At 47.7% G+C, this 69,525-nt stretch overlaps 1 long non-coding RNA gene across 1 annotated transcript; it reads left to right on the forward strand.

The window, feature by feature from the left end:
- Positions 1–205: 205 nt before the first annotated feature.
- Positions 206–16,128, forward strand: LOC124517679 (uncharacterized). Its single transcript, XR_006963534.1, has 3 exons — positions 206–521; positions 15,761–15,859; positions 16,034–16,128. It is a non-coding gene; the product is annotated as an uncharacterized LOC124517679 (long non-coding RNA).
- The last annotated feature ends 53,397 nt before the right edge of the window (positions 16,129–69,525 follow it).

Genomic DNA, 69,525 nt, shown 5'->3' on the forward strand with positions numbered 1-69,525 from the left:
TTTATAGGCACTTCCTGTCTGAGTGACCTTGGACACATTAGTAAGACTCTTTGAGCATCAAAAATGGAGATGATAACAGAAATTCCTGAGGTTTGCTTTCAAGATTCAATGAGAATAAATGAGAAAAGAACTGAGTTCCTCACACATCCACGAAATTACTCAATAAAGACTGGCACTAAAAAAAAAAAAAAAAAAAAAAAAAATTAGTCCTCAAGGGGCCTGAGAAAGTGATCCTGGATTAGCCTCCAACCTTGGAATTGGGAGGTCTATAGGAGCCACAGTGCATGTGACATCTCTCAGCTAAACTCTGGAAACTTCACATCCGTTTAAAGTAAGTAGCATTTGATGACTGAAGAAAATGTGAGTTAATGTATACTTTCTTCTTTTTTTTTTTTTTCATAGGCTCCATGCCCAACGTGGGGCTGGAACTCAGGACCCCAAGATCAAGAATCACATGCTTCACAGACTAGGGCAGCCAGGTGCCCCTGCACTTTGATTTTTAACACCTTCCAGACTTTCAGGTATGTATACATAAAGACTTTTTTTTTAAGTTTTTTTTTAACATTCATTTATTTTTGAGAGAGAGAGAGCGTGAGTGGGTGAGGGGCAGAGAGGGACGGAGACACAGAATCTGAAGCAGGCTCCACGCTCTGACCTGTCAGCACACAGCCCAATGCAGGGCTCGAACAAACCTCGAGATCATGACCTGAACCAAAGTCGGATGCTTAACTGACTGAGCCACCCAGGCACCCCTATACGTAAACACTTTTTTTTTTTCAACGTTTTTTTATTTATTTTTGGGACAGAGAGAGACAGAGCATGAACGGGGGAGGGGCAGAGAGAGAGGGAGACACAGAATCGGAAACAGGCTCCAGGCTCCGAGCCATCAGCCCAGAGCCTGACGTGGGGCTCGAACTCACGGACCGCGAGATCGTGACCTGGCCGAAGTCAGACGCCCAACCGACTGCGCCACCCAGGCGCCCCCGTAAACACTTTTAAACACAAAAGATATATTACACAGCTTGTTATGAAACTGACCTTTTATTTTCCATTTTGTAATACATTTTTTCCATGCCAACAGTATACAGTTGACCCTTGAACGATGTGGAGGTTAAGCGTATGACTCCACGCACAGTTGAAAATCCATGTGACTTTGTACACCCCTGAAACTTAACTACTGATAGCTTTCTATTGATTGGAAGCCTCATCCATCATAACATATACAGTTGGTTAACATGTAGGTTGTATGCTATGTATGTATTATATACTGTGTTCTTACGATAAAGGAAGCTAGAGAGAAGAAAATGTGACTAAGAACATTACAAGGAAGAATAAATACATTCACAGAACTGTACTGTATTGACTGAAAAAAATTTGCATATAAGTGGACCAACGCAGTTCAAACCCATGTTCCTTAAATGTCAACAGTAGTCACCTGCTTACTTCTTATTAACAGTCACATAGTACCCCATGGTACAGGCCCATCATAATGTATCAGTTCATCACCACAAAGCATTTTGGCTGTTTTCAGTGTTTTAGTAGTATAGGAACACGTACTCAGGGTCTCTGTACAACTAACCCATCTTGGCCATCCTTTAATTCCTCCTTTCTTATACATTCCATGAGGTAGAATCCCCTGTAAGAGCACCGTATTCTGTATTCACTGGTTCTAACAAGTACTCCTTGTTTCAATGGAAGAATTCCAATTGCATAGAAGAACAGAAAGTAAGAAGTGAAAAGTTATTCCACCTACCTTGTCTGGCATGTGTCTCAATCCTATACTCAAGAGCTAACATGTAGGGGCGCCTGGGTGGCGCAGTCGGTTAAGCGTCCGACTTCAGCCAGGTCACGATCTCGCGGTCCGTGAGTTCGAGCCCCGCATCAGGCTCTGGGCTCATGGCTCAGAGCCTGGAGCCTGTTTCCAATTCTGTGTCTCCCTCTCTCTCTGCCCCTCGCCCGTTCATGCTCTGTCTCTCTCTGTCCCAAAAATAAATAAACGTTGAAAAAAAAAAAAAAAGAGCTAACATGTAACCTTTGGAAATGGTGTCCTTGTGTATGTGTGTATGTAACTATACATATGTATGTCGCCCCTTTAAGGAAAAGCACACGATCATTTTATGAGTACTATCGCACTCTTCTTTCTCTTAACATAGTTTGACACCATTCCTTGTCAGTACATAAATCCTTTTAAAATATTCTGAAAGGGCCTCCTGGGTGGTTCACTCGGTTGAGCAGCCGACTCCTGACTTTGGCTCAGGTCATGATCTCATGGTTCATGGGATCAAGCCCCATGTCAGGCTCTGTCTCTCTCAAAAATAAATACACATAAAAAAAATACAAAAAAAAGAAAAAGAAAATGTGCTTCAGAAAGGCAGAGCAATTGGCACTGGCTCCCATAAATACATGTGTGCCATTTTTCCATAGTCTTACTAATGGTATTAAAAAAAAACCAAAAACTCTGCACTTCGCTGATCAAAGAAATGAAAAAAGGTTATCTCCTTATGGCTGTACTTTGACTAGTCTAGTTTCCCAGATTGTCATTGGCTTTCTGTTTCGTTTATCCTTTTCCATTTTTCTTGCTTTGAAAAAATTTTTTTTTTAATTTTTTTTTTCAACGTTTATTTATTTTTGGGACAGAGAGAGACAGAGCATGAACGGGGGAGGGACAGAGAGAGAGGGAGACACAGAATCAGAAACAGGCTCCAGGCTCTGAGCCATCAGCCCAGAGCCTGACGCGGGGCTCGAACTCCCGGACCGCGAGATCGTGACCTGGCTGAAGTCGGACGCTCAACCGACTGCGCAACCCAGGCGCCCCTGAAAAATTTTTTAAAGAGTTCAGTCTTTGAATTTATAGCTCCTGAGTTTTGCATCAGGCTTAGAAAGGCTTTCCACACTCCCAAGATTATTTGTTCACATGATTGAATTAAAATTTTTTTATGTTTATTCATTTTTGAAAGACACAGAGAGAGCACAAGCAGGGGTGGGGCAGAGAGAGTGGGGGACACAGAATCTGAAGCAGGCTCCAGGCTCTGAGCTGTCAGCACAGAGCCCGACGCGGGGCTTGAACTCATGAACCACGAGATTGTGACCTGAGCCGAAGTCGGACGTTCAACTGACTGAGCCACCCAGGCGCCCCCATGTGATTGAATTAAAACTGAAATGGAAGCCCATCTTTTTCCTTCTCTCTTGGACTACCACACAGCAACATCAAGAGAATGGGTGATACCCACAGCTTCTCGTGATACATGATGCGTGCATTCATCACAGTAGGCCATACACGCGGCCTCATAGATCAATTACTGCCAGGAAAGCTCAAAGTTAGAATGAAGGGCATGAGTCAAAAGACATGAGAAAAGTCAAATAACATTGTGAGCACAAGAGGTCAATAAAAATAAGATAAAATCAAACATCTTTTACTTAACATTTCACTGCACATACATTTAAAAAAAGGCAGTCCTTTTTGGGTTTTAATACGTTGCCTGCTCAAGTTTAGCACCAGTGTTGGCGTTATTAAGTACACTCTTGAGCTGGTTTCTGAATTTCACTTTTGCTGCAAGACATGGCATCTGGTTCCCCCAGAGGGGGTGAGCTGAGGGAGAATGCCAGGAGGAAGTTCTCCTTTTTATGACCCAGCCTCAGAAGTCATGCAGCATGTGTACAGTCTCTTCCATGGAAGCAAGCCACTAACTCTGGGTCGCAGTCAAGGCCAGGGGGACTGGCTCCACCTTTGAAGGGAGGCATGCCATAGAAATGGGGATATACTTTAAAACACCACATCTCGATTGTACCCGTGCTGCACTCAGCTTCCTACTGAGGGTGAGATTCTATGACCGTGCAGTCCTGGACTCCAAAGGTGGGGTGGCTTGTTGGAGATGCGGGTGACTCCCCCCACTCACATTTCAGTCACCGCGTATGGGAACAGTGATCTGCTCTTCTGGGAGGTGGGGGAAGGAGTGTGGGAGGGACGTGTTCTGATTCCTTCTCATGCCTTTCCTGTGATCAAATGTGGTCACAACTCACCTCACTTGGTAAATTAAAGGGACGTGTTTCTCCCTAAACTCTTGTTTTCTGTAGAAACACAGAAAACAAATTGTGAAAGAAGATTTTTGACAGATTTGAAACCTTATATGTTCTCCTCCCCTTGCTATGAAATGCAGCTTACCTTGGGCAAATAATTGTACCTTTCCTAAGAAAAAGAGAAAATACTGCTAATCTTGCGGTGCCTGGGTGACTCAGTTGATTGAGCATCCGACTCTTGATTTCAGCTCAGATCATGAACCCGAGGTCATGAGATATAGCCAGCTTAAGATTCTCTCTCTCTCTGTCTCTCTCTCTCTCTGTCTCTCTCTCTCTCTCTCTCCCCTCCCCCCCCAGAGAAAAAGAAAGAAAAAATACTGCTAGTCTGTTTATAACACAGAAAAAAGTGTCAGAGAATCTCAGACCTTGTGGGGGAAATTATAGATTCTCCCAAAGGTCTCTCAAAACTGAGCACAGAATGGGATAATGTAAGCATGTTGGAGACTGCATGCTTCTCTCCCAATATCCATTCGACAGTTATTTTTTGCAAACAGAGCCTAAATTGTATTCAAGTGGGCAGTGTGCCCAGCTTAAGGACTACATTTCCCAGCCTCCTTTGCAAGGAAGGGAGGATGATGAAATCATAAGAGGAAGTCATTGGGTGGGGCTTCCAGGAAAGCTATTTAAAAGGAAGTGACTTAGCTTGGTCTCTTGCTCTTGCTACTTCCTCCTTCCTGTTGCCTGGAACTCAAACAAGGTAGCCAGGGCTGCAGCAGCCATCTTTGACCATGAGGTAACCTTGAGGAAGGCAGCCATATGCTGAGAATAGTGGAGCAGAAAGGAGGAAGTCTGATGAATTTGTGGATGTCCTCAGACCACTATTTAAGTAAAAGAAAAGCCCTCTAGTTTATATGAGCAGCTGTGGTTGGGTCTCTGCACCAACAGCTAAACGCAATCCATTGCTCGTTATATGTAAAGGACGTAGTAATCTGCGCAGTGCTAAATAAATGTAATCTCCTATAGCTTGGGGAAATTTGAGGTTGCTGGTTGTGCTTCCTCTTTGCTTTTACCCACCTTTTATGCAACTTTGCCCCATTACAACAGCGTGTTCCTTCCAGGGCTGGTGTTCAGCCTGGAACTGTAGCTGCAAGTTGCTGCCAGTTATCAGATAGTACTCTGGTTAGGAACGATCTCTCTTTCTGGCTCCTCTCTGAGGGGTGAATCACAGGCAATTAAGTGCATTCAGAAAGACAGCCCGTGGCCTTTCCGGCTTGTGAGAACTCTGCCTGTGGTGCCCAGGGCTTGGGCTGAAGGCACGCTTCAGCCCGGTGGTGATGTCACTGTGAAAAGTCTCATGATAACGCTGTTTCTCAGGCCTCCGGCTTCTGCCTGCTAAGTGATTCCTTCACTTTCCTAAAATCTGTGGGGGTTTTTTAAATGTTTGTTTTTGAGAGAGAGGGAAAGAGAACACGAGCCAGGGAGGGGCAGAGAGAGAGGGAGACAGAGAATCCCAAGAAGGCTCTATGCTGTCCACGCAGAGCCCAACACAGGACCCAAACTCACGAACCATGAGATCATGACCTGAGCTGAAACCAAGAGTCAGATGCCTAACAGACTGAGACACTCAGGTGCCCCTCAAAACCAGTTTTAAAATGGCACAGCTCTCAGGGGCGCTGGGGTGGCTCATTCGGTTCAGCATCCAACTTCAGCTCAGCCCATGATCTTGCAGTTCATGAGTTCGCGCCCCATGTCAGGCTCTGTGATGACAACTCAGAGCCTGGAGCCACTTCAGATCCTGTGTCTCCCTCTCCCTCTCTCTACCCGTCCTCTACTTGTGTGTGCGCTCTCCTCTCTCTCTCAAAAATAAACATTTAAAAAATAAAATAAAGTAATAAAATGGCACAGCTCTGAAAAACAAAGGCGCAGTTCCGTTTGCCAGCCTGGGTCTCACTAGAGAAACAGCTTCTCATTGAGGCGAAATGTCTATGCAGTGGAGTCACAGTACCTGACCGAAACCAGCATCCTGAAACAGTAAGGCAGGCTCTCGAATTCAATCCCCAGCTCTGTGATTCTCACCTGAATCCCCCCGCCCCCGTCGATCTCATTCAAATGCACAGTCCAGTTCCACACAGCTGGGGTGCGCCCTGGGTGGGTGCGCATCCAATAAGCCCCCAGCGATGCCCGTGCCCCAATGCACAGATGGCATCTTGAGTGGGAAGGCATTTGCTGGCTGTTCTCAAAACACAGTCCCAGGCTGTCAGGCACCTTCTTGTCATTTAGGTCTCAGTTCACATGTCACTTCCTCTGAGCAGTCCTCCTTGACCGGGCATTCCACAGCAGAGTCTCCCAGCCCCCATCACTTCTACCTCACCCACATTTCACCTGCAGCACATGCCCCCCCGCCATGCACCGCATGTTTATATGCATCTTCCCCCCCCCCCCCGTCCCCAACCTCCACTACAATTGACATAGGATCATGTCAACTGATTCTCTCAGTCACAAATTTAGAATTTGGGTGGAGACCAGAAATTGGGAGCTAAGTAACATTAATGGCTAGGTGATTCTTTTTTTTTTTTTTTTTAATTTATTGTCAGATTGGTTTCCATACAACACCCAGTGCTCATCCCAACAGGTGCCCTCGTCAATGCCCATCACCCACTTTCCCCTCTCCCCCACCCCCCCATCAACCCTCAGTTTGTTCTCAGTATCCCAGAGTCTCTTATGGTTTGCCTCCCTCCCTCTCTGTAACTTTTTTTCCCCTTCCCCTCCCCCATGGTCTTCTGTTAAGTTTCTCAGGATCCACCTATGAGTGAAAACATGGTATCTGTCTTTCTCTGCCTGGCTTATTTCACTCAGCATAATACCCTCCAGTTCCATCCACATTGCTGCAAAAGGCCAGATTTCATTCTTTCTCAAGTACTATTCCATTGTATATATAAACCACATCTTCTTTATCCGTTTGTCAGTTGATGGACCTTTAGGATCTTTCCATAATTTGCCTATTGTTGAAAGTGCTGCTATAAGCATTGGGGTACATGTACCCCTATGCATCAGCACTCCTATATCCCTTGGGTAAATGCCTGGTAGCACTATTGCTCGGTCGTAGGATAATTGTATTCTTAATTTTTTGAGGAACCTCCACACTGTTTTCCAGAGCGGCTGCACCAGTTTGCATTCCCACCAGCAGTGCAAGAGGGTTCCCATTTCTTCACATCCTCGCCAACACCTATAGTCTCCTGATTTGTTCATTTTAGCCACTCTGACTGGTGTGAGGTGGTATCTGAGTGTGGTTTTGACTTGTGTTTCCCTGATGAGGAGTGACATTGAGCATCTTTTCATGTGCCTGTTGGCCATATGGATGTCTTCTTTGGAAAAGTGTCTATTCATGTCCACTGCCCATTTTTTCACTGGATTATTTATTTTGGGAGTGTGGAGTTTGTGAGTTCTTTATAGATTTTGGATGCTAGCCCTTTATCCGATAGGTCATTTGCAAATATCTTTTCCCATTCCGTCGATTGAATGGCTAGGTGATTCTATTCCTCCATAATCCAGGACATAACCCAGCCTAGGAGCCACCTCTGTTTCCCTACCCACCCCCCACCACCACCCCCTCCACTCTCAAATTCATTTCGTATTAAGCTGGAGTTTCATAGTTTCTAATGTTTGCATAATCCCAATGTACTACTATTAGCCTTTTGCCATTTTTCCTTCCAGTCTTTTAATACTTTTTTCCAGTCTTGGGGCTCTTGGATGGCTCAGTCAGTTGAGCATTCTGCGACTTCAGCTCAGGTCATGATCTCACGGTTCGTGGGTTCGAGCCTTGCGTTGGGCTGTGTGCTGACAGCTCGGAGACTGGAGCCTATTTCAGATTTGTATCTCCCTCTCTCTCTGTCCCTCCCCCACTCGTTCTCTCTTTCTCTCTCAAAAACAAACATTAAAAAATGTATATATTTTTCCAGTCTTTTATATTAACATAATTATTTCCATAATTAACAGCAGGGCCCCTGGCTCCTATGGGCTTGGCCAGCCAGTTGTGCTCATCTACCCAACTCCTTCTCCGGTGACATCATGAGGTGGCTTGAAATCAGCCACCGGGGGTGGGGGGGGCATGTTTACAGCATGAAAATCAGCAAATACTGCAAACCAGAGCTTTTCTTTTCAGGGAGTCAGTTGTTAAGAACCTGTCAACTCGCCATTGATTTGACTTATAAGACATTGGGTTTCCCCAGCCACGTATCCACCGACTAGTTAACACTCTCCTAAAGTGTACTAGATTAGGTCCTTTTAAATGGAGACAGATGCCATATAAATAAACACAGAAACAAGAAACTTCTAGGAAGTGATAAAGTATAAAGAAAATTAATGAAACCACTGATAATGTTGAACGTATTCCTTTTCTCCCCTGCCCCCCATCACAAACAATTCCTCAAGTTTCAAAAAGGTCTAAGAAAATGGGACACCTGGCTTGCTCAGTCAGTTAAGCATCCGACTCACTGGTTCATGAGTTCAAGCCCCAAGTCGGGCTCTGTGCTGACAGAGTGGAGCCTGCTTGGGATTCTCTGCCTCCCTCTCTTTGTCCTCCCCTGCTCATACTCCCTCTCTCTCTCTTAAAAATACATAAATAAACATTTTTAAAAATGCCTAAGAAAAAAAGAAATAAAAGGTCTAAAGGGCATTCTTCCTAATGGCTGCGTATTATTTACTCCTTGTAATAATAATCTTCTGATGTATTTATGCTTTCCTCGGCAGTTCAGAGTTTCTCAGCCTCAGCACTGTTGATATTCTGGGTCGAATAACTCCTGTGGGGGGCTGTCTCATGCTTTGAGACGTGGCTTTTACCCACTAGATGCCAGTAGCAATGCCCACTGCACACCAGCTGTGGCAACCAGAAATGTCTCCAAGTCTCGCCCCCTGGTGGTCAAAATCACCCCAGCTGAAGGTCACTGACTCAGCTGGACTTGACCTTAGCAAAGACCTCCAGGAAGGAAGCGCATCTCAGAGAGTGGCCCCATGATCAGTAGCAGGTGTGCCAACTGGGAACTTACTAGAAACGAAGATTCTCTAAAATAAAAACTATAATTAATTAATATAAAAAGTTTTAATAAATAAAAAATAAAAATTTCTTTAATTTGTTTTCATTTTTGAGAGTGTGCATGAGAGCTGGGGAAGGGCAGAGAGAAAGGGAGACAGAGGATCCCAAGTGGGCAGTGACAGCAGAGAGCTCGATGTGGGGCTCAAATTCACGAACTGCGAGGTCATGATCTGAGCCAAAGTTGGACGCTTAACTGACTGAGCCACCCAGGCGCCCCTAAAAAATCTTTTTTAATTTTTTAGAAAGGGGGGGTAGGAATCAGTTAAGCATCTGACTCTTGATCTCAGCTCAGGTTTTGATCTCAGGGTTGTGAGTTCAAGCCCCACTTTGGGCTCCATGTGGAGCATACTGAAAGGAAGGAAGGAAGGGAAGAAAGAAATGACAATTCTCAGGCACCCCTCCAGACACCTGAAATCAGAATCTCTGGGGTGGGACCAGGCAGTCTGTGCTTTAACAAGCCCTCCTGGGGATTCTGATGCACACTCCAGCTTGATAAGGTCCAGGGATGAAGGTTTTCAGAATCACAACACTGTTCCGTGCCGTCCTGCAGTGCGTGGTTGTGGTTGCATCATAATCATGTCCCCCCCCAAGCCCCCCCGCACCCGCTGATCCTTGGCTGGTACAGGTGATTAGAGAAAATTAGCTGAGTTCAGGTGTACTTTTGACTTAAGTACCACCTTTCAGCCCCAGATTACCAAACACCACTTATTTTTACCCCAGGGAGGCTTTGGGAGGCTCCAGGGCCAGAGGCAAAGTTAAGAATAGAAAACAAATGGTTCCTGACTGTAAGTTCCAACCACCACGGGGTGTTTCTCCACTACATGTAAACCGTGGTTTTCTAAATAAAGAGCAGTTTGGTCTTTTCAGAAACCAAAGAACCACAAAATGCAAAGCCAAGCCAAGATGTACCACTAGTCGCTACCTCCTGCTCTTCTTACCGTCTTGTACATTGGCTACCATGAACTCAGTTCAGAAATATGGGTTCACAGGGGCACCTGGGTGGCTCAGTTGGTTGAGCCTCCGGTTCTAGATTTCAGCTCAGGTCATGATCCCAGGGCTGTGGGATCAAGCCCCATGTCAGGATTCATCTGCACCGCGCAGCATGGCAGCTGCTTAGGATTCTCTCTCTCTCTCCCTCTGCCCCTTCTCCCTTGCTCATGTGCGCTCTTTCTTAAAATAAAAAAAATTAAAAAAAAAGAAGTAAAAAAAGAAATATGGGTTCACAAGCTTTCTTCCATGGTTCATAAATGGAGGTTCCTACCACTGGAACAAGAATGCCTCTGGTCTAGCAGAGGTGGGGGTATCGCCCCATTCTGGGAAGCATTTGGAATGGGGGGTGGTGGGAGATGGCTGTCACAGACACTGGGACTTGTGGTGTTTACTGGTTAGTTCCAGAATGGTTAAACATCTTACAGAGTAGTTTGTGGGACTGTAGAGTGGTACAATCACTTTGAAAAATAAGCCAAGAGTTTCTTTTAAAATTCAACATACAGGGGGTGCCTGGATGACTCAGCCCATTAAGAACCTGACACTTAGTTTAGGCTTAGATCATGATCTCATGGTTGATGAGTTTGAGCCCATCAGGATCCGTGATGATGGTGCAGAGCCTGCTTGGGATCCTCTCGTCCTCTATCTCTGCCCCTCCCGTAGTCTCTCTCTCTCTCAAAATAAGTGAATAAACTTTTAAAAAAAAAATGTTAATTCAGTATACAGGATGCCTGGCTGCCTCAGTTGGTAGGGAATCTTACTCTCGATCTTGGGATTGTGAGTTTAGAGAATTAGGTAATATCCAACTGTGTGGAGATTACTTTAAAAATAAAAACATAGGAGGGGCGCCTGGGTGGCACAGTCGGTTAAGCGTCCGACTTCTGCTCAGGTCACGATCTCGCGGTCCGTGAGTTCGAGCCCCGCGTCAGGCTCTGGGCTGATGGCTCAGAGCCTGGAGCCTGTTTCCGATTCTGCATCTCCCTCTCTCTCTGCCCCTCCCCCATTCATGCTCTGTCTCTCTCTGTCCCAAAAATAAATAAACGTTGAAAAAAAAAATTAAAAATAAATAAATAAATAAATAAATAAATAAATAAAAACATAGGGGAACCTGGGTGGCTCAGTCAGTTAAGAGTCCGACTTCAGTTCAGATCATGATCTCACACTCCCTGAGTTCGAGCCCCAATGTTCAGGTCTTTGCTGACAGCTCAGAGCCCGGAGCCTGTTTCCAATTCTGTGTCTCCCTCTCTCTCTGCCCCTCCCCTGCTGGTACTCTGTCTCTCAAAAATAAAAATAAACATAAAAAATAATAAAAATAAACTTCATAAAATAAAATAAAATTCAACATACACTCACGATAATACTCTACCATTTCCAATACCATTTCCACCAATACTCCTAGGTATTTACCAAAGAGAAAAGAAAGCCTATATCCGCACTTATACTTACATGCTCTTCTTTAAAATATTTTTTTTGTTTAGTATTTGGGTGAGGGAGGGCCAGAGAGAGCCAGAGACACAGGATCTGAAGCAGGCTCTGTACTGAAGGCAGCAAGCCGGAAGCGGGGCTTGAACTCATGAAGTGTGAGATCGTGACCTGATCTGAAATCAGATGCTTAACCAACTGAGCCCCCCAGGCACCCCCCTGTGTTTCTCTGCAATAGGCAGAAACTGGAAGCAACCCGAGTGTCCAACAGGTGGAAAGATAAACAGACCATAGTGCATCCATACAGGGGACTGCTATGCAGCAGTGAGAAGAAATGAACTCTCGGTCCACAGTACAACACGGGTGAATCTCTGAATAACTATGCTAAGTAGAGGAAGCCAGACCCCCCCCCCAAAAAAAAGTGCGTGCCTTATGATTCATTCCCTTTACAGAAAATGCAAACTAATCTATAGCCACAGAAAACAGATGAAAGGTTGCCTGGGGATGTGGGGGAGGACAGGGAAGGACCAGAAGGAGGGATTACAAGAAGATTCTATTGTAATCTCCTTTGGGAAAGGAAACAGTTTGGGTGATAGTTATGTTAATTAAGCCTCTACGGGGCAGCTCAGGACCTGGCAGCTGGATTCTTTTCAGCAGAGGAAAAGAAAGGAGGTGCCCAAGACAGAAATGACGGTTTTTTATAACCTACCCTTGGAGGTGACGTCCATCACTTCGGCTGTATTTCTACTCATTGGAAGCAAGTCAGTGAGTTCAGCCCACACCATGGGGAAGGGAATTACACAAGGGCATGAATACCAGGAGGTGTGGATCTTTGGGGACCCCCTCAGAGGCTGCCCAGCACAAGGAACAGGTGCAAATATGTGCATCTTCCCTAGCTCTTCCTAAACGGGGGTGCGTTAACCATGGCGCTGGCAGACCACAATCCCAAAATCACAAGGACATTTTCTTTCCTTCTTAAAAAATACAGCACTTGTATAGCATGGAGACTAGAGTTAATAATACCGTGTCGTACATTGGAAAGTTGTTGAAACAGTAAATCTTACAAGTTCTATTCACAAGGAGAAAGGGTCTGTAAAGCTGTGCGGTGATGGATGTTAACTAAATTTACTGTGGTCATCATTTAACAATATATACAAATATTGAATCGTTATGTTGCATACCTGGAACTAATACAGTGTTACATGTCAATTGCCAGTTAGATCTCAACTGAAAAAAAAAATTAGAATCATGTCCCCTGTACCCCAGGGGTGCTAAGAGCTGATGGTACCAATATGTTTGGCAGACTGCGTTTCTGCGAATTCTCCCAGCAGCTGAAGCAACAGCCTTTTGTAAGAGAACAGGAGAGGCCCAGGCTCAGGGTGGGGTGAAGGATTCGGGGGGCGGTACGCTGCATCCTCCAAATGCACTGTGTGGGTTATTGTCTGGGAGCGTTCAAACATCTGTTCTAGTAGTCAGGCTACTGCCAGTGACTGAACCACAATGACAAGAAGATCGAATCAGCTAAACCTCACGGAAGTGAATTCCTTGCTCAGGCAGAGCCTGCTCTGGGTCCAGGCAACAATCCATCACAGCTGCTGCCCTCCACGGGATGATGCACAGTGACTCAGGGATGCAGGCAGCTTCTGTCTTGGGACTCCACCCTCCGCGAAGGGGAAGACGAAGCCTGGAGAGTCTTACTTACGGTGGCTTTTTGCTCCCTCAGATAGGAAGTGACACATCACTTCTGATCATAATCTGTTGGCCAGAGCCAGTCATATGACCCTGCCTAACACTATCTCCTGACACCCAAGAACAAAGACCTGGATGTTGCGGCAATCCTTAATAACATTTTCATAGAAGGTCGCCCAGCCACACATAAGATTTCACATGTGGGTTTTTTTTTTATTTTATTTAGGTTTTTTTTAATTTATTTATTTTGAGAGAGACAGAGACAGTGTGAGCAGGGGAGGGGTGGGGGGGGAGAGAATCCCAAGCAGCTTCATGCTCAGTGCAGAGCCCCACGTGGGTTTCAAACCCACGAAAGCCTGAGATCATGGCCTGCGAAACCAAGAGTCGGATGCTTAGCTGATGGAGCCACCCAGGCGCCCCTATTTTATTTAAATCCAAGTTAGTTAACATATAGTGTAATCATGATTTCAGGAATAGAAATTAGTGATTCATCGACAATAAAACACCTGGGGCTTATCCCAACAAGCACTTCCTTCATGCCCATCACCCATTTAGCCCATTCCCCCACCCAACACCCTGCCAGCAACCCTCAGTTTGTTCTCTGTATTTAAGAGTCTCTTATGGTTTGCCTCCCTCTCTGTTTTTAACCTTATTTTTCCTTCCCTTCCTCTGTGTTCATCTATTGTGTTTCTTAAATTCCACATATGAGTGAAATCATATGATATTTGTCTTTCTCTGACTTATTTCGCTCACCATAATATACTCTAGTTCCATCCACGTTTTACAAATGGCAAGGTTTCATTCTTTTTCATTGCCGAGTAATACTCCATTGTACCACATCTTCTTTATCCATTCATCAGTCGATGGGAATTTGGGCTCTTTTGATACTTTGGCTATTGGCTATAAACATTGGGGTGCATGTGCCCCTTCGAATCAGCATTTTTTTGTATCCTTTGGATAAATACCTAGTAGTGCAATTGCTGGGTCTAGGGTAGTTGTATTTTTAATTTTCTGAGGAACCTCTCATGTTTTCCCAAGTAGCTACACCAGTTTGCATTCCCACCAGCAGTACAAAAGTGTTCCCTTTCCTCTGCATTCTCACCAATGTCTGTTGTTTCCTGAGTTGTTAATTTTGATTCTACATGTGTTGATATTTATCATAACGCCTTTGTATTAACTTATTTGATCCCGATAATTCCTCAAGGAGGTTGATATTTTTATTCCTATTTTAAAGAGGAATTGAGGCACAATGAAGTTCCTATCCACAGAACACTTGTTTTTGTTTATGATATTTCTTTAAAAAATTTTTTTAAATGTTTGTTTATTTTTGAGAGAGACAGAGACAGAAACAGAGTGTGAGTAGGGAAGGGGCAGAGGGAGAGGGAGACACAGATTCTGAAGCAGGATCCAGGCTCCGAGCTGTCAGCACAGAGCCTGATGCAGGGCTCAAACTCACAAACCGCGATTTCACAACCTGAGCCAAAGTCGGACTCTTAACCGACTGAGCCACCCAGGCGCTCAAATAAATAAAAACATTTAAAAAAATTTTTTTAAAAACACACCAAAGCAATTTGCACAGATTTTTAAACAACTATTTAATATGCGGTGTTGGTGGGGATATAGAGAAATAGGCATTTCATACGCTGTCCGGGGTGAGAGTGGAAATGCGGAGGGCGTTCAGCAGTTCGCATCCAAAGATTTCAAATATGTCACCCTAACCCTTCGATTCTATGTTTAGAAATTTATGTGAAGAAAACAAATCTGTATGCAAAGATTTGGTTAGCAGAAAACCCAACCTAGCTTATTACAGAATTATTTGTAGGAACCCAAAACTGAAAATAACCTAAGTGTCCCAAATAGGAAATAAGCTTTAAAATCGACAACCCTGCAGTTCAGTGGCATCTGGTGTCGCTGTTGGTGGGTTCGGACCCCATGTCAGGCTCTGTGCTGACAGCTCAGAGCCTGGTGCCTGTTTCAGATTCTGTGTCTCCCTCTCTCTGCCCCTCCCCCTGCTCACACACGGTCTCTCGCTTTCTCTCTCAAAAGTAAACATTGAAAAAAATTCCACAAAATAAATACAAACATTGGTCAATTGTGACAAATACATGATAATAATGTAAGGTGTTTGTAATATGGGAAAATCATGCGGGAAACGCAGACGGTGTAGGGTATATGGAGAATTGCTGGCACTATCTTCACAACTTTTCTGTAAATTTAAAACTGTTCTAAAACTTTATTATTAAAAAAAAAAAATCACCCAGGGTGCCTGGGTGGATCAGTTGATTGAGCATCTGGCTCTTGATTTTGGCTCAGGTTATGATGTCACGGCTGGTGGGATTGAGTCCACATCAGGACTGTTAGGGATTCTCTCTCTCCCTGTCTCTCTCCGCCCCTCCGTTGTGCAAGCTCTCTCTCTCTCTCAGAAATAAATAAACATTAAAAAAAAAAAATCACAACCAATTGTGATCATTTGGTCCACTTAAAAAAAAAGAACACACAAGGGTTCTTGCCTCTAGCTGTAAGGACACAAGGCTCTTCCGATTTTGTCATCAGGAAAACTGCCGTTTAGAAACAGAGCCTGGCTGTGGCCTGTGGGGGCACCAGGGAAGTTGTTGGCTGAGCTGAGGATAAACACCAGCGATTCTATTCTCAGTAAGTGGCTCTCACCCCTAACCATCCTTCCTTCCCCTTCAGTGTGTATCATGTCTGGGCCTGAATTATCCTGTCTGGCTAAGTCCTGATTCTGGGAGACTTCTGGTGTTGGAAAACATTGGGAAATTTCAGTGGATTTGGCTGCAAAGGGACTTCGTGCTTTTTTTTAAACAGGTGACTGACTTCAACATTAATGCCAATGCTTATGACCGGAAATCAGATGATGCAACGCAAAGCAGGAGCATCAGATTTTCAGATGACATGTGGCTTCAGGTGACAGCCAAGCCACTGGTTTGCCAGCCTGGATGGGGGCAGCCCTGAGAAGGTGTTCTTGCAGAAACACCTAGGATACTGACTTATTCAGTGCAGAGAATAACCACCCCAGAGTTGGGAGTTAGGATCTGGCAAGAGTTTAAATTAGGAGAAATGGTAGTTGAAGAGCTTAAAAACATAGGGAAAAAAAACCAGGGTTGGCGGGGGGAGGGGCGCCTGGGTGGTCAGTTAAGCATCGAACTCTTGCTTTAGGCTCAGGTCATGTTCTTGCTGTGTGTGAGTTTGAGCCTTGAGCCAGACTCTGTGGTAACAGTGTGGAGCCTGCTTGGGATTTTCTGTCTCCCTCTCTCTCTGCCCCTCTCTGGCACTCATTTCTGTCTCTCTCTCTCTCTCTCACTCAAAATAAATGCACTTAAAATTTAAAAAATAATAATACAAAAGAAGAACAAAGGAGTGGCCATCACATCTGTGAGTGTTCTGAGAAATCATTGAAATTCACTAAAATTATTCTGACAACAAAAATAGCAATGACTAGCATGTTTTGCACACGCACCAATGCTATGTTCCCTTTATAAAAGAAACCCTCTGACCCCTCTCCCCACAAAACCCAGTCCTGAGGTTGAGGCCTGAATCATTACGTATCCCTTGGACAGGCTTGACCCAAACCAATTCAAACAAAGAAAGCAGAAAGTGGCCAAACAGCCAAATTCTTGGCTTTCACCAAGTTGCTAAACGGGCTTTTGAAACTCATGGCAGAGATGATAATCTTGAAAGCCAAGGCTTTTGATGTGCAAGATTCACAAAAGAGACTTTTTTTTTTAATGTCTCTTGGATTGGCTAGACTTGGGAAAACAGCATCGACCGTGAGCTGATGAGCTAGTCCATTTTTCTATTCTTTCTACTTGTTTTGTTTTTTTTTCTTTTTTAAATTTTTAAAATTTTATTTTAGAGAGGAGAGGAGGGAGTGGGAGGGGCAGAGAGAGAGAGAGGAAGAGAGAGAATCCCGAGCAGGCTCTGTACTGTCGGCACAGAGCCCGATGCGGGGGTTGGTCTCACAGCTGTGAGATCGTGACTTGAGCTGAAATCAAGTCAGACTCAACTGACTCAACCACCCAGGTGCCCCTGTTTTTTTCTTTAAGTAAACTCTATACCCAACGTGGGGCTCAGCCTCAAGATGCTGAGATCCAGAGTCACATGCTCGACCAACTAAGCCAGCCAGGCGCCCTTATTCCCTCTAAAATTTTCAGATTAAAAATTCTGCTACGGTTAGTTTTAATCTGGAAGCCGGTAAGCCTGCAAGAAGGTTATCGCAATTCGGCAGCAAACAGCCGTTTGGGGAGGGGTGGCCGAGATGGGGAAGATTCAGGAGGCTGGAGAGAAACGGAGGGATATCTGGTGGTAGCCCACTGGACTGTTTCCACATCTCAGGCCTGAAATCTCCTGCATTTCGCTCCTCCTTCACTTTGGGAGCTTCACGCCTGGAGCTGGGCACTTGGGGAGACGCAGAGAGAATACAATCCTAGGTTAGCCACTGCGGTGGTTTCCGAGAAGGGTCTCTGCCCTGGACACCACCTGCTGCGAAGGGACTTGAGGTACATCCAGATGCCTTTGGGCTTCAGTCCAGGTGCCCTGGGAACCTCAAAAGGTTTTCAGTAGGCCGTGGACTGAGCTGGTTTTCAAAGTCCCCTCTACCCCAGCTCCCGCACAGGGCAAGTTGCAGCGGGCTATGAAAATGGACCAGTTAGGAAGCACCTCAGCATTCCTAGTGCTTAATATAGTCACTCTTTCTTCTTTCTTTTTTTAAGTTTCTTTATTTTTGAGAGATACAGAGAGAGCACGAGCGGGAGAGGTACAGAAAGAGTCTGAAATCTGAAGCACACTCCAGGCACTGAGCTGTCAGCACAGAGCCCGACGTGGGGCTCAAACTCACAAACCGTGAGATCATGACCTGAGCCAAAGTCAGACGTTCATGCGACTGAGCTACACAGGCGCCCCACACCCTTTCCTATTTCTGAAAGCAACCCTGTGCAATGGGAATTGGTTTTCTCATTGGGAAAGCAGGGAATCTGAGATCAGAGAGATTGAGTGAAGGACCCAAGGTCACACAGCAATTAATTACCTGTAAGGTTGCCAGATGAAATGCAACCCACGCATGGAACATACTTATACCAAGAAGTTATTCACTGTTTATCTGAAAGTCAGATGTAACTGTCTGACCTATGCTTTGATTTGCTAAATCTGGCAACCCTAATTACTGACCCAGCCAGGATTTGAGGCCAGGGTCCCACTCCAAAGTCCTGGTCCTTCCTCCAAACGGCCCCAACTCTAAGGCAAGCATTGGCTTTGGTTCATCTCCATATCCCTACTCATTGCCTTACTGGGGCCTTGCCATCAGCCAGAGGGTCCCCCGGAAATTTTGTCTTGTGAGTATAGAAGTGGGTGAGCAGGGGCACCTGGGGGGCTCAGTCAGTTGAGTAATGCTCAGGTCATGATCTCAAGGTTGTGAGTTCGAGGCCCGTGTCAGACTCTGTGCTGACAGTGGGGGAGCCTGCTTGGGATTCTCTGTCTCCCTCTCTCTCTGCCCCTCCCTCTAAATAAATAAATAAAACAGAAAAAGAAGTGGGTGTACAATGTCAGAGAATTTGGAGACCTTTCTGGAGAATCCAAAATATTGGTATAGTGAGCCTGGTATAGTGGGTAAGAGCACCCATTCTGAAGACTGGGTTCAGGTCCTGCCACTGTCACTTACCTACCAACTGTGTGAATTTGGGCAAGTCACTTAAGCCCCTGTGCATCTGTAAAACGGGGGCGGTAATCCTAGCACTAATAGTAATAACATTCTTCATAGGACTATTTCTAGGACTGTTTCTAGTAAACTCACATAACACCATGCATCATATAGAGGAAGATCATGGGAAATGCTAGCTGCGATGACGAGCCAAGAGTAAGATAAAGAGGAAACCAAAATGCCGTAAACCCTCTTCACCCTGCCAGGGACGCCCTGAGAATTCTTTTCCAGGGTGGGAATTGTTTTACTCCCTGTTGGCTCTGTTGGGGTGCATAGACCTCTGCTCCCAGAAGGGGGCGCAGCAAATATCGCTTCAATAAGTGAAGGAGCCAGGAGAGGAGTTTCTCAGGGACCAGAGTCCACCTCTTACAATAACCCCAAACCAAAAGAATCCCACAAAAGCAAAAGCTGTATCAGAGGGCAGTAATCTGAGGGACGACTCCAGAATGTGACAGTGGGTGAGGCCAAGCATCTCATTGAAAAGGGTGTGTGCGTGTGTGTGTTTTCTAAAGATTTTATTTTATTTTATTTTATTTTATTTTATTTTATTTTTATTTTTATTTTTATTTTTAGAGAGAGAGAGCACGCGTGGGCGAGGGACAGAGGGAGAGAGAGAGAATCCTAACCAGACTCCATGCTCCACGTGGAGCCTGACACGGGGTTCGGTCACACGACCCTGGGATCGTGACCTGAGCCTAAATCAAGAGTTATTCACTCAACCGACTGAGCCACCCAGGTGCCCCTAAAGGTTTTATTTCCAAGTACGCTCCACACCCAATGTGGGGCTCGAACTCAAAACCCCAAGACTGAGATCAAGAGTCACATGCTCTACCGACTCAGCCAGCCAGATGCCCCCAAAAGATTGTGTTTTGTGACAAATGTTTGTTTGCTCAGAAAAAGCAGGGAAGGGGTGGGGGTGGCAAGCCACAACAAATCCTGCCATTAAAGCAAAATTAGTACAGGTCTTAAATTCCAGAGGTTACAAAACAGCCTGGCTGAGGTCATTCATGCCTAATTATTGTGCCTAATAATTACCTTGACTAATTAGAGCAAAGGTTTTGGAGTGTGTTTCTATTCCCAGACATTGAGTCATCGGTGACCCAGAATAAATCATTTCGCTCTATTTGTGTCCTGCGTCTTCCACATGGAAGCACCCTTGGCCAACCCCTCAGGGAAATTCCAAAGGCCCCATTAATTAATATTTGGAAAACAATGCAATGTGTATATGTCAGGTCTATAGAAACATGACGTCAATATATTTTGTATGTTGGGTTCATTTATTTAATTATTCAACTACTCTCCAGGGGCACATACTATTTATTAAGCTCCTACACGGAGCCAGTCCCTGAGATACGAAGTAGGAATTCAAAGTGAACAAGACAGATGGGCCCCTGTCCTCATGAAGCTTATAGTCGCAGATGGTAAGTAAGTAAAGCAACAGAGAAAATTATTACAAACTGTTAAGTGCAATGAGGAAAACAAACAGATCTCTGCCAAAGGTACTAGTAGGAGAGGTGATCATGGTCGCTTCTTGGAGGAGGTGGTCCGCAAGCTGCGACCTGAAGGAAATAGGCGGCTGAATCTATATGGAAGACCCGACAGGAGGGAAAACACAATGGGCAGGCAAGGGTGGTGAAGCGCTCACGACCAGCGTAGACTTTCTGGGTTTGAATCCTGCTCTGCCATTGACTTACGGGAGGATCTTGTGTGAGTTGTTCGCCATTCCTCCACGCCTCAGTTTCTCCATCTGTAGAGCGGGGATAACAACACTTGTCTCGTGGGGCTGTCATGGAGAGTCAGCGAAGGGATATTTGTGAAGCACTTGAAGCTTTGCCCTGCACGGATCACACATCACCGTGGACGTAAGGGTGTCGATGCGACACATCCCCTCGCTCCCCTGGCTGTCCTGCAGCCAAATGGTTTCCTGTTCTCTCCCTGCTTCCGCCCTGCAGGACCTGCATCCCTCCCGTCCACGTGGGGGCGCGCTCCGGCTCAGCCTGGAAACGCGGGGAGCTGAAGTTCCAACGTTACACGCATCAGGTGTGGACAGCAGTTGGGGGTTGAGGCCTCAGTCTCTCCGCCCTGCACCCAGCCCCCTGACCTGTACCCTGCATGGTCCCTCAGGTGACTGCACCAGCCCCGGTTAAGCTGACCGCCAGCGGCACACGGCACAAACCTGCTGGGTTCCTCAAGAGAACCCTCTGCTGGTCCTTCTGCGAGCCCTGTCTCATTTCACGCCCTCACAGAGCTTCCTGGAATCACCTCCTGGGGCGGTGATGAGACTCCGTGAGTCTGGAGGGTCAAACATTTTTTTTAGTTTATTTATTTAAAGAGAGAGAACAAGAGCAGGGGAAGGGTGGAAAGAGAGGGAGAGGGAGAGAGAGAGAGAGAGAGAGAGAGAATCCCATGCAGGCTCCACACTGTCAACGCAGAGCCTGATGTGGGGCTCGAACTCACGAAATGTGAGATTTTGACCTGAGCCGAAATCAAGAGTTGAATGCTTAACCGACTGAGCCACCCAGATGCCCCTCCCCTCTCGAGAGTCACACTTGTGGAGGCCCTTCACCTGAGGAAGAAGGAATCAGCAATGTGGTCCATCCCTATGATGGAATAGTATTCAGCCATAAAAAGGAAAGAAGGTCTGATACTTGCTACAAGGCAGACTGAGGCTCCAGAACATTACCATAAGTGAGGGGAGCCAGACACAAGAGGTCCACTGGTTCTGTACTTCCGTTTATGTGAAATATTTAATCATTTATTTTAAATGTTTATTTACTTTTGAGAGAGAGAGAGAATGTAAGCAGGGACGGGGGAGGGGCAGAGAGAGAGGGAGAGACACAGAACTCCAAGTGGGCTCCAGGCTCTGAGCTGTCAGCACAGAGCCCGACGTGGGGCTCGAACTCACCGACTGTGAGATCACGACCTGAGCCGAAGTCAGACGCTTAACCGACTGAGCCACCAAGGCACCCCTATATGAAACATAAAATATTTCAGGATTCAAACCCAGAAATACATAATACACGGAGTCAGAAAGCAGACTCTTGGTTGTAGGGGATGGGGGAGTTTGGAGAACAGGGAAATGAGGGGTGACTGCTTGGTGGGTTAAGGGCTTCCTTTTGGGGTGATGAAAATACCTTGGTGGGGTGCCTGGGTGGCTCAGCCGGTTAAGCGTCCGGCTTCAGCTCAGGTCATCATGATCTCACAGCTCCTGAGTTCAAGCCCTGTGTCAGGCTCTGTGCTGACAACTCGGAGCCTGGAGCCTGCTTCGGCATCTGTGTCTCCCTCACTCTCTGCCCCTCCCCCGCTCACACTCTGTCTCTCTCTCAAAAATAAACATTTTTTAAAAATTTAAAAAAGAGGGGCGCCTGGGTGGCGCAGTCGGTTAAGCGTCCGACTTCAGCCAGGTCACGATCTCACGGTCCGTGAGTTCGAGCCCCGCGTCAGGCTCTGGGCTGATGGCTCGGAGCCTGGAGCCTGTTTCCGATTCTGTGTCTCCCTCTCTCTCTGCCCCTCCCCCGTTCATGCTGTGTCTCTCTCTGTCCCAAAAATAAATAAACGTTGAAAAAAAAATTTTTTTTTAATTTAAAAAAGAAAAAGAAAAAATAAAATAGTTTGGAAGCAGATGCAGGTGATGGTTGCACAGGAGTGTGAATGCACCAAACATCACTGAGTCGTTCGCTTTATTTTTTTAATGTTTGTTTATTTTTTTTTTTTAATTTTTTTTTCAACGTTTATTTATTTTTGGGACAGAGAGAGACAGAGCATGAACGGGGGAGGGGCAGAGAGAGAGGGACACACAGGATCGGAAACAGACTCCAGGCTCTGAGCTGTCAGCACAGAGCCCGACACGGGGCTCGAACTCATGGACCACAAGATCATGGCCTGAGCCGAAGTCCTATGCTTAACCGGCTGAGCCACCCAGGCGCCCCTGAATTGTTCACTTTAAAGCGATTAACACTGGGGTGCCTGCATGGCTCAGTGAGTTGAGTGAGTGACTCTTGGCTTCGGCTCAGGTCATGATCCCACAGTTTGTGAGTTCCAGCCCTGCACTGTGCTGACAGTGTGGAGCCTGCCTGGGATGCTCTCTCCCTCTCTCTCTCTGCCCCTCCCCTGCTAGTTTATAGAACTGTCTCCATCAACCTTCTCGACCCTCTGTCCTGCCTCACCATTGGATTCTTCACCGTTGGAGACCTCTGCTGGTCTCCAGCTGACATTACAATGTCATATGTCACAATGTGACATATACGTTACAATGTGACATACACAAATTTGTTCATTGTTGTTTTTTCTCCCTGGAATGTAAGCTTCATGGGGGCAGGAGTTTTGTCTGTTTTATTTACTACCACAGCGCCTTGCCTGGCACATGGTAGGTGCTCAGTGAATCCTGATTAGGCGGAGGAACCTAGCAAGATAGGCGTTAGCATCTGCAGTTCACAGACGGGGAAATGCAGACTCAGTGATTTGCTAAGGTCCCACGATTAGTAAGTGGAAGACAGAATTTGAAGTCGGGCCATCTGGGGCCACGGCCCATGCTGCAGGGAGCTTTCCTTCATGAGCTTCCCATTCCCTGCTGGGATGAGTTAGAAGTCAGAAAATTAAAGACGTACAGGCCATGACTCATGTCTCAGGCAAGGAAGAGGGAAATCATGACCCGGAGCTGAGTCATCGTTTCTGCTTCCCTATGTGCTGACTCTTTCATACTCTGGTTCTTGGCCTTGCTGGGCTCTTCCCTGGGGTGAAGCCAGGGGCTCAACATAGTCCAAGGCTCCTTCCTCATCTTGACTCTGCCCTCTTGGCTGGGACAGTCTGATCCAGGCAAAACCACACATTCGGTCCAGGCCAGCAGGGCCCAGAGAGACACGTAGATCCTGGAAGCAAGAATCCGAGGCCCCTGTAAGGTCTGAACGCTGGCAGCGGTAAAACCTCAGACAGCAGTCCAGCTTTTAGGTTTTCTTGGATGGATGGTGCCGGGAGTAACTTATTTAAAAACGCTAATTAAGGGGCGCCTGGGTGGCTCAGTCGATTAAGCCTCCGACTTCAGCTCAGGTCACGATCTCACGGTCCGTGAGTTCGAGCCCCGCGTCGGGCTCTGGCCTGATGGCTCAGAGCCTGGAGCCTGCTTCCAGTTCTGTGTCTCCCTCTCTCTCTCTGCCCCTCCCCCATTCATGCTCTGTCTCTCTCTGTCCCAAAAATAAAATAATAAAATAAAAAAAAACGCTAATTAAATCTAAAAAAACAAAAAACCCTGGGGTGCCTGGATGGCTCAGTTGGTTGAGCGTCTGACTTCGGCTCAGGTCATGATCTCGCGGTCCATGAGTTCGAGCCCCGCATCGGGCTCTGTGCTGACAGCTCAGAGCCTGGAGCCTGCTTCGGATTCTGTGTCTCCCTCTGTCTCTGTTCCTTCCTTGCTCAGTCTCTCTCCCTCAAAAATAAATAAACATTTAAAAAAATTTTAAACTTATTTAGCAAAACATGGAAATAAAAATTAGTAAAAAAAAAAACAACCCACTAATTAAGTCACTTTTTAAAAAAGAACACAGCCTTAACATCAGAAAGAGACGGCTGTGAAACCCAGCTCTGCTGCTTATTAGCTGTGTGCCCTTGGCATGCTACGTGACCATTCTGTTCTCCAATTTCCTCACCTGAAAAATGAGGAAATATTGTCTGCTTCCCAGGTTTGGCAAGAGGACAGAACAGGACATTTCTTTCTTTTTTGTTTTTTGTTTTTTGTTTTCATTAAAAAAATGTTTATGTATTTATGTATTTTTGAGAGAGAAAGAGAGAGAGAGAGAGAGAGAGTGGGAGGGGCAGGGGCGGGGAACAGAGTATCCAAAGCAGAAAGAGGGACAGAGGATCCAAAGAAAGTGGGCTCCACGCTGACAGCAGTGAGGCTGACGTGGGGCTCGAAATCACGAACCACGAGATCAGGACCTTAGCCAAAGTCGGATACTCAACCAAGTGAGCCACACGGGCGCCCCTCTTTGTGTTTTTTTTTTTTTTTAAACTTTATTTATTTTGAGAGGTAGGGGAGGGGCAGAGGGAGGGAGAGAAATAATCCCAAGCAGTCTCTGCACCATCAGCACAGAGCCCGCTGTGGGGCTCAATCTCATGAACCATGAGACCATGACCTGAGCTGAAATCAAGCTTAACCAACCGAGCCACCCAGGCTCTGCTACAACAGAACATTTGGAGTGAGGGCCATTTAGCCAGTTTGTTCAGCCTAAAGAAGGAGGAAAATGTGACTTAAGGGCATAAAGACCATGGACTGCTGAGGCCTGAGGCCCAAGGCAGATTTGGGGGGCGGGGGGGGGGAGGGCAGTTGGAGGTAACGGGATTCTGGGCGTGGGCCCCTGTCTGGCCAGTGAGTCAAAGCTTGAGGCTGGACAAGTGGTTTAACCTCTGGCAGCTTTCCTTTCTCCATCCCCACAAGAGTGGGGGTTGGGCCGTGCTAGACCCTGCCCTGTCCCTCACAGAATGACAGTATTCCACAAAAGGAAACCTGTGAAGGGACATCACGGTAGGGGATCTGAGGGCAGGGGGTTAAAACTATTACTCTGGTCATACACGAACATATTTTTGTGAAAGACGCTAACGATTCAAATCGATGTACAGCAAAGTACGAAGTTCCTTGCCATCAGCTTCTGCCATCAACAGTTTGGAGCACATCCTTACAGCCTCTTTGCTCTGCATTTATGTGGATTTGTGCACAGGGCTATCAGCTCACGCCAACTGGGCACTGACTACATGTCAGGCACTGCTGAAAGCAATTTACATAGATGAACTGATTTAATCTACACGACCATATGCCACGAATTCCATAATCTCTCTTTTACACAGGAGGAAACGCCGACCCAGAGGGGTGAGGTAACCTCCCCAAAGCCACACGGCTTCAGAGACGAGGGGCTGGGATTCGAACCCAGATAGCCCGGCCCCAGATTCTATACACATGACCATTGCATTCTACTCTCTCATTTTAGAAATTTTTTAAAGTTTTTTTTTTTTTTAAGTTTATATATTTTGAAAGAGAGACAGCACAAGTGGGGGAGGAGCAGAGAGAAAGAGGGAGAGAGAGAATCCCAAGCAGACTCCGAACTGCCTGTGAACTCACTGCTCAAACTCATGAAACCCTGAGATCATGACCTGAGTCGAAACCATGAGTCAGACACTTAACTGACCGAGCCACCCAGACCGTCTCTTAAATATTGTCTCTTTTCCACAAATGGGATCACACCTCCTGCATTTTTTGCATGTTGCTGTTTGCACTTGATAGATTGTACTTACTTACTTGCTTGCTTATTTATTTATTTACTTCAGAGGGTGGGGAGGGGAGGGGCAGGGACAGAAAGGGACAGATGACCTGAAGCGGGCTCTGCATGGACAGCAGAGAGCCTGATGCAGGGCTCGAACCCACGAACTGTAAGATCATGACCTGAGCCGAAGGCAGACACTTAACTGACTGAGCCACCCAGGCGCCCCTGCACTTGATACATTTTAGAAAGCATCCCATGTCAGTTCATACTGGGCCTACCTCCCTCACTTCAAGGGTGGCACAGAGCAGGAAGATGCTGTAATGTGTCCATTTCTTGTGGACGGACCATTAAGGTGTTTCCACTCTTCATTTTAACAAACAATCCTTTGGCCATCATCATTTATATACCTGTCTTTGGGCACTCACAGCGATTTCCAGAGATTTCTAGAAGTGAGGACTTAAACCTTCAGAATGTATTGTTAGATTGTTGTCCCCCAAGGGTGCCCCAGTTGACACCCTACTGTCATTGTATGAGCACCCCGTTCCTGTACTCTTTTTTTTTATTTAAAAAAAAATTTTTTTTAACGTTTATTTTTTTTTTTTTAATTTTTTTTTTCAACGTTTATTTATTTTTGGGACAGAGAGAGACAGAGCATGAACGGGGGAGGGGCAGAGAGAGAGGGAGACACAGAATCGGAAACAGGCTCCAGGCTCTGTGCCATCAGCCCAGAGCCTGACGCGGGGCTCGAACTCACGGACCGCGAGATCGTGACCTGGCTGAAGTCGGACGCTTAACCGACTGCGCCACCCAGGCGCCCCTAACGTTTATTTATTTTTGAGACAGAGAGAGACAGAGCATGAACAGGGGAGGGGCAGAGAGAGAGGGAGACACAGAACCCGAAACAGGCTCCAGGCTCCGAGTGGTCAGCATAGAGCCCGATGCAGGGCTCGAACCCATGGACCGCGAGATCATGACCTGAGCCGAAGTCGGATGCTTAACCGACTGAGCCACCCAGGCGCCCCCCGTTCCTGTACTCTTACCAACGCTAGCTGGGTACAGCTTTCACTTCTCACCCCTGGATGGGAGAGGTGGCAATGTTATTTCTTGTTTGATGTTTTACTTTGCATTTCCCAGATTACCAGTGAGCTCAGGCATCTTTTCAAGTGTTCATAAGGACCATTTCCGCATCATCTTCTGTGAGTGGAATCTTCTATGAGAGTCTGTGGATATTTAATATGTCTTTCTCAGAGCATCCTAATTCCATCCGGTAGTGGCCACTTGTGTTCTGTTTTATCAGTCTCCTGTGAAGTCAGATTCACAGCCTTTGACCTAAAGGAAGCCAACAGGTGGACTCCTCCGGGCCATGCTGATTGGTTGAGGACAGGGCTCATGACCCACGAAGGGTCAGCCAGAGAAAACAAGTCCCCATTCCTTGATGTCTTTTCAAGCTATTGGACAGAGAAACTCTGCCTTCCTCTACATTTGATTCAGTGAAGTGGCCATGTAACACCCAGAGGAGCCAGGAAATGAAACCCCACAGAGAAGGCAAAGCTGATGAATGCAGAGATTTTGAGTCCGGATGGTATTATCTGAGCTGCTGGGTCCAGCCTCGTCCAGAGACAAACTACGCTTGAATTCCCTGGTGGTGTATAAATGAATACATTCTTTGTTTCAATTATCCTTATTTTTTGTTGTTGTTTTAATTATCACCTTTTTAAAAGAGGTTAGGACGAGATGGTTGGATCTTTCTTTCTTTCTTTCTTTCTTTCTTTCTTTCTTTCTTTCTTTCTCTTTCTTTTTTCATTTCCCATCTTGCAATGAATCCTAATGGATCTTCATGCCCAGAAGGAAGAAAACAGATTCACATTCAGCCAAACTGGGCTCTCCAGCCTGAAGGCTCACAGATGCGCTTCTAGGCCTGCCCAGGAAAAGTTAAGTGCAATTTTTTTTTTTTTTTAATGCTACACCAAATGGAAGGAAGAAGCCCCACTGTTTTGGAGGGAGGTAAGGTGGGCATAGAAAAGAGAATGCTTGCCTTGACAGATGCTTAGAGACTTATTAAACACGGCAACAACAACAAAAAAGGAGCCTTTGTGATCGGAGCAAACAACAAGGGCGGCAGGCATGAACAGACGTTCTCATTACTTTTTGTTTGACTCAGGTTTTCTGGCGTGGGGGTGGGCCATCCGTGGGCTGGAGCCTCTCCTTTCTGGAAAGAACCAGAGCTCTCACCAAAGACAGGAGAGCCTCTTCCACATTCTGTGAACAATTGTCTTTGGATTCTGATTTTTCTTCTCCAAATATAAATGACTGCTCTTGAGATTAGTCAGAGGTCCCCAGGCTGGGAGATGGGAGCCTGCCGACTTGCTGAGAACACTGCTGGTGGTTCAGCAGGTAGCAAGAGCTGGGAAAGGGCGGAAGTAGAGCGGAAAGAGCCGGGGATTCCCGATTCAACCTCTGACGTGTTAGCTACTCCAGTGTCCCCCAACTTACTGCCACTGGGACGCTGTGTACTTTGCTCCCAGGTGCCGTGGCTCAGGAGTTCAGAAGGCGCGTCAGCCACGAGGACTTGTGTCTGCTCCTCCTTATCCAGGGCTTCCGCTAGAAGACGCCTGAAGGCTCCCTCACTCCCACGTTTGGTGGTCGAAGCTGCATGTAGGCTGGTCCTCAGTTTCTCTCCACATGGGTCTCTCTGCGTGGTTGGTTTGGGTCTTCAAACAGCGTCGTGGCTGGGTTGCAGGGCCAAACATGCCAAGAGAGAGAGAGAGAGAGAGAGAGAGAAACAGCTGGAAGTTGTATCATGTTCATGACCTAGTGTTGGAAGTTAACTAACATCACTTCCCCCGTATTGTATTAATTGAAGCAGTTACAAGCTTCTGCCTAAGGTCAGATGGAGAGGAAATAGATTCTGCTTCTTGCCAGGGAGCCAGAAGGTTCTGGAAAGGCACATGGGACCGGAGATATTGCTGTGACCATTTTTGGAAATTATAGTCTGCCACGCTGACTGCACGAGATACCAGGCAAGTTGATTTATCTCAATGGCCTCAGTTTCCTCATCAGTAAAATGGGGATAATAATGGTATCTACTGTGTAGAGAAAGAATCACACAAAATAATGTATTTATAGTACTTAGCACTGTGCCTGTGATATAGCAAGTGGTCAGTGAAAATTAGAATTTATTGGTGGGCACCTGGGTGGTTCAGTCGGTTAAGTGTCCGACTTCAGCTCAGGTCACGACCTTGCGGTTTGTGAATCGGAGCCCTGCGTCAGGCTCCATGCTGACAGCTCAGAGCCTGGAGCTGCTTCGGATTCTGTGTCTCCCTGTCTCTCTGCCCCTCTCCCACTTGTGCTCTCTCTCTCTCTCTCTCTCTCCCCCCCCGAAAAATGAATAAATTTTTAAAAATTTAAAAATTAGGGGCACCTGGGTGGCTCAGTCGGTTAAGCATCCGACTTCAGCTCAGGTCACGATCTCGCGGTCCGTGAGTTTGAGCCCCACGTCGGGCTCCGGGCTGATGGCTCAGAGCCTGGAGCCTGCTTCCGATTCTGTGTCTCCCTCTCTCTCTGTCCCTCCCCCAATCATGCTCTGTCTCTCTTTGTCTCAAAAATAAATAAACGTTAAAAAAAATTTTTTTTAAAATTTAAAAATTAAAAATTAAAGAAAGAATAAAATCTTAAAAAAAAATAATGTAGAGGCTATCGTTAAAACAATAAAAAAACACCACCAAAGAGCGTGAGTCACTAAGAGCAAAGCTCTTGCCGTCACCAATCCCGCTGTAATGTGACAAACACCATTAACAGTTTGATATACATCCTTCTATATATTTCTATAAATTCTAATAAATTTCTATTTATTTCTATAAACTTGTTCGATGAGTTGTGCCCAATGTGTGTTCTACAAAAATGAACGTGCACACAATGTGTGTCTTTCCACAGCGAGATCATGCCATGTGTGCTATTTCACTACACTTTAGCATGTCTGGGAGATCAGGGACACCCTGTTGCATCACTCCAGAGGGCATCTGGGCGGAGAACGCCATGCGAGATGTGAATGGGTCGGAGAGGAGGCATCACAGGCCACACCCACACCAGGAAGATTCAGCACTGTGGACAGGGGCAGGCTCCCTCCTCCACTCTCCCTCCCGGAAGTAGGTTTATGGCAGACACAGATGACTGAGACGTAGACGTTGCTCTCCGGTACTCTTGAACAATAACTTAATAATACATGTAGGGGCGCCTGGGCGTCTCAGTTGGTTAAGTGTCCGTATCTTGATTTCAGCTCAGGCCACGATCTCACGGTTCATGAGATCAAGCCCCACGTCAGGCTCCACACTGACAGCACGGAGCCTGCTTGGGATTCTCTCTCTCCCTCTCTTTCTGTCCCTCCCCACCTTGTGCTTTCTCTTTCTCTCTCTCAAAAATAAAAATAAGCTTAAAAAAAAAACAATGATATAGGGGCGCCTGGGTGGCTCAGTCAGTTGGGCGTCTGACTACGGCACGGGTCATGATCTCCCAGAGCGTGGGTTTGAGCCCTGCATCGGGCTCTGAGCTGACAGCTCAGAGCCTGGAGCCTGCTTCGGATGCTGTGTCTCCTCTCTCTCTTCCTCCCCTGCTCACACTCTGTCTGTCTCTCTCTCTCTCTCTCTCTCTCTCAAAAATAAAGATTAAAAAACATTTTTTAATAAAAAAAATAATATATATGGATTACACCCTTACTCGAGAAAAGAAAACAATGCCCATAAAGAGAATCATTAACATTTCTTGAGTGCACTGGGCTAAGCACTCTGATGCGTTGCCTCAGCGAATCCTCATACCCACACTATGGTGGAAATGGCGATCTGATTTTATGGACGAAGAAACAGAAGCTCTGAAAGGTGAATTAACAGGAGCGAAAGGTTGTGACCTTACAAGTACACACCATACTGCCTTCCAGGAAAATCTCGAGACACGGTATCTGGGAGGTCAGTGCCTATGGCCAGGTATGACACGGGCCAACTGGCCTCAGAGGTTAAAGCACATCCTCCCAACAGATTCGCCTGTTGTCTGACTGTTTATTCATGCTGCAGCAAGACTCTGCTGAAACCCACTCATCTTTTACTTTTTTTAGCACTGGGACAATGAACACGTGTCTCGTGGCCCGACGTGGCTGTAACACCCTCGAGGGCCACAACCACATCTTACATCGGCGTTTGTGTGTGGAGGCGTCCAGAGCAGGACGCACTTGTTCGGGTGTCCGGCCTGTTTGCTCGAGGACATCCCAGGATGACCTCTGCTGGCCTCCTCTCGCCCCCTGGTGTCTGCTTTCCTCATTGCAGCCAGCATCATTTTTTTTTTTTTAACTTTGTTTTTTTCTTTTATTTTTTAAGAGACAGAGTGACAGAGCATGAGCAGGGGAGCAGCAGAGAGAGAGGGAGACACAGAATCTCCGAAGTAGGCTCCAGGCTCTGAGCTGTCAGCACAGAGCCCGAGAGCCCGATGCGGGGCTCAAACCCCAGGAACCGTGGCATCATAACCTGAGCCAAAGTCACACGTTCAACCGACTGAGCCACCCAGGTGCCCCAGCATCATCTGTCTTAAGCAAATGCTTATCTGACCCTCCTCACGCCACCTGCCAGACTTGGGGGGGGGCACTCAGAGCATCCTGCCCCTTCCCCCTGCTTGGTGTTCAGGCCCCCCTCGTGCACTGAGCCTGCCGACCACTCCAGATCCCTGTTCTGCTCCCACTTGAGAGTGTGGGGATGCCAGGCTGCTGAGGGCTCCTGTGCCCCACCACGGTCAGCCTCGTCCAGCTAGCCTGTCTCCTGATGCGGAGGCTTTCTCTGCAGCAACTGGCAGGTCTCCCGGCTAATCTCACCTGGCACCTCTTGTCATCTTTCCCATGCCCGTCCATAGGAGTAGGACATTGCTCTGCTGGTGCCCTCCCAGAGCTACATGTCATTCTCCAGGAGGCCCTGAAACACCCTTGCTGGGTCAGTTCCCTGGGTGAACTGGGAGAGCCCCAGGACTCTGATGACCACAGCCTCCCCTGTGCTCCTTCCTTTCTTCTCCACCTTGTAGAAGTGTCTCCTAACCTGCCTCTACAGACACACCAAATCCTCAGAGGCCTCAGATCCCAAGGTACATAGAAGCAAAGGCCAGACCTCTCCCTACCCGAGCAAGAAAACAAGAAGTGGGACGGGGGCGCCTGGGTGGCTCATACGCTTAAGCGTCCGACTTCAGCTCAGGTCATGACCTCACGGTCTGTGAGTTCGAGCCCCGCGTCGGGCTCTGTGCTGACAGCTCAGAGCCTGGAGCCTGCTTCGGATTCTGGGTCTCCCTCTCTCTCTGCCCCTCCTCTGCTCATGCTCTGTCTCTCTTTCTCCCTCTCAAAAATGAATACACATTAAAAAAAAAACAACTTAAGAAAAAAAGAAGTGAGACAGAATTGGAGCCATATGTGCTATCTTAGTCCCGTTCGTGCTACTATGACAAAAATACCGCAGCCTGGGGGGCTTATACACGTTTACTTGTTGTGGTTCTGGAGGCTGGGGAGTCCAGGATCAAGGCGCTGGCACATCCAGGGTCTGGAGGGGGGCTCTTACTGGTCCCCAGACGGTGTCTTCCCTCTGTGTCCGTACCTGCTGGAGAGACAGCTCTCAGGGTCCCCTTTATGAGAACACTAATCCCAGTCATGGGGTCTCCACCCTTCGTGACCAATCACCTCCCAAAGGCCCACCTCCTAACACCATCACATTATGGGGCAAGATTTCAGCATATGAATTTGGGGAGGACACAAACATTGTCTTCTTTCTCACGCTGAGTTGTGAAATCCTGTGTGTTTCTTATACCATCAGCACATCTCACTTTAGGGGACTCCCCACATTTCAAGGGCTAGGTTGGTTCTTGGCTCCCATACGGGGTAAGCACAGCTCTAAAAGACTGATTTTCAATGAGAAGTGGCTGTCCCTCCCAGGGAACATTTGGGAAATTTGAGGAGCCCTTTTTGGTTCCATAGTTATTGGGGCACCACCAGTATTCAGTAGGCACCCGCTGGGGATGGGAAATGTCTTGCAATGCATCAGACAGTGCCACAAAATGAAGACTTGTTCTGGGTCCCCTATGTGACTTTTGAACATCCCACTGACCTTTCATGAAGGTGGTAAAAAAAAAAAAAACACTCAAAAAAATCCTATAAGCTTTGAACCTACTTCTGTTGTATGCATAATCACAAAGTATCTTTTGTACTATTTCTTTCTTTTTTTTTTTTTTTTAATTTTTTTTTTCAACGTTTATTTATTTTTTTGGGACAGAGAGAGACAGAGCATGAACGGGGGAGGGGCAGAGAGAGAGGGAGACACAGAATCGGAAACAGGCTCCAGGCTCTGAGCCGTCAGCCCAGAGCCCGACGCGGGGCTCGAACTCCCGGACCGCGAGATCGTGACCTGGCTGAAGTCGGACGCTTAACCGACTGCGCCACCCAGGCGCCCCTCTTTCTTTTTTTTTAATGTTTATCTATTTTTGAGAGAGAGCAAGGTAGGTGCAGAGAGGGGGTGGGGACAGAGATCCGAAGCAGGCTCCTCACTCACAGCAGAGAACCCAATGCAGGGGATGAGCTCATGAACCATGAGATCATGACCAGAGTCGAAGTCGGACGCTCAGTGGACTGAGCCACCCAGGTGCCCCTGTACTGTTTCATTATATCGGGAACTTTCCAGAAAGTTAAATCCTGGAAAGATCATGTTCTGTTTTGTTTTTTGGGGGGGAATTTTACCAAGAGTCGTCCACCATTTTGGAAACTCACATCCCCAAACATGAGATATAGAAATATATAATAACATTAAAAAATATATTATATTGTATATGTATATGTATTTTCCCAAATGTGATATTTGAGTGGCTACAAGACACATCCCTATCACTTGGAGCATCTGACTGCTTCTCTTAAGTCTTTCAGAACAGTTGTGGCTAAGCATTTACTTATACAGGCACCTGGCTCGCTCAGTCAGTCAGAAGAGCATGTGACTCTTTGGGGCGCCTGGGTGGCTCAGTCGGTTGAGCGTCCGACTTCAGCCCAGGTCACGATCTCTCGTTCCGTGAGTTCGAGCCCCGTGTCGGGCTCTGTGCTGAAAGCTCGGAGCCCGGAGCCTGTTTCAGATTCTGGGTCTCCCTCTCTCTCTGCCCCTCCCCTGCTCATGTTCTGTCGGTCTCTGTCTTTCTCTCAAAAAAAAAATTAAAAATGCATGTTCTTGAGGCACCTGGGTGGCTCAGTCAGTTAAGCATCCAGCTCTTGATTTTGGCTCAGGTCATGATTTCATGGTTCGTGGAATCGAGCCCCTTGTCAGCTCGGTTCAGCATGGAGGCTGCCTGGGATTCTCTGTCTCTCCTTCTCTTTCCCCTTCCCCTGCTTACATTTTCACGTGCGTGCTCTCTCTCTCAAAATAAATATATAAACATTAAAAAAAAAACTCATCTCTTAAAAAAAATTCATGTTCTTTTTATTATAAATGGCTTTCTTTCTTATTTTTTTAAATGGCTTTCTTTTAATTTTTCTTTTTTAATTTTTTTTAAAGTTTATATTTTTGAGTCAGAGAGTGAGCAGAGGAGGGGCAGAGAGAGAGGGAGACACAGAAATCGAAGCAGGCTCCAGGCTCTGGGATCGAACCCATGAGCTGTGAGATCATGACCTGAGATGAAGTCGGATGCTTAACCGACTGAGCCACCCAGATGGCCCTAAGTTTTTCCTTTTTAGAATGTAGTTGGGGCCTTATAATGTTTTTGTAAATTATGTGTGGAGAAAGTCTCCATTATTCACAGATTTTCTTTCAGTAAAGTGAGGTTACAAAATGTTGTGTTAAAAGGGAACTGTGGATCTGATGAGCTGTCCCCATGACCCGGGCTCTGACCCAGCCCAGCTCTCTGATTGGCCTCGAGGAACACGACTCTTAACTGTCTTTCACCACCTGGGTTTCTAGGGTGTCTACTGATGGGACACTTTGATTGTGTGTTCCAAACCCTGAATGATCTGGGAACAGTAGTCAGACCAGGTCAGGAGGGACCTCGAATGCCATCCTGAGGGCTTTGAACTGAATCCTGAAGGCAGCACGAAGCCATTGAAAGGTTGCTATTTTTTTTTCTTTGTCTTGTTTGTTTATTTCAAAAACCCCATGCCCAAAGTAGTCCTTCAGTTTTTCCCCACTTTTTTAAATGTATTTTTTATTTTTGTAGGTAATCTCTACACTCAATATGGGGCTCAAACTCAGGACCCTGAAATCAAGAGTCGCAGGCTCCACCAACTGAGCCTGCATTCCTCCCCATTTTTAAAAAAAAGTTTATTTATTTTGAGGGGCGGGAGGGGCAGAAAGAGAGGGAGACCATGTGAGCACGGAGCCCAACATGGGGCTCTATCCCAGGAACCGCGAGATCATGACCTGAGTGGAAGCCGAGAGTTGGACGCTCAACCAACTGAGCCACCCGGGCGCCCCTCCTCCCCATTTTCAATAAAGCCTTTATTTAGCAATAATTTTAGACTCACAAAAGGTTGCAAAAAAATAGTACAGAGATTTCCCGAATACCTTCCACCCAGTTTCCCCTAGTGATAACATCTCACATAAATAAATGTTGTCTGTTATCAAAACCAGGAAATGAACACCTGCTATAATGCTCTTCAGCGAACTGCAAACTGTGTCCACTTTCCAGCTTTTGCACACATTCTGTGTGTGTGCTCCGTTCTATGGAATTCTATCACGCGTGCACAGATTCGTGTAACCACCACCACAATCAGGGTTCAGAACTGCTTCTCCCCTACAAAATGCGTGCCTCTGTCCCTTTAAAATATTTTATTTATTTATTTATTTAAAAAAAATTTTAAGAATTTTTTTTTAATTTCTTTTTATTGAATTTATTTATTTTTGACAGAGACAGTGTGAGAGCATGAGCTGGGGAGGGGCAGAGAGAGAGGGAGACAGAATCCGAAGCAGGCTCCAGGCTCTGAGCCGTCAGCATAGAGCCCAACACGGGGCTCAAACCCATGAACCATTAGATCATGACCTGAGCCGAAGTTGGACACTTAACCCACCGAGCCACCCAGGCGCCCCCAGATTTGTTTTTTAAAAGGTTAGGAGCGTTGCTTTCACATTTTGTGAAACTAAAGCTCCATTTGCGACTGAGCAACAATAACCGTGTTGCATCCACGTCCCTTATCCTCATCAGAGGACTTCAAAGTAGAAAGGGAATTATGCGGGACCTCGAGATACATCCCTTGCTGCCGCTGTATCTTTTTTAAAAGGAATCATAATGGGGCGCCTGGGTGGCGCAGTCGGTTAAGCATCCGACTTCAGCCAGGTCACGATCTCGCGGTCCGGGAGTTCGAGCCCCACGTCGGGCTCTGGGCTGATGGCTCGGAGCCTGGAGCCTGTTTCCGATTCTGTGTCTCCGTCTCTCTCTGCCCCTCCCCTGTTCATGCTCTGTCTCTCTCTGTCCCAAAAATAAATAAACGTTGAAAAAAAAAATTTAAAAGGAATCATAAGAATAATTTGTGAAATAATTTTGATTAATGATTCAGTAAAGTGAATCTCAGTCTTGACTGCACACGAGGAACACAACACTGAACAGATTTTCTTTTTTTAAGTAACCTTTACATCCATTGTGGGGCTCGAACCTACAACCCCAAGATCGAGAGTCGCACACTCTTCCGACTGAACCAGGCAGGCACCCCAGAGACATTTATCTAACAGGTTCACCTAGACGCTGTAATACAGGGAGGGGAACCACCAGGTACATAGGTAGACAAGCAACCAATAGGTTGGGACAACTGGATATCCATATGTAAAAGAATGAAGGCGTATCCCTATTTCACACCATATACAAAAGGTCGATTCAAAGACTCATTGACCCGGAGGTGCCTGGGTGGCTCAGTCTGTTGGGCGTCTGACTCTCGATTTCAGCTCAGGTAATGATCTCACGGTCGGGAGATCCAGCCCTGTGTCAGGCTCCGCGCTGAGACTACAGCTTGCTCTGAATTCTCTCTCTCCTTCTCACTGTGCCCCTTCCCTGCTTGTGGTCTCTCTCTCAAAATAAATAAATAAACATTAAAAAAAAAAAAAAAAAAGAATCAATGACCTTACCTGGATCACTGTTCTTCCTTCCACACAGCAATATTCCTTAGTACCCACTTCTTTATCAAAAACAAGAAACAAACTTAGATGACAAGGCGTTTTGGCATTTGAAAAGTAACCCTAAGAACTGTATTATGCAAAGCGAGATTACTCAAGGCTTCCTGGCATTGAGTTCCATGAACTTGTCTTTCTGAACTTTTAGATTCTGACAAGATGAGGAGGAGGGGCCGGGTGTGGAGAGAGGAGGGAGAGCACGGAGGAGTTTCCAGGATTCAAATGTGCATCGCTGCTACAAAATCGCCTGTTGGGGCAGGAAAGCCAGCTCCCTGGAGGCTCTGGGAGCAGGAGCTGCACAAACACCAGAAGAGGCATTTCTCAGCAACGTGCGTTACAATGTAACTAGTTGATTCTCTGCATTTTCCTCCTCTCCAATGAGAAGTAGTCGTATTAACGCTGCTAAGAATTATTGAATTCAAAGGTATGTTTTTGTAGACAGGAGGAAAGAACAAATCAGAAGGATGGGATTAACCATTTATCTGATCACCTAGTTCATGTGCTATGAGCTTTACATACCCTGGGTTTTTTCCCTGGGTCTCCCGGCCTTCCTCTTTCCTGAATTCACACGAAAGTCAGCCTGTTGCTCACTGCCTGAGGGGGGTTGGGGGTGGGGCATAGCAGGGGGTAAAGTAGAAGAAATCCTCAGAGCTTTTGTTTTCCAAAGTCAGTTATGGGGACGAAGATGCACCTGTTGTGAAACTGCAGAATGGCTTCATTTGTTTGCTAGAGTTTGTGTAGAAAAAAGAAAGCTGTGTAACCCTAGTGGCCAAATGTGCTCCTTGGAGAAACGGCTGATTTTAGGTCTGGAGCAGTAAGCATGCCTGGGGAGCACGGCGACAGGAGCCATGGCAAACGGTGCCAAGTTCAAGAGTCTCCCATGGGGTGCCTGGGTGGCTCAGTCGGTTGAGCGTCCGACTTCGGCTCAGGTCATGATCTCACAGTTCTTGGGTTTGAGCCCTGCGTCGGGCTGTTGGCTGACAGCTCAGAGCCTGGAGCCTGCTTCGGAGTCTGTGTCTCCCTCTCTCTGCTCCTCCCCTGCTCATGCTCTGTCTCTCTCTCTCTCAAAAACAAATAAACCAAAAAAAAAAAAAAGTCTCCCATAGGCCAATGAGGGAATGATGTGAGTATCCAATAGGAGAACTGAAACAGGGTGAAAGATATCAAATATATTTAAATCTATAAACTCAGGGGCACCTGGGTGGCTCAGTCAGTTGAGCATCCGACTTCGGCTCAGGTCATGATCTCGCGGTCTGTGAGTTGGAGCCCTGCATCAGGCTCTGTGCTGACAGCTCAGAGCCTGGAGCCTGCTTCAGATTCTGGGTCTCCCTCTCTCTCTCTGTTCTTCCCCTCAAAAATAAATAAACTTAAAAAAAAAAAAAAGGCAAGACATGCCTTTGTCCTTTAAAAAACAATAATAAATAATGCAATCTACAAACTCAAGGGCGCCTGGGTGGCTCAGTCGGTTAAGCTTCCGATTCTTGGTTTCAGCTCAGGTCAACGTGGTTCATGAGTTCGAGCCACACGTCGGGGTCCTTGCTGACAGCTCGGAGCCTGCTTGGGATTCTGTCTTGCCCTCCCTCTCTCTGCCCCTCCCCTGCTCGCTCCCTCTGTCTCTCTCAAAAATAAATAAATTTTTAAAAATCTATAATCTCATAATCAGACAAAAAAAAAAAGCCTCACCTTGGCAGATGCTAACAAACCAACTCATTATTTTGGAAACTGCCAAATAAAGGGGAAGAAACAAGTATTTGTTCTGTCTTCTGAGAGTAACCTCAGGATGACCAAAGAGTTGATTACGGGAAGATTCCACCTAATACAGGAAGACGGATAGATGGAGTCAGAACGTTACTGTTTTTGCAACTTTGGATGGATCGATAATAGATCGAGGCAATGAACATAAACAGCGTCCAACGTGACAAAAAGAGAGACAAACTGACTGTACCTTTGGACACCACCATGATGAAGGAGTCTTGCTAAAAACTGGAATTGGATTTTTTTTTTTAATTTATTTTGAGAAAGAGAGAGAAGCAGGGGAGGGGCAGAGAGAGAGGGAGAGAGACAGAAGCCCAAGCAGGCTGTGAGCTGTTAGCACAGAGCCTGACATGCAGTTCGATCTCATGAACTGTGAGACACTGACCTGAGCTGAAATCAAGAGTCAGACACTTAACCAACCGACTGAGCCACCCAGGCGACCCTGGAATCTGCTTCTGATGAAGCCATTAGCTCTCTAAATTGTGAGAGCCCCCAGCATAGATTACATCACCAACAGGCTTGTTACACACGTCAGAGCTTAGGCACCAGCTCAACGAGGGGACAGGGAACAGAGGAACATATGAAGTGACACAACCAGGCATGTCATCAGCAAACTCTTACAAGGAAAAAAGACAGAGATGGAGGTATTGTGACTATGATCTTTAAAAAGAGTCCTTATCCTTATGGGGGCGCCTGGGTGGCTCAGTCGTTCAGCATCCAACTTCAGCTCAGGTCATGGTCTCATGGTTCATGAGTTCGAGCTCTGCATTGAGCTCTGTGCTGACGGCCCAGAGCCTGGAGCCTGTTTCGGATTCTGTGTGTCTCTCTCTCTGCCCCTCCCCTGCTCGTGCTCTGTCTCTCTCCCTCTCTCAGAAATAAATAAACGTTGAAAAAAATAAAAAGAGTACTTAGTTATTCGAGGTCAGTTATGAAATACATACAAATGAAATACTCAAGTGTCTAGGATTTGCTTCAAATTGATCTAGTGGGTGGGGGTACGCAGCACACAACACTGGTCATGAGTTGATGAGTTGACGGTGGTTGAAACTGGGCAATGGGCACTGGGTGGGGTCGTTATGCCGTTCTCTGGACTTTGGCGGAGGTGTGGAATTTTCCTTAAAACGTTTAAATAATAGTGCCCACGTGGGAGAGCAAAGCTGCATGGAACTAGTTGCTAGGCTATGCGTGGATCGTCTCTGGAAGGACCTGAGCTGGAATTGGTAACAATGTTGGCATCTGGGGTGAGGAGCTGGGGGGAGAGAGAGGTGAAGGAGGATGACTTTTCTTTTCTTTTTGTCGCATTCGTTGATGGCTGTTCAGCACTCAAACGGCTTACCTTAAAAAGTCACATGGACTTACTCTGCCAGTCTGACGCCCCCGAGGCAGAAGCAGAAAGGGTGGGGCTTGACCCCAGAGCAGAAACAGACTTCCCTTGGCTGAGGGTGGGCGAAAGAGAGGTGGCGGGAGCAGAGGCCCGCAGGTCTTGGAATCGAGGGCTCTCCACCGCGAGCAGCGTAGTGAGAGGGACACCCGACTCTGGGGAGCAGTCAGTTGGATGGTGCACCCCAGCAAACAGCACCGCAGATCCTGGAACCCCCATTCTTACAGGTGAGGAAGCCGAAGCCCCCGGGAGGTGAAATGACTTGCAAGGGGCAGAGTTAGGATCGAACCCAGGCTTCCTGGAGCCCCAAGCACGAGGCACACAGGGAGCAGAGAAGTCTGGAGCCTTAGGGGTCACATACACCAAGATGGTGGGCGTCTCCAGGGCCACCTGTGTGGATCAATGACAGGGGGCCACTTTGGCACGGTGTAAGATCCCGGGACCGCAGCACAACCACGGAGAGAGAGTGGTCCCCCAGAAGGACCGGGGTCTGGGTGGACTTGAATTCTAGAACACTAAGGAAGTGATTGTTTCCGCACACCTGCATCTGTGGCTTGTGCACTGTCGTAATGGGTCCTGGAATCGGACTGGCCTAGGAGACCATCTGTCTGTGGCTCCACTTCCTCATCTGTAAAATGGGATTCATGAGGACCCCCCCGCCAAGATCTGAAATACAAAATGCTTAGCATACTGGATGAAGGCGTGGGTATGAATGGGGACCTATTTTAGGTAGGAAGATGTTAGAGAAGACTTCTTTGAGGGAGTGATATTTTTATTGAGGTTTGAAGAGTAAGTAGATATTAGCCAGGGATTGAGCGGTGTGTTAGTTAGGGTATTGGTTTGGATGTTGTACCAAGGGTCAAATTAACAGGGGTTAAAACAAGATGGAAGTCTCTCTCCCTCTCTCTCTCTCTCTCTCTCTCCCTCTCTCTCTCTCTCTCTCTCTTTGGTAACTTACCTCTGTCCAGGACTGATAGCGCAGCTCCTCATTGTTAGGGAGTCCAAAATGGCTGCTTTAGCACCTGCCATCATACCAACATTCCAACCAGCAGGAAGGAAAATGGAGAGCATTCTTCTTTCCTTTAAAGCCACGACCTAGAAGGTGGACATCACCTGGCTCACATTCTATTAGCCACAATTCAATCAAGTGAGAAATATAGTCTTGCTCGGCGTGGCTGTGTGCCCAGTTGTCACTCAGGGGTCCAGTACTAAAGGAAGAAGAGAAGCAGGACGAGGAGACTGTGGCCTCTGCCACAAGCAAGAGGAAGAGCTTCCCAGGCAGAGGGAACTGCATGTGCTCACAAGGAGCTTCAGAGCAAATGATACTTGAACTGGATATTGACGACTGATGAGGGGTGAGCCGCTCAGAGGACGCACGAGAATTCAAAGCAAGAGAAGTCTTTGGAGCCGGTGCCGCTGCCCCACCTTCCCCGTTACACAGGTAATTGCAGATCAGGGAGGTTACACAATCTGGCCAGTGTCACAGTCTGGCCCCCGTGACGTCCGGGTGCAGTCAGGACCCAGACTCAGGCTTATAGGATGCTTGCAGTTTGAAGCTTCCATTCGTGTCTTCTTCTCTGCGTTAAATCACACCCCAGACTCCCTGCACGTCGAATTCAGGCATCAGTGCTTTTTTTTAAGCTCCCCAGGTAATTCTGAGGTGCAGTCAGGATCAGGAACAACCCGGTGGATGACCTTCCCATAGCCTAGAGCACGTTCTGATGCCCCTCAGTTTCTTATTCCTACTGTCCGGATGCACGCGATGTCATCATACCTGCCTAACGCGGGGTGCCGAAGCGGAACAGCCCGGGCTTGTGCCGCAGCAGCAGAGACCTGGGTGATTTATTCCCACATCTTTGCATCCCTTTGCAAGAAAAGTTGCTGAGAGTATCTTCCCTCCTCTGTTTTGGGTTTTTTTTTTTTTTTTTTTTCCTTCCACTAGGACTCCCACCAGGTGAGAAACCAGAGTCGGGCTTGGCTGGGCGGGCAGGCAGGCATCTGCTGGGGCCGCCTCCTCCCTGGAGCCAGCTCCTAATCCCGATGCCCACGGTGGTCCAACCCCCACTCCCACTCACCCCCCGGGCGGAGGCTGTGCAGATGGAGTGCTACCCAGCTCACCTCCTCCGCCCGCCCGCCCGGTGGCCCCCAGCCTGCCCAGTGTGGGGAAGGAAAACCTGCGAACCAGCCCGCTGGCTGCTGTGCATACAGCATGAATTCTGCATCCCAGGAAGCCAAGCAGCTGGCCCCAAGGACTCTCCTTTTCTGGAGCCATCCGGAGGAAAATGTCCCCCAATTCAGGTAATATGGGACTCCCACCTCCAATTAAAGGTATAACAAGGGCTGCAGGGATGCCTGGGTGGCTCAGTCTGTTAAGCGTCCGACTCTTGATGCTTTTGGCTCAGGTCATGATCTCACAGTTGTGGGATCGAGCCCCTCATCAGGCTCTGAGCCTGGTTGGGACTCTCTCTCTCTCCCTCTCTCTCTGTCCCTTCCCTGCTCGTGCTCTGTCTCTCTCAAAATAAATAAATAAATAAACTTAAAAAAAAGAAAAAGATGTAACAGGCTGCAGTCCACTTCTTCAGGAGCTGGTGGCTCATGCACCTGCTGTCCCTTCTCACCTACCCGGGCTCCCTGTCTCTCTGCTTCATTCCCATGTGACACCGTAAACCCAACATGATTGTCTGGACCAGAGTGCTCCTCCAGCTTTCAGGGTGACCCGAGGTAAGGGCAGCCCAGGGCGGACAGACTTAAACTAAAAAGGGAAGGGATTGATTCACATAACTGGGATGCCCAAGGGAGGGATTTCAGGTCTGGCTGGATCCAGCACTCACGTGAGGCTTGGCACTTCCCCCATCTGCCCCCCCCCCACATCTGTCTCTTCTTCTCTCTTGTCTCATTTTGTGTCTCTTATCTCTTCTAGCCTCTCTTCCCCATCCCCAGTCTCCTCCCGTTTCCTCCCTCTCCTCCCCCCTCAGTCCCCTCCTCTACTCAGTAGATTCGAACAGCACACAGAAACACTAGTTGTGGCTACCCAAAATGCACTTGAAGCACTGCAAGAATGGATGTGTGTGCGAATCATCCCTCCTTCTCCCCCACCCCTATTTGAGAACCACTGGCCTAAAGGAAGAACCTTTACCTGTGAGATAAAGGAAGAGTGGGAGAAGGAGCGTATGGATCCTGAAGCTGGATTTCTCTGGAGATCAGATTCCTGGTGCTGATTTTGTGAAACCCCGCGATGAAACCCCTTCCTCTCAGTCCCTGAAGATTTCTGGGTCTTTGCTATCGTTTGCTTATAGTTTAATGCTGTGAGAATAAAAGAGACATATATTTGAAAATGTAAAGCAAGGCACAAAAATGACAGGACCTTGTTTAAGGTCAGGGAAACCAGTTGTGGGAGCAGGGTTGAATGGTCGCCTCTGCATTGAATTAGTGGCTTTTAAAGATGCATTTAAAAAAATAAAATAAAATTAAGATGCATTGAACTGTGCCTTTGATCTAATAATTGCCTTTTGCTGTGGTGATGTCTCACTGCTGGAACCGAAAGTCACTCTTATTTCCTCCAGCTTAAAGGAAAATGAGATTTTTCTAGGAGCCAAAGTTTAGAAAATGACAGCTCACCCAGACTTGGGTTTAACGGGACCATTTTCTTCCTGAATTTGGGTTGAGGGTAACATCTGGCTCTCCTTCTGAACTTAATTCCTTTTATCTGACAGCAAAAGAGCCTACACTCTGAGTTTTCCTTTTTACCCCAGATTTCTGGAAACAACTGAACTTAAGTACAGACACCATCAAGTTCATTGATTATCTTGTCTTGGGCTCCCAGTACAACGATCCTGTCTTCCTTTTAAGAGGTTAGAGGGGACTCTTTTTTCTTTATGTTGACATCTTTGCCCTCTCTGGGTCATAATATTTCAGGAAGGAGTATCTGTAGATACCTTTGGGGAAATAAGTAAATATGTGAATTGTTGGATTCTTAAGCTGAATCATATGAAACTGACTTTTCACGGGTCAAAAATAACTGAATATAGGCAATTTCATATGCCACAACTTAGTTTTTATGGGGCTTTGGAGAAGCCACAGGAGGGGCGCCTGGGTGGCTTAGTTGGTTAAGCACCTAACTTTGGCTCAGGTCATGATCTTGCAGTTCATGAGTTCGAGCCCCGCGTCGTGCTCTGTGCTGACAGCTCAGAGCCTGGGGCCTGCTTTTGATTCTGTGTCTCCCTCTCTCTCTCTGCCCCTCCCCTGCTTACACTCTGTCTCTCTGTCTCTCTCTCAAAAATAAATAAACAGCAACAACAACAAAAAGCCATCAGAAACACAGCATCTCGAGGCCAGAGGATGCTCTGGGCCAAGCATAGGCCCAGACTGGGACTGCGGGGGGTGGGATGGGTGCCGCAAAGCCCACCTGGGATCCTGAGACGAGGGTTTTGCCTCCTTCCTCTGACGTGGTAACCTCCCTCAAGAGGCCAGCTCTGCTGCTGGTCAATTTGGCAATTTCAAGTTGTCCCCCAGTCCAGTGTGGCTCAGTCAGGGGGGCTGGGAGGGGGAACCTCGATCACAAACAAAGAGACTCACCGGTCCTTCACTCTGCAGCAGTCACTGGGGTCCTGCTCTGGGCCAGGTACTGTGCTCAGCACCAGAGGCGTCCAACAACCAGCGGATGCAGCCGCCTGGTCTCGGGGCTCCTGGGGGACAGCCCCAGAAACGAGCCATGTCTACAACACAGTGAGTTTTTATTTTATTTTATTTATTTTGAGAGAGAAAGAGAGAGCGAGCACGAGCAGGGGAGGGGCAGGGGGAGACAGAATCCCAAGCAGGCTCCATACTGCCAGTGTGGAGCCCAATGCAGGGCTCGAACCCCTAAACCGCAAGATCATGACCTGAGCCCAAACCGAGAGTCAGACGCCCACCCAGGTGCCCCAACGACACGGTGATTTGATGGAGGAGACGACGTGAGAGGTATCTGCCTCTCTGCTCCACCAAGTTTGGTCTGTGGACCAGCAGCACCGGGGCAAGTGTTAGAAATGCAGAATTCTAGGGGCGCCTGGGTGACCCCATAGGTTGAGCATCCGACTTCGGCTCAGGTCATGATCTCGTGGTTCCGGAGTTCGAACACGCATGGGGCTCCCTGCTGTCAGCGCAGAGCCCCCTTCGGATCCTCTGTCCACGTTCCCCACCCCCCACCGCGCATCCCTCCCCCGCCGGTGCTCTCTATCTAAAAGAAATAAATGAACATTAAAATAAAAAAGAAGCACAGAATTCTAGGCGCCCCTCCAGACTTACCCAGAATCTGCATTTTCTCAAGGTCCCACAGTAGTTTGACTGCACACCGAAGTTTGAAGAGCATGAATCTAACCGAATCAGGGCAAGGCAGGCTGAGGCGTGATGTGTGCATGGGGGAGGGGGGGCGGGCGTTGAGCACACTGCCTGGAGATGACAGGTGAGCTGAACGTGTGAGTAGGAGGCAGCCACGGGCGGCAGAGACCCGGTGGGTGCTCTGCCAACCTGCTTCTTCCTTTGGGGCCAGACCACATTCCCAGCTTCCCTTGCGAGTGTCGTCTTGTCGGTGGAATGTGTAGGGAAGCCTGGGGCACCAGTTGCAAGCCTGGCCCATGAAAACCTCCAACGTGCGGATCCTCCTTGCTCCTTCCCCGTCGGCCAACCAAATGGAGAGGACACTGAGGAGATCAGAGCCACCGAGGACGGACAGAACGGGGGGCCCTGACTGATGGTGTGCCCCTAGCCAGGGGGCTCCCAACTGGCGAAGGAGCCAGAAATAAATTTCTCTCTGGGTAAGCCCTGAGATGGGTGGGGGGGGGGTGGATTTACACAGTTGTCCTCTCCCCACTAGTACAGCAGCCAAGAAAGGAGGGTGACTGCTGTTTCTCTGTTTTGGTTTTAGGAAGGTGACCAGAGGTAGGAACAGGCAGAGGCCACGTTAGGAAACCAGGAGTTTCAGCGATTTTCTTCAGCTTTTTGGAGTCAGACAACCGCCCCCCCCCCCCACCACCACTAGCAGCTGATGAGGATTACAGACCCTCTTTTTCCCCAGATCCACTCAAACAATTTAACAGATGATTTCAGAGGATTCTCTCTGCAAAGCCCATCTGTGGATACACAGGTGCTCCGTGGGCTCCAGATTAAGAAATGTTTTGGGTGATGGGAAACCACTATTTATTTAAGTTTATTTATTTATTTGGAGAGAGAGAATGAGTGGAGGAGGGGCAGAGAGAGAGGAGGGAGAGAGGATCTGAAGCAGGCTCTGTGCTGACAGCAGAGAGCCCAATGTGGGGCTTGAGTTCACCAGCTGCAGGATCATGACACCCGAGCGGAAGCTGGACGCCCAACCGATTGAGCCGCCCAGGCATCTGGGGGAACCACTTTTAAAAAGGAAAGTCATGGGGCGCCTGGGTGGCGCAGTCGGTTAAGCGTCCGACTTCAGCCAGGTCACGATCTCGCGGTCCGTGAGTTCGAGCCCCGCATCAGGCTCTGGGCTGATGGCTCCCTCTCTCTCTGCCCCTCCCCCGTTCATGCTCTCTCTCTGTCCCAAAAAAAATAAATAGATGTTGAAAAAAAAAATTAAAAAAAAAAAAAAAAGGAAAGTCATGTCAGAGGTATCTAGAGAACCTTTTCCTAGTAGTCAACTAAGGGTTTTGAATTTGTTTTTTAAGACAGCATGGTCGTTCCCGACAACACTAAACACACTCCTACCGTACGACCCAGTAATCGCACTCCTTTGTATCTGCTCAAATGAGTTGAAAACTCATGTCCACACAAAGACCTGCACGCAGCAGCTTGTCTCATCGTTGCCCAAACTGGGAAGCAACCGATTCGTCCTTCAGCAGGTGGCGAACGGAGAAACTGTGTACAACCTGATGAGGGAATGTTTATTCAGCGCCGAAAAGAAAGCATCGAGGTGGCTCAATCGGTTAAGCGTCCAACTTTGGCTCAGGGGCTGATCTCACGGTTTGTGAGTTTGAGCCCTGAGTTGGGCTCTGTGCTGACAGCTCAGAGTCCACTTTGGATCCTCTGTCCCCCTCTCGCTCTGCCCCTCTCCCCATTCTCTCTCAAAAATAATAAACATTAAAAAAAAAAAAAAAGAAGAGGGTGCCTGGATGGCTCAGTCGTTAAGCACCTGACTTTGACTCAGGTCAGGATCTCACAGTTCCCGAGTTTGAGTCCCGCGTTAGGTGAGTACAAGCCCCACTTCGGGTGAACATGAGCCCCAGGTGAGCCCCGCTTCTCTCTCTCCTCTCTCTTTCTCTCTCTTCCCCTTGTGGAATTCTTTCTGCCGCCCCTTCTTGCTTCTCCCTCCCTCTCTCTCTCTCTCAAAAAAAAAAAAAAAAGGATTAAAAAAAAGAATAAGAAGAAAGTATCTAGCCATGAAAAGACACGGAGGAACCTTAAATGTACATCACTAAGAGAAAGAAGCCAGACTAAAAAAGCTATATACCGTCTGATTCTAACTCTGTGACAAGCTAGAAAAGGCAAAGATTATGGAGACAGCGAGAACAATCCCGGTTGCCACGGTGGGGAGGAGGGAGGGATGAACGGGATATTTAGGGCAGCGAAACTAGTCTGTATGATACCACAGTGATGGACGCCTGTCATTATACATCTGTCCAAACCCACGGAATGTACACTACGTAGAGTGAACCCTGATGGAAACTACGGACTCTGGGTGATAATGTGTCCATACAGGTTCATCCACTGTGACAGATGCCCCACTCTGGCAAGGCTATTGATAATGGCTGTGCATGCATAGGGGCACAGGGTGTAGGACAAATCTCTGTAGCTTCTCCTCAATTTTTCCGTGGCCCTTAAACTGCTCTAAAAATAGTAAATAATACAGTCTTAAGAAAAAACGGTGCAAGGGGTGCCTGGGTGGCTTAGACGGTTAAGCATCTGGCTTCGGCTCAGGTCATGATTTCATGGTTCGTGGGTTCGAGCCCCACGTCGGGCTCTTTGCTGACAGCTCAGAACCTGCAACCTGCCTCAGATTCTCTGTCTCCCTCTCTCTCTGCCGTCTCCTGCTCGTGCTGTGTCTGTCTGTCTCTCTTAAAAATAAACATTAAAAAAATAAAAAAAAAAACAGTGAGAAAGCAAGATTTTTTCGTAGCTCATATGGCTGGAACACACCTATCTGATAAGGCCACGGACACCTGCATTTACTAAAGACAGGAGAGTCTGACTTTCCAACGTCAGCTGGAACCTAGCTCCCCAGTCTCCGCCCACCGCTTCCGAAGCGGCTCTTTTCTCCCCACGGCCACTAGAGGGTGCCAGACCTTGACGCTGCCCAGGCAGCTGGGGTCGAGGCCCGGGGCGAGCGATCAGCCCCGGGAGGCCCTCCCTGCCCTCCGGGGGAAGGAACAGCAGTCTCTGGAAAGCCCCAGGACTGCAGGTAAACACTCCGCGTCCGAGCACCTGCTGGCGGCTGTTCCAGCCACGCCGACGACAGTCTGGGGAGGCAGTTTCAGGAGACCCAGAGCAACAGCCACCGAGGGCCTGTGGTCCCCTCCCTCTGCATGCCTGAGCCTTGACCACCCCCCCCCTCCCTCGGAGCAGCCACGGGGTAGCTCGAAACCCTCCCAGCCCCTCCCCAGACAGTCTGGCTGTGTCTGAGAGCGTGCAGGTCCATTACAGGCTAGAATGACCCTGTAATGGATCAGGCTGCGGTTCCTGTGCAAGTCTTGGTTTTCACTTACTGTAAGTAATCCCGCTTCTCCTCCGATGAGACTTGAGAGCAAGAGGAGGAAAAGGGCAGGAGGTTAGCAATGAGTTTGCCTGAACCAACATGGCGGCCGACAATGGCGGCCAAAGCAGTGACTGGGGCCTACCTAGGCCTCCAAGTATAATCCAGAGAGCTCTGAGGAGAGCTGGCTCTGGCAGGTGCTAAGGGCCTGGGGCTCTGGAGGTGGAAGGACTTGGGTTTAAACCCAGCTCCCCCATCTACCAGCCACTCTCCTTACCTTCCCTCTCAGGGCCTCGGTTTCTTCATCTTGAAAGTGGGGGTGACATTCAGGACAGTGTTAGGAGCTGATGGCTTCCTAGCACTCACCACAGAAGGGCCTCAACTAAACTCATGGCAGCTAAAATTAGACAGTGGCTTAAAAGAACCGTGTTATTATCCCTCCATTTCTGTGGGTGGACTGGGCTGGCTGGGCTGTGCCATAGCTGATCTTGCCTGGGGGCTCTGTCACGTGGTGGCTGCCGGAGGGGCTGGGGTCACCGGGAGGCTAAACGGAGACCCCCGAGAAGACTGGGCCTCCCTCCCCTCTAAGCTCTTCCGGCCTCTCCTCTCCGCCCAGCCTTCTCTGACAGGACCCCAGAGCTTGAACTATTGCATCCTGGGACTCCCAAAAGTGCAAGCCAGCCCTCCCGAGGCTTGGGTCTGGAGCTGACGGCGAATCTCATGTGTCATTGCCCACTGGTAAGCCCCAGGCAGCACAGACCCCCTGTGGGAGGAAACTACCCGGAGGGGCGACTCCCAGAGAACTGCTGTGGGGTCTGGACACTGTGGGGTCTGGTGTATCCATCGTCTCCCAGGGCCGCCTTAACAAGTCCCCATGAACGTTAACGGCTTAAAATAACACGCATTTAACGTCTGACAGCTGTGACGGTCCGAAGTCCAAAATAGGTCTCACTGGGCTAAATTCAGACTGTGCCCCGGAAGCCTCCCTTTCTGGAGGCTCTAGGAGAGAATCCTTTTTCTTGGCTTTCCCAGCTTCTAGAGACCACCGACATTCCTTGCTTTGTGGCCCCTTCCCCGTCTTTTTTTTTTTTTTTAATTTTGTTAATGTTTATTTATTTTGAGAGAGAGACACAGAGCACGTGTGGGGGAGGGGCAGAGAGAGAGGGAGACAAAGAATCTGAAGCAGGCTCCACGCTGTCAGCACAGAGCCCAAGGCGGGGCTCAAACTCACAAACTGTGAGATCATGACTGAGCACCCCCACCCCCACCCCCGCCCCGCCCCCCGCAGACCATTTCTCTTTTTTCTGGTTCACAGCATTCCTGATGCCGGGTTGGTTTGGGCCAGGGGCAGAAAACTATGGCTCACAGGTCAAGTTCAGCCTGCCACCTGCCTTTGTAAATGAAGTTTTATTGGAACACAGCCACAGCAGTTCATTCAGTAGTGTCTGTGGCTGCTTTTGTGCTGTAACAGCAGAATTGAATAGTTGCAGGAAAAACTGGCCTACGAAGCCAAAGAAATTTATTCTCTGGCCCAATGTAGAAAAATGTGCTAACCCTCGGTTTAAGTCAGTGGTTTTCAACCCCAGTTGTACATTAGAATCATTTGGGGAAACTATCCTTTTAAAAATGCCAGGGGGCGCCTGGGTGGGTCAGTTGGTTAAGAGGCTGACTTCAGCTCAGGTCATGATCTCGCAGTTCATGAGTTTGAGCCCCGCGTGGGGCTCTGTGCTGACAGGTGGGAGCCTGGAGCCTGCTTCAGATTCTGGGTCTCCCTCTCTCTCTGCCCCTCCCCTGCTCATGCTCTGTCTGTCTCTGTGTCTCTATCAAAAATAAAATAAACTTAAAAAAAATTTGTTTAAATGCTGGAGGGTACCTGGGTGGCTCAGTCGGTTGGGCATCTGTCTCTTGGTTTTAGTTCAGGTCATGATCTCCTGGTTTGTGGGTTTGAGCCCCGCTTGGGGTTCTGGGCTGACAGCGCTGAGCCTGCATGGGCATTAGTATTTATTAAAAGCTACTAAGGTGATTTTATTAGGCTGCTAAGACTGAGACTGGTCTAAGCCAGTCATGGCAATTCTGTTGTTCTTTAATAAGAATTGGCTTGGGTGTGGAGTGGTGATGAAAATCAACTCTGGTCAATGAATTATAATGGAAAGTCCACCGGGGGGATTCTGGGAAAGCTTTCTCGCCCAGACATAATGACTATGAGGAAGGAGTGGCTGTATTTGCTGTCTTCTTTCCCTTCCTGCTGTGAGTGGTATGTAAGAGTCTGATGGTTGGAGCTGTGGCAGCCATTTTGTGACCATGAGAAGATGAACTCAAAGTTGAAAAGCCACAGTACTGAAGGTGGTGAACTAGAAGGAGGGCAGGAGCCTGGGTCCTTGTCGACAGCACTGAGCTTCCAAATGAACCCTGGGTGGCCTCTCTCCGCACTTCTTGTTAAACAATAAATGCCCTTGTGACTTGAGCCCCACTGGTGGGGTTTTCTATCACTTGCAGCTAATATATTCCTAAGTGACACAATGCTGTAATGGGGAGACAGAGAGAAAAGCAACAGTTACATTGGGGTGGGTGTAGTGAGTTGAATGGTAGTCTCCCAAAAGATACGTTCACACCTGCATCCCCAGAGCCTTTGAATGTGATGCGCCCTAAATCCAGTGCCACATATCCTAATCAGAGATGCACGGAGGATAGACACAAAGAGGTGAAGGCCATGTTCAGACAGAGGTGGGGGCTTGGACTGGCACAGCCACAAGCCCAGGAAGGCCATGCCAGAACTCACTAGAAACTGGAAGAAGCAAGGAATAGAGCTTGCCCCAGAGCACCTGGAGGGAACATACCTCCGCTAGATTTCAGACTGCTGGCCCCACAACCCTGGGGAAATAGATTCCTGTTGTTTCAAACCACCCAGTTTGGGGAAATGTGTCGTAGCCACACGACAGTGGAGTTCTGAAGAGGCAAGGCATAGCAATCAGGCTCTATTTCCACGAACAGTTCATTCTGAACTCATCTGTTTCTCGACAAACATTTAGTGAACTGATGCTCTGGCCTAATAGTGTGACTGTCCCAGGGCATGTGGCAGCGGACAAGAGAGACTCCATTCCTGAAGTCACAGAGGCAGACGGCATATTGAACGAGCAGTTAGAGCACCATGGCGAGAACCGTGATAAGGGGCTGTGGAACCACACAGAGGCACACCCGGTGTGTGGTGGTCAGGGAGGGCTTCCTGGAGGAGGTGATAGCTGAGCTGAGAAATTTACAAGTAGCAGTCAACTGGTGAGGGGGGGGACAGGTGCCTCCTTCATTTTGTGTCTGTGTCTGGCCTTTGATGAATGAAGAGAAGTGGATCACATGGCAAACTCCAACCATAACAAAGCACATAGTCCCGTCCAAAGCGCCAGGCAGGCACTTGGTACATCCAGAGTGCTCGGCTTCCTAGGGCTTAGCTGGGCATTCAGGGAAACCGGAGTTCAGGTCCCAGGCCTGCTTGATACTGCCAGCTAGGAAGCTGGGAATGTCATTTAACCTCAGGGCGCTCTGGCCCCTTCTTTGATTATTCCTTCTTGGGCCTACTGTGCTCCCAGGTCACATGTCCTCCAGGGTCTAGACACAGACATTGGATTTCGCTTGATCCAAACCAAGGCCGTCAAGGCCAATGACCTGTTTTTACAGAGGTGGATACTGACCTAGGGAGAGAAAGAGCTTCCGGTCAGTAGTGGGGCTGGGGACTGTCTTGCGTTCTAGAACTGAGCTTGTCCACTACCAATTGCTGCTTCCCAGTCCCCGCCGGAAAGGGGGAGCCCCGTGGGATCTGACAAAGGGGTGGCATGTTTTCAGATCATTCTGTCAAGCTATGGCCACTTTCAGGGAGACCAGCTTCACTTCTAGAATCATGTCTGCCTAGGAAGACAGTGACAACTTTTGAAAACAGCAAAAATCATGAATCGGCCATACGAAGGAGTACCATGCAGTCATTTAAAAACTGATGTGGTACAAAATGTCCATAATGTGGGGCGCCTGGGTGGCGCAGTCGGTTAAGCGTCCGACTTCAGCCAGGTCACGATCTTGCGGTCCGTGAGTTCGAGCCCCGCGTCAGGCTCTGGGCTGATGGCTCAGAGCCTGGAGCCTGTTTCCGGTTCTGTGTCTCCTTCTCTCTCTGCCCCTCCCCCCTTCATGCTCTGTGTCTCTCTGTCTCAAAAATAAATAAACGTTAAAAAAAAAATAAAAAAAAAATGTCCATAATGTATTGAACAAAATAGGGGTTCCTGGGTGGCTCAGTCGGTTGAGCGTCCGACTTCAGCTCAGGTCAGGATCTCGCGGTCCGTGAGTTCGAGCCCCGCATCGGGCTCTGTGCTGACAGCTCAGAGCCTGGAGCCTGTTTCAGATTCTGTGTCTCCCTCTCTCTGACCCTCCCCCGTTCATGCTCTGTCTCTCTCTGTCTCAAAAATAAATAAACGTTAAAAAAAATTTTTTTTAAATAAATAAATAAATAAACTTTTTAATAAATAAATAAATAAAATAAAATTTATGGGGCACCTGGGTGGCTCAGCCGGTGAAGCATCTGACTCTTGATTTCGGCTCGGTCATGACTCACCGTTCGTGAGACTGAGCCCTGGAGACTGAGCCCCGCGTCGGACTCTGAGCTGACAGCGTAGAGCCTGCTTGGGATTCTCTCCCCCTCTCTCTGCCCCTCCCCCACTCTCTCTCAAAATAAATAAACTTTAAAAAAATTTAAAAATTTACTTAGATATGCAGAAAAATTGCAAAGCTGTCACAAAGAGTTCCCATCCACCTGCACTCCAATTCTCCTATCCCTATTTTACATTAGTATCATGTATTTGTTGCAGTTAGTGAACCAATACTGATCCATTATTATTACCTAAAATCTACACTTTGTTCACAATTTTCTTAGTCTTTACCTAACGTCCTTTTTCCGCCCCAGGGTCCCATCTGGAACACTGCTTTACGTTGATTTGTCATTTTTCCTTTTTTCCCCTCAGGTCTTTTCCTTGTCTTTGGTGACCTTGACAGTTTTGAGGAGTACTGGTCAGATACGTGCAGAACATGACGAGCCTGAGATGATGCATGCAGCTGGGGAGGAGGACCACACAGATGGAATTGCCATTCTCATCACACCAAATCAAGGAGGCAGATTACCAACATAGCTTCTCGCCGTTGGTGTTGACCTTGACCACGACCTGGATGAGGTCATGTCTCTCAGGTTTCTCTACTGTCTGTGATTTTGTTTTTGTCTGCGATATATATTTTTTTGTCCACCTTTATTGAGATGTAACTCAGACAGTGGTATCTTGGTGAATGAAAACTGTTAGTCTCCAAAAAAGATGAAAAGTATGGATGGTTAAATATATATGTAATGTATATATATATATGTCCTACAGATGTTCTTTTTATCCCTCCTGCATTGATTCTTCTTTCTTCCGTTAATACCTCCCAAATTTTCTTTAGGGCATGACCAGTCCTTCATTCTTAGCTCATGTGGTTTATGTGGAGCTGATCTGCCATTCCTAGAGTCCCAGGGTGGGCACATGACCCAGTGTAACCAATCAGGGCATCCTATCCTCACGGTTCAGGGATGAACATGTGACCCGAGTGTCCAATGAGCATCAGCCCTGGAAAGAGGTGTTGTCTGTGTGCTAGGCTAGGCTAGCTGATAGGGTATGAACTTGGAGAACAAATTTGAGCAGAGCAGAGCTGGGAGATGGAGAAAGACAGATTGCTGACACGTTATTTGAGCACATGTATCCAACCGCTCCTGAAGCTAGTGGATTCCTCTCCGGTTGTGTGGGTCCATTCTTCAGCTCCTCCTTTAAAAATTATGTTTTCTACATTTTTCTTAGATCTCTCTGTTATATTTATCTATTACTATCTATCATCTATCTATATGTCTGTCTATCTATCTAGCATCTATCTATCTAGCATCTATCTATCTATCTGTCTATCTCTTTATATTTATCTATCATCTATCTAATATCTGTCTCTGGGTATTTATTACTGAATCCTGTCATCTGACAATGACTTAGTCTTATCACACGCTTTCATCCTAAATCCTTCAATATTTACCTCCTAAAAACAAGGACTTTATCCTATACAACTCCAATTCAATTATCATATTTGAGAAATTTAACATTGGGGAGGACCCTTGGGTTTTTGCAGTCAGTTAAGCATCCGACTTCGGCTCAGGTTATGATCTCATGGTTCGTGAATTTGAGCCCCACTTCGGGCTCTGCTCTCTCTGTTCCTCTCTCTGCCCCTTATTTGCTTTCTCTCTCTCTCTCTCTCTCTCTCTCTCTCTCTCTCTCTCTGAAAAGAAAGAAAGAAAGAAAGAAAGAAAGAAAGAAAGAAATCTTAAAAAAAGAAAAGAAAGGAAAAGAAAAGAAAGGAAAAGAAAAGAAAGGGAAAGGAAAGGAAAGGAAAGGAAAGGAAAGGAAAGGAAAGGAAAGGAAAGGAAAGGAAAGGAAAGGAAAGAAATTTAACACCGGGGTACCTGGCTGGCTCAGTCAGAAGAGCATGAGATTCTTGATCACAGGGCTGAGTTCGAGCCTCACGTTGGGTGTAGAGATTACTGAAAATAAATAAATTCACTTGAAAAAACTTTTCTGATATATGGCCCATGTGCAGTTTACCCCAGTTGTTCCAATAATGTCCTTGTCTCACAATTCAGGATCACACATTGCACTCTGCTGCCGGATCCCAGGTCTCCTTCAACCCAGAACTGTTCTCCAACCATTTTTGCTTTTTATGACATTGACGTTTCTGTCCAGACAGTTATTTTGTAGAATATCTCAGTTTGGATTTGTGAAATTGGTTTCCACTGCTTGGATTCTTTTTTTTTTTTTTTTAATGTATTTATTATTTTTTTTAGTAATCTCTACCCCCAACACGGGGCTCGAACTCGTGACCTTGAGATCAACACTTACACACTCCACCAAGACTGAGCCGGCTAGGTGCCCCTCCACTGTTTACATTCTGATGAAATATTTTTTGTAATCATGTTTTTTTTTATTTTTGAGAGAAATAGAGTGTGAGCAGGGGAGACACAGACTGTGAAGTAGGCTCCAGGCTCTGAGCTGTCAGCGCAGAGCCCAATGTGGGGCTCCAACTCACACACCGTGAGATCATGACCGAAGCTGAAATTGGACCGAGCCCCCCAGGCACCCCCTGATGAAATGTTTTTGGTGAGAGTGCTTCCTAAGTGATGTTGTGTCCCTCAGTTCCTCACCAACACAGGGCACCTGGGGTTGGTTTTTCTTATCATTGGTGGTGTTATATTTGATCATTGTTTTAAGGTAGCATCTTCTAGATTTATCCACCATAGAGGCCCCTTCTGACATTTGTACTTGATAGGTAATCTGTGGGGCGATGCTTTTAAGACTGTATATACCTCCACTCCTACACACACATACACATAACTTTTGAAAAAGCAGGTTTGAATGGGATATCTGTCCCTTGCATCCAGAAGAATCCTCATCATTATAGTGTATGCCCGCTACCAAAATTCATCCTTTTTTACCTGCTCTATGAAAATGGATCTGGGCCCTTTAAAACTTTTCTTCCTGTGGCGCCCGGGGGCTCAGTCTCTTAAGTGTCCGACATCGGACTTCGGCTCAGGTCATGATCTGTCAGTTTATGAGTTCGAGCCTGACGTCAGGCTCTCTGCTGTCAGTGCAGAGCCCGCTTCTGATCCTCTGTTCCCCCCCCCCTCTGCCCCCGCCCGGCTCTCTCTCTCAAAAATAAACAAACATTTAAAACAAATTAAAAAAAAACAACTTTTTTTCCTGCACCAGCTGGCCCTGAAGCTTTGTCAGTAGAGGGCGCCAGAGAGAGAGAGAGAGAGAGAGAGACGTTTCAGGAGCAAAGGGTTTTACTTCCTGGTGCCCTGTGCTTACCAGGCAGGCGCTTAGAGTGTGTCTGGACTTTTCTCCAGGGCCCCGACTCCTCCAGGGCTTGCCTCCAGCTGCGCATGTAGCTTTAGCCAGAGTCCAGCTCCTTTGGTGTGGGCAGCTTTCCAGGCACCTACCGTGCACTGTGGTCAGCAGCACCCAACTTCCCCTTGACATCCCCCCCACTCCCCGCCCTGTCAGATGGTTTTGTGGTGAGAGCCTCCAGGGAGACTCTCCCCAGCATCCCAGGTAGCAGATTTCCAGCAAGTTCCAGAGGCAACACCTCACTAACAAGGTCTGGCTGCTGCCAAGAGCAGTAGAGAGAGACTCTTCTTTGGGCATTATGTCTCATCCCTAGCATCCTATCCGTCACTACACCAATCGCCCATGGGAGTTAATAATTCTTTAAATTAAACTTTTGCTATTCTAATTGCCGTATGGCTTTGCTGTCCTGGCTGGGCCCGGACTTATGCCTCAAGTGTCATGAGAGAGGTGGTTTTTTTACTTGTAATTCAAACACTATTATCACGATTGCATTTTTTATTATTTTATTTTATTTTTTTAACGTTTCTATTTATTTTTGAGAGAGAGAGAGAGAGAGAGAGAGAGAGCACGCACAAGCGGGGGAGGGGCACAGAGTGAGAGGGAGACACAGAATCAGAAGCAGGCTCCAAGCTCTGAGCTGTCAGGACAGAGCCCGATATGGGGCTTGAGCCACCCAGGCGCCCCATATAATTTATAATTTTCTAGTAGCCACATTTGTAAGGTAACATAAAGAAAAAAAGAAGAAGAGGCAGAAGAAGCAAAAATTTACAAAAAAATTTAAAAATGGGGCACTTTACCTGCTTTCACAGAGCAGGTAAAAAAGGGTGAATTTTGGTAATTTAGTCAATTAAGCGTCCAACTTCGGATCCGGTGATGATCTCATGGTTCATGGGTTCAAGCCCCACTTCGGGCTCTGTGCTGACAGCTCAGAGCCTGGAGCCTGCTTCAGATTCTGTGTCTCCCTCTCTCTCTCTCTGTATCTCCCCCACTCATGCTCTGTCTCCCTCCCTGTAAATAATAAACATTAAAAAATTTAAAAAAATTAAAAAGCAACAGAGTAAGAAGAAGCAGTTGAAAATAATTTTTGTTTTTTTAATTTTTTTTTAACGTTTATTTATTTTTGAGACAAAGAGACACAGAGCATAAATGGGGGAGGGTCAGAGAGAGGGAGACACAGAATCTGAAACAGGCTCCAGGCTCTGAGCCGGCAGCACAGAACCCGATGCGGGGCTCGAACTCACGGACCGCGAGATCATGACCTGAGCCGAAGTCGGCCGCTTAACCGACTGAGCCACCCAGGCGCCCCCAGTTGAAAATAATTTTAGCAATACATTTTGCTTCAGTTCATACGTGCAAAATATTGTCATTTCAACTTGTAATCAATACGAAAATTATCGAAATTGTATTTGTTCCTGATACGAAGTTTTTGAAATCTAGTGTGCACTGAATGTTCACAGCACCTCTCAATTTGGACTAGCCCCTCTAAAGGTTCTCAGCAGCCACAGGTGGCTGACAGGTTTCACGTGGGACCGCCCAGCTCCGGAAGGATGAGAGAGCCAATGAGAAAGCCTGCAAAGAGCATTCATTTTAAGCCGAGGAAATCAGGCTGAGGACAAAGGGTCAGGTTGAAAAGATTGGGTCTGAGTGAATATAATTCTCTGCTTGACGGAATCTTCAACAAACACAGGATTGGCCTGGCGGGGGGTGGGGTGGCACGCTTTAATATTTCAAAAGTTCTGTGATACCATACAAGTAGCCATTTCCCCCCTAGTAAGTGCAATGCCGAGGGCCGCCGTAATCAGACTTTCGACATTCAAGTCTTCGCTCTGGTTTGTATTGCTGTGTGACCTTGGCAGATCACTTAATTTCTCTGTGTCTCAGGTTTTTTTCCATTCCCAAAGGGTGGATGATAACAATAGAACAATTCAGAGGTTGTTTCAAGGAGCATTAATGTTAAGCACTCAGAACGTGCTGGGCCTTTGGTAAGCATCCTTTGGACACTGGCTATAGACTTGGAATTGTTTTCAGCTCCTAAGTCGATAACGTGCAAGAAGAAACAAGTTGGAGGCGAACCTATCGCCAGCTGGGTTTACTGAGCTTCAGACGGGAGAGGGAGGAAGGGAGGTGAATGTGCCAAGAATGTAATTCATTTAAAAGTCGTAACATAAGGAAGTGGGTGGCAGTGCAGATAGAAAAGCAAACTGGAGAAAGTTAGCCAACAAGCAAAATAAACCGGGAAATAAATGGATATAGCAAAGTAATGGCCGTTAGTCTTTGCTGCCCCGCTGTGCCCCAAGGTTTGGAAATTCTGTGCCTATAGGAGCTGGTTTTGCAAATAAGTGAAGCAGCCCGAGTGTAACAATAGGGTGTTGGTGGGGTCTGTGGCAACCAGTTTCTCCAACTGAAGCCGGTACTAAAATGCATTACTTTATTTAACGTAGTGGGTAAGAGCGTGGATAATTGGAATCTCCTATGATCTTGGACAGGTTGCTTAAATCCTCTGCTTTGGTTTCCTCATCTGTTAAATGGGGATACTGGTAACAGTGAATCACTTCGAACCGTATCTGACACAGACATTCATCAAGTGTCAGCTACCATTATTAGAGTTGTTGTTGATGTGTCATTGGTTGCACTGCAGAAACGGGGGCAGTGGGGCAGGATGTTCAGGCTAAGCCTCAAACTGGTATGACGAAAGGCGTTAGTATGGAAGTCAGACCCAGGTCTGCTACTTACTCGTTGAGAGACTCACTTGCGTTACATAATATCTTTGAGTTCAGCTTTCTCACGTGTACAATGAACGTAAATCAACCAGATGTTTCTGGCTGGAAGGAACACAAATTTATGTCGACCACAAGAAAATGCATCATTTCACATAGCAAAGAGCCCGGTGGTGGGGTGTCCTCGAGGTGTGGCTAATCCAGCAACTGAATCTGACCCAACCCTGAAGCTTTCCTTCTCTATCCAGGCTTTGCCTTCAGACTAAGGTTGAGTTTCTTTTGTGGTCACTAGGTGGCTTCTGGCTTCTTGTGGGAGTTGAGGGTATGTGCTTTGTTGTTCATATCTAACGAGCAATGGAGAGCCCTCCCCTCCCTCCTGATGATGGAATACGATTCCTTCTTCTTTTCGTGTAATTGGTCTCATACCTACCCATGGACTGAGAATCCATTCATTGGGAAGTGCCTGAAGCTGGGTGGCTTAGGCCTGGATTCCTGAACCAATCACAGGCAGGGAACGGACCCCCCTCCCCCCTTTATCAAGAAGATTAAATAAGAAAATGTCATTAAAGCACTAAGCACAGTGCCTCACACTTACTATTAAGCTTATCTATGTTGTCAGTGGGAGCTGAGTTGAGTGCACAGACCTGCTAAATTGTTTTCCAAAAGAGAACAGAGAGAGTACAGGCAGGATTGATTTCTATATTTATATGTCAATCTCTCTGTATATCAGTCAATCAATTTATCTAAATCTGTGTATAACTACATATATATAGTTGAAAGAGAACGAGCATAAATATCCTTAGCTATTTGCCAGCTCTCAGGTGTGGTGTAGACAGACAGAGACTAACACAGTGATGAGGCAGCTCTCGCATGCAGTCTGGTATAACACCGGGGAAAGAAGTGATAGGTGCAAACAAATTAAGGGACTGACCCTAAGTGGATACAAACAGAGGTGACTTAATGTGAGGGTCATGAAACATGAGTTTTGGGCATTTGCTTATGTCCTCCTAAGCCCTGGGAGGGGCCCTAGTAATTATTTTGTTTTAGAAGTTTTGCTCCTAAGTCATATATTAGATCAAGGGTCAACAAACTAGCTCTTGGGGAAAGTCTGGGCTGCTGTTCATTTCCTAGCAGGTTTTTAAAAAAAAATTTTTTTAATGTTTATTTTTGAAGGAGAGAGAGACAGAGTGTGAGTGGGGGGTGGGGGGAGGCAGAGAGAGAGGGAGACACAGAATCCGAAGCAGGCTTCAGGCTCCGAGCTGTCAGCACAGAGCCTGACGTGGGGCTCGAACCCACAAACCGCGAGATCATGACCTGAGCCAAAGTCGGACGCTCAACCGACTGAGCCACCCAGGCGCCCCGCTAGCCGTTTTATAGTCATAATTAAACTGTTGTTTTCCTTCTTTCCTTCCTTCCTTCCTTCCTTCCTTCCTTCCTTCCTTCCTTTCTTCCTTCTTTCCTCCCTCCCTTCCCCCTTCCTTCCTTCCTTCCTTCCTCCTTTCTTTTCTTCCTTCCTTCCTTCCTTCCTTCCTTCCTTCCCTCCTTCCTTCGTTCCTACTTTGTTCTTTCATAACTTCTACACTCAGCATGGGGCTTGAACTCACAACCTGGGATCAAGAGTCAAGTGTTCTACTGACTGAGCCATCCAGGTGTCCCTAAACTGTTTTTCTCTTAGCAGGACCTCCCCAAAATCACATCAACTTGAGTCCCCACAAAATGTAACTTTCTTCTTTGAGTGTGAACCCAAACCCAAAGAGCTTAGCCAGATGGTAAACTGATGGGTGAAAGTCACCGGGAATTTTAGCAATGGCTACGTGCTTTTTCTATCTTTCTATCTCTGTTCTGTGAGTTGCTGCCTGGCTTCATTGCGAGGATATTCTCCCCACGTAGCAGAAACAATGACCTGTGGTGGCTTCAGACTCCCAGGTTAGCAGCCAATCAGAAGGAGAACTTTTGCTTCCCGGTATCTACGGATCAAGCTTAGAGAAGGGGCGCCTGGCTGGCTCAGTTGGAGGAGCATGTGACTCTTGATCTCGGGGTCATGAGTTCGAGCTCCACACTGAATGTAGCATTTACTTTAAAAATGAATAGATAAACATTGGGCGATTGGGTGGCTCAGTCGGTTGAGCGTCCAACTTCAGCTCAGGTCATGATCTCACAGTTCGTGAGTTTGAGCCGCCTGTCGGGCTCTGTGCTGACAGCTCAGAGCCTGGAGTCCCTTGGGATTCTGTGTCTCCCTCTCTCTCTGCCCCTCCCCTGCTTGCGCTCTGTCTCTCTCTCAGAGATAAATAAACATTAAAAAATATAAATATAAATAAACAAATAAATAAAATCTGGAAAAAAAAATCCCAGAGAAGTTTCTGATTGGCCCAGCAAGGGTCACATGCCTACGTTGTGAGCCAATCCAGCGGCCAGGGCTACTCTGGCCAGCCTGAGCCACGTGGAGAGAAGAGAGGACAGCCCAGGATCACATGAAGTCCTCTGAGAGGAGTTTGGAGGAAGGGAAATTTAGATTCACCCAAGATAACCCTGTATTTGCACAGTTGATCAATCAGTATTATGAAATCATGGACCTGATATAAGATAATCCCACCCCCACATGCTCGGATGTTTTACAGGGGGAGGGAGAAAGTGCCATGTTCCCCTTGATGCTTGATGGGGACTCATCAGCCTGGGCTTTGTGACCCAGAGTAGATGGGAAGGGCCTGGTGTCAGACTGTCTAGTGGGACTCTTGGGGGGCTCCTCAAAAGCATTTTGTTTAATACACCCATGGAGGCTTCTCCTTGTGGAAGCTACCCTCCCTGCTGCCAGAGCCGCTTTCCTAGAATAACTACAGTTCAGGGGGTGGAGGTGGCTAAATTCTCATCCATCATCTGCAGAGAATCAGACGTCATTTTTTATCGCTACCTCCAGGGACACTGGCTCCACCATACATCTCCCCTTTGTACCCCAGGTATAGTCTGAGTCTCACCTCCCGGGGGTGTTTGGCAAAAGAGTCTCCCTGTCAACCCAGGAGAATGATAGCTGTAACCAAATGCTTCCTCCTTTGTTAGAAGTCTGCTGGGGCTGGAATGCAGCTAGCTGAAGCAAAAAGGGGGGGGCTTACTATAAAGATATGGAGCATCTTGCAGAACGTAAAGGCCCCAGGAGGGTCCAGAAATGGAAACCCATCAGAAATGCAGACTGGATTTGCATTTCAGGGAGCCTCTTGGCTCTGTTTCTTTGTGCAGGTTGGATTTATTTTTCTTTCTCTCTCCAGTCTGAGTTCCTCTGCTCCTAGACCACTCCAAGGACTGTGGCAGCTCCAGAGCTCAGTCCTGGCCACATTGTGTCTTTCTCTCTCTTTCTCTGTGGACTGGTAAAAGATATAGGGTGGCCATGGATGGTTAAGCAGGTTCTGCACTGTACAAGGTCCGCTGAGCTAGGAGACCCTCCTCTGCTTGTCAAGCCATGTGCACAGGTTCAGGGGCACATCCACCCACAGGGAAGGTCTTCCAAAGATTTTATTTTTTTTTTAATTTTTTTTTCAACGTTTATTTATTTTTGGGACAGAGAGAGCCAGAGCATGAACGGGCGAGGGGCAGAGAGAGAGGGAGACACAGAATCGGAAACAGGCTCCAGGCTCTGAGCCATCAGCCCAGAGCCCGACGCGGGGCTCGAACTCACGGACCGCGAGATCGTGACCTGGCTGAAGTCGGACGCTTAACCGACTGAGCCACCCAGGCGCCCCCAGGGAAGGTCTTCCTCTAGCTCAGTGAAGTTGTTGGATGCATTAGTGGCACCCAGAGTGAACTGTGGACTCATCTTCCAACCACAGCCCTTGACCCCTTCAAAGAGCTGCTCTCTCCCAGCTCCTTGCGGCTTGGTTAGGATTGTCGATCGAGGTGTCAAAGGGTAAGGATGTGCAGAGCTAGATCTGTCTTGGAATCTGAATCTTGGAGCCTTGCCCAGCAGGGGTGGCTGGAGAGGCTGTCTGATCCTACCTCCTGGATCCCCGCGGCTGCCCTTATCCCTGGCTGAGGTCTGGGTTGTTCATCTTTTCTCTTTGATTGTCTTATCTATCCTCTCTCCTTCCAACAAATGTCTATTTTTTTGCGTGAGGTAATCACAGTCAAGTTGTATCCTGCTTATAACCAAAGAACCACAATTTATACCAGCAACAACAACAGACAGATTTGAGCACCTTCTATGTGCCAGGCACTGTTCAAAGCCTTTTTGTGTAGACTCTTTACAACAGCCCTGTGAGGTAGGTACTATTGTCATTTTGTACAACCCTAGTCCCGTAAGTGGTACAGGAGGCATGCCATCCATACGTGGCTGCCAGAGACTCCTGGCTCAGGGTGACGAGGGTTGTGTGATGAGTTGCTAGTGATGTTCCCAGTTCCCTCTTCCTGAGTGCACGGTGGGACGGCACTCCCGGCCCCTTGCTGCACTGTACGCGAGGCTCTGTGATTAGTCTGGCCAGCGAGCCATGTGTGCAAGTGACCATGGAAGACATTTAGCGGCTCCCGTTCTCTTTGGCACCTCATCCCATCACGCTAGCCTGGGTCCTGAGTCACCACACGGAACAGAGTCTCTGACACCTGGACAATGGATGTGTGGCAGGAGCAAGAAGCAAACCTTTGTCATTTGGGGCTGCTGGGTCATTGGGCTCCAGAGGTCATTTGTTACTGCAGTGGAACTCAGCTTATCCTGACTGATATAGTTCAAGGAGTAAAAAAAAAAAAAAAATACACACACACACACACACATATAATTTTTTAAAGTTTATTTATTTTGAGAGAGAGAGAGAGAGCACAGGCACAAGCAGGAGACCGTCAGAAAGAGATTCCCAAGCAGGTTTCGTGCTATCAGGGCAGAGCCCGACATGGGACTCGATCTCAGCAACTTAGAGATCATGACCTGAGCTGACTAAGAGTCAGATGCTTAACCAACTGAGCCACCCGGCACCCCATACTTTCTGTTTTCTGTGGCTGCTGTAACAAATTACCAAAAATGTCATGGCTTAAACAACAAAATCATTATTGAACAGCTCTGCAGGTCACAAGTCGGCTGTGGGTCTCGTAAGGTAAAATGAAGTCGTCAACAGGGCTGTGTGCCTTTGCAGAGGCTCCAGAGGAGAATCTGTTTTCTTGCCCTTTTCAGCTGCTCTGAGATGCTACCACATTCCTTGGCCCTTGGCCCCCTCCCTTCGGCAAAGGCAGCCACGGCTCCCAAGTGGCTCCCACCACGTCCATCTTGGGTCTGGTCCTCTGCCTTCACCTTCCTTCTAAGAACTGAGACTGCATTGGTCTCACCCAGGTCATTCGGGTCTCTAATCCCTATTTTGTTTTATTATTATTATTTTTTACACTTAGGCTCCACACCCAAAGTGAGGCTGGAACTCATGACCTTGAGATCAAGAGTAGCATGCTTGATGACTGAGTCAGCCAGGTGCTCCCCAATCCCTAATTAAAAAAAAAAATTTTTTTAACATTTGTTTATTTTTGAGAGAGACAGAGACAGAGACAGAAACAGAGTGTGAGCGGGGGAGGGGCAAATAGAGAGGGAGACACAGAATCGGAAGCAGGCTCCAGGCTCCGAGCTGTCAGCCCAGAGCCTGACGTGGGGCTCGAACTCACAGACTGTGAGATCATGACCTGAGCCAAAGTCGGACGCTCAGCTGACTGAGCCACCCAGGCACCGCCCCCCCATCCCTATTTTAAAGTCATCAGATTAGGAGCCTCAATTCCCTGTCCCATGTAAAGCAGCATATTTGCATGTTCCGTCTTGTGGATAAGGATGTGGACCCCTTTGAGGGTTCATGATCCTGCTCACCACAGCACCCTTGTGAGGAAGTCACTAGCTGGGAGCACATCACATGTCCTCGTTTCTATCAGTGTCAGAGAGGCCGGACTCTATTGGTGGCCATGAGCTGCCCTGCACACAGAATGCATGTGGCCTTCCCAAACTGGAAGTCATGAAAACAAGCATCTCTCTGAGACATCTCTGAGACATCATCTCTCTGAGACATCTCTGACCTCTGCAGAGGTGACAGGGGCCAGCAGGCAGCCGTCCTGAGATCTGCACTCTCTTCCCACTCAGGCAACTAGATCTGTGTGTCTGAACATTTACAGCAATAAAATCCACCTTATTCTGGGTAGCACCGTGCTGAAAACAAACCTAGTGCTTTTTGGATCCAAACTGTGGCCCCGGCTACCCCAGCCTCACACAGAGACTTTGCAGCCAATTCCCTTCCTACCATGGACAGTGTCCCTGGGATTAGAGGGACATCTGAGAGAAGTCACCACTGGAGGATAAGACAAACGGGTCTCGGCACCAACCCTGGGCCCTGAGAAACATCTCCCTGGGGATGCCCACACTTCCTGTCTGTGGTGCACACTGGAACCTGTCACCTGTTCAGGGTGCCACCTGTTCAGGGGTGAAGGAAGCATGGCGTGGCCGCTAGGCACTCAGCCCAGAGTTCAAATCCTTGCTCTGCCTCTTACTCGCTGGGGTGACTTTGCTTAGGTTATTTTATTTCCTCCTCTCAAAAAATGGAGATGATAATTATAGCACCGTCTCCCGGGAGTGTTGCGAGGGTAAAAATGCAAATGTGGATGCAAATGGCATGCAAATTTGCCTAGTAGATCCTAAATAAATGTTTGCTCTTGCTTTTACTATTATCTCAGTAAGAGCCCATGCATTCTCTAGACCGAGGTGATCCCATCAGCTGGTATAAACGTGAATAAAGAGAGAGGAAATGTATAGCTAGTTTAGTTATCCCTATTCAAAATAAAAATGCCAAAAATAATAATAATAAAATAAAAATCCGTGTTGTATTCCTACGTTTCCCTAGGGGTGGTCCAAAAACCACATCTATCAGAGTCTGTGTGTGTGTGTCTGGCTGTGGTGGGGACGGGTAGAAACTGGAGGTGTCCCGGCCTCAGCCCAGGCCGATCAAACATGGGACCTCAGAATCTGCATTAAGAAAAAAAAGTTCCCAGGGCCGCCTGGGTGGCTCAGTCAGTTGGGCAACCAACTCTTGGTTTTCGGCTCACGATCCCACGGTTCGTGGGATCGAGCCCCACGTCGGGCTCCGTGCTGACAGGGCAGAGCCTGCTTGGGATTCTCTCTCTCCTTCTCTCTCTGCCCCTCCTCTGCTCTCTCTCTGTCTCTCTCCAAATAAATAAATAAACAAACTAAAAACAAAAACAAAAAACTAGGCTGGTCTTAAAAGCCTCTTCAGAAAACCCAAAAATTGCCCAGACATTCTTATGCTTAGTAAATAGAAAAACTGCTCTCTCTTCATAGAGAACCTCAGTGGGTGGAAGAAAGTCACAGCCCATTGTTGGGGATGTTATGAGCAGCTGGGCGTAAGCAGGCTGGGGAAGCTGGACACGCCTGCTCCTTTTCCTTCCTCGGGACGCTGCTCCCTGGCGTCCCCCTGGTGGCAGGCGTGCAGGGAGGACGCTGAGCTCCCCGCCTGCCCACGGCGGCACGACTAACCGGGTGCTTCCCAGCTTGCGCGGGCAGTCAGCCTGTCAGGGTCACAGCCGGCCCCTCGGGGCCCCAGTGAAAAGGCCCTGGGACCTGTCACCAGTCTAACAAGGTGACAGCTGCGGTATGAGAGGCCAGGCATCAAAGGGAAGGCGGGCAGAAGGAGGGAGGAGGACGCTTTCTGTGCATCTACCTGGCTCTCCCTCGAGCAGCCAGGTGTCACCTCCAGGTGGCACCTGGGGCGAGCAGAAAACACTGCCCCCCCCCCCCACCGCCCATTCTCACTTAGGAAACTTTAATTCCTTGCCCTTCCCTGCATCTGGAAAACACCTGTGGCCCTGGCTTCACCTGAGCTTGGCATTGCATGGAGGTCAAGAGTGGGGATATCGGGGCCAGGATCAACGCTGGCCCTGCTGTGTGACGTTGGGCAAGTTAACAAACCACTCTGTTTCCTCGCTTTCTTCCTCTGTAAAATGGGGATCATGGAGCCTACCCCCTGGGTTGGGGTGAGGACTGAATGAGTTAATGAGTGTGAACATATGTCAGGGGCCCAGAGCGCTTGCTGCCGGAGGGTCAGCAAGCGAGAAGTTAGTTTCTGAGTACCATTGTCAGTGCTGCTAATAATAAGTAAGCATGTGTTTTTGTTTTGTTTTGTTTTGTTTTGTTTTTTCAGGGTGTTTGTTTGTTTGTTTTGAGAGGGAGAGAGCACGCACACGAGTGGGGGAGAGGGACTGGAAGAAAGTGTGTTTAAAGAGCATTTCTCGAACCCCTGAGCCTGTGCTGGAAACTTTACGTACATGACACAAACTTCATAAATACCTAATAGCTTCTGGGGGCACCCATCTGGGTCAGTCCATAGAGCATGTGACTCTTGATCTCAGAGGTTGTGAATTTGAGCATAGAGATTACTTACACACACACACACGCACATGCACACACACACACACACACACGGGTATCTGGGTGGCTCAGAAGGTTAAGCATCTGACTCTTGATTTCAGCTCAGGTCACGATCTTGCAGTTGGTGGGTTCAAGCCCTGAGGCAGGCTCTGAGCCAATGAGGCTTGAACCTGGGGCGCCTGGATGGCATAGTTGGTTAAGCATCTGACTTTGGCTCAGGTGGCGATCCCTCAGTTTGTGGGTTTGGGCCCTGAATCGGGCTCTGTTCTGACAGCTCAGAGCCTGGAGCCTGCTTCAGATTCTGTGTCTCCCTCTCTCTGCCCCTTCCTCACTTGTGCTCGGTCTCTCTGTCTCTGTCTCTGTCTCTGTCTCAAAAATAAACGCTTAAAAAAAAAAACCCATGACAATAAATTCTGGAAATACCCAAAGCGATGATGGGTGCACAACACTGTGAATGTTCTCATCGCCACCAAATAGTGACTTGTGCTCTTGAAATGATTAAAATGATAAATACAATGTTATGTCTATTTTGCCACATACGCACACACACTGGGCATAAGGCAGGCCAGGGAAACTAGACATGCCTGCTCATTTCCCTGGGCATTTGTGATCACACCCATATTACCAGTGAGAGAAACTGAGGCTCGGAGACACCTGTGCTCACCCAGGCTCACGGAGCTGGGAACAACTCAGTCTGCCTCATACCCCAGCGTGCTTGACCCTGTTGGGAGCACAAAGACCCACTGGGCCCTCCCGCGGCGGCCCCCTCATCCAATCCATTCATCCTTCTGTTCTTTCCTTCGAGAACCATAAGCCGCCCCCTGCTGTTTCCAGGTCCTGTCCCTGATGCTGGTGTTCAGCAGACAGCAAGAGACGGATGTGAGACACTCACGCACATGCGTGTACATTTCCAACCTAGACAAGTGCTGAGAAGGAAAGTACCTGGAGACGGGGGGATAACTGACTCCCCCTGGTCATGGGAGTCTGGGGACAGCATCCTGGAGGAAGTGACAGTCAGGACCTGAGACAGGAATAGGAGTCCCTGAGCAGAGGTGGGAAGGGAAGAATATTCTGGGTGGAGGAAGCAGCCGCTCATGTAAAGGCCCTGTGGCCTCTGTGGCAAGGACAGGATGGAGGAGATGGAAGGAGCCAGGGGCGGGAGGACCACAGAGGCCAGGTCACACACGCAGGCTGCCCCTTGGGAAGCTTTGCCTTTGTCCCAAGAGTAACAGAAGCCTTTGAGGGTTTGAAGCCAGGGAACACCATGACCTAATTCGCCCCGGGAAGACCACCTCTCCCCAGCCTGGACACCCTGCCGGCAGCGATGAGGAGTCCCGACGGTC

This window comes from Lynx rufus, unplaced genomic scaffold (genome assembly GCF_022079265.1).
Source record: "Lynx rufus isolate CCGP_SWC_20201006 ecotype Redwood Valley unplaced genomic scaffold, mLynRuf1.p SCAF_23, whole genome shotgun sequence".
Lineage (NCBI taxonomy): Eukaryota > Metazoa > Chordata > Mammalia > Carnivora > Felidae > Lynx > Lynx rufus.